Source organism: Nomascus leucogenys, chromosome 9 (assembly GCF_006542625.1).
Source record: "Nomascus leucogenys isolate Asia chromosome 9, Asia_NLE_v1, whole genome shotgun sequence".
Lineage (NCBI taxonomy): Eukaryota > Metazoa > Chordata > Mammalia > Primates > Hylobatidae > Nomascus > Nomascus leucogenys.
Genome location: NC_044389.1, coordinates 61,461,193 through 61,533,281, shown reverse-complemented (window position 1 = coordinate 61,533,281; position 72,089 = coordinate 61,461,193). Strand labels below are relative to the sequence as shown.

General features: G+C 40.0%; 1 pseudogene; it reads left to right on the top strand.

Annotated features, from left to right (window-relative positions):
- Window positions 1-62,424: 62,424 nt before the first annotated feature.
- On the top strand, window positions 62,425-69,639 carry LOC105738201 (annotated as a pseudogene).
- The last annotated feature ends 2,450 nt before the right edge of the window (window positions 69,640-72,089 follow it).

The window sequence follows — 72,089 nt, the reverse complement described above, 5'->3', positions numbered from 1 at the left end:
GTGCAGAGGTATAATCGTTCCTCACTGTAACCTAAGCGAGCCTCCCACCTCAGCCTCCTAATAGTTGGGACTACAAGTATGTGCCACCACACCTGGATAATTTTTTTGTGGAGGCAGGGTCTTGCTATTTTGCCTAAGCTAGTCTTGCACTCCTGCCCAAGAGATCCTCCTGTCTCAGCCTCCCAAAGCACTGGAACTACAGGCACATGCTGCCACACCTGGCCTGGAATAAATTTCTATTATCTCTTTTTTTGTCACAGATTGACACAGAGAAGTTTTCCCTTTCTCTGCACCAATAATATCACAAAGAGTTTCGATTAATAACCACTGAGAAAAAAAATGGAAAAATGTCAAATTGTTTTCTGAGGTACAACAATTGTGCTTTGAGGAAAACTGACAGTGATATGCCATATTTAAAATTATGCACTTCCTCACACCTGTAATCCCAGCACTTTGGGAGGCTGAGGCAGGAGAATCTCTTGAGGCCAGGAGTTCAAGACCAGCTGGGACAACGTAACAAGACCCTGCCTCTATACTATTAATAAAATAAAATAAAGTTGTCAGCTCTAATGGATAAGGTTTTAATGTTTATTTTGTGCATAAAACATCCTCTTTTGTGATTGTAAATTTTTATTTGATCTATTTTCTCCATTGCCAATATGGCATGAATGTCTGATACACTTGGTTAGCTTATTATTCCTATATTAAAGGATAATTTTTAAAAAGGAATGGGCTAGGCATGGCACCTCACATTTGTAATCCCAGCACTTTGGGTGGCCTAGGCAGGTAAATCACTTGAGGTCAGGAGTTCAAGACTAGTCTGGCCAACATGGTGAACCCCATCTCTACTAAAAATACGAAAAATAGCCGGGCATTGTGGCATACACCTGTGATCTCAGCTACTTGGGTGGCTGAGGCAAGAGAAGCACTTGAACCTGGGAGGTGGAGGTTGTAGATCATGCCACTGCACTCCAGCCTGGGCAACAGAGTGAGACTCTGCCAGAAAAAAGAAGAAAGGAAGAAAGGAAGGAAGGAAGGAAGGAAGGAAGGAAGGAGAAAGAAAGAAGAAAGAAAGAAAGAAAGAAGAAAGAAAGAAAGAAAGAAAGAAAGAAATAAATAAATAAATCATGGATTTTATACAAATACAAAATGAACACATGAAATATTTTATTTATAAGGCAACTGTAAGATGTGAAAAACAGTTCAAAGAGACTTCAAAGAACAGATACATCTACTGGCAATCAGGAATGCTGAAATGAATTTGCTAATAGAGGCAAACTAGTCTCTTCTATGTATGGAACCATTGCATATTCACTTTGACAAAATTTGTTAGCAGTTCTATGAACAGAAATTGTTGGCATCATCATCAATTTTCTACAACTTACAGAGTTATAAGACAGCTCATTCAAAGACAGGGAAAGGCACAGACCCCAAACGATGAGATAAACCCTGAAAGGTATACTAGATAACACTTCATATTCCATTAAAAAGACACCTGGAAATAAAAATCTGTTTTTAAATTTTCACATTTCAAAGTTTCACAAATTTTCCTTAAAGGTTGTTATATGATGACACCCCCCACCCCACACACACACACACGATTTGGCCTGATTATTTACATAGGTATAGCAAAAGTATTAATTAACCATATAGTTTTTTTTTTTTTTTTGATGGAGTTTCTCTATTATTGCCCAGGCTGGAGTGCAATGGCATGATCTTGGCTCACCACAACCTCTGTCTCCCAGGTTCAAGCAATTCTCCTGCCTCAGCCTCCCAAGTAGCTGGGATTACAGGCACATGACACCACGCTCGGCTCATTTTTTGTATTTTTAGTAGAGACAGGGTTTCACCCTGTTAGCCAGGATGGTCTCAATCTCCTGACCTCGTGATCCGCCAACCTCGGACTCCCAAGGTGCTGGGATTACACGAGTGAGCCATGGCACTGGCCATCAATAGGTGGGGCACTTATAGAGTACTTAGCTAGTACTCTATAAATGCTAATTAAAGAGAGCAATGTTTTAGCTCTGAAATAGAATTAAATAAACTTAACACATTTTTTCATTTTTAGTACCTAGAATATTATTCTGTTCAGTTGGATGTATTATTGAAGTGAGGAACAACCTTCAGTCAAACATCCTTCCCATTGAAATGGGCATGCGCCCTTGTCCTCCTTTGTTCCACATTGCTCTGGGGCATGATTGACCTGCTGCAGGTATTGTTCCAGAAAGGGTCAGTCTGCTGCCATTGTACGTTTCCCCAGGCTATCTCATTTGTAATTCCTTCTTCTTCCCCCTTGTCTTAATCAGTTTGGGCTGCCATAACAAATACCATAAACTGGGTGGCTTATAAACAACAGTTCTGGAGGCTGAAGGTCTGAGATCAAGGTGCCAGCATGGTCAGGATTATGTGAGGGCCCTCTTCCAAACTGCAGACGGCAGACTTCTCATTGTATCCTCACGCGATAGAAAGAAGCAAGGCTGGGCACGGTGGCTCACACCTGTAATCCCAGCAGTTTGGGAGGTGGAGGCGGGAGGATCACCTGAGGTCAGGAGTTCAAGACCAGCCAGGTCAACATGGGGAAATCCCCATCTCTACAAAAAATACAAAAATTAGCCGGTCATGATGGTGGGTGCTTGAAATCCCAGCTACTTGGGAGGCTGACCCAGGAGAATCAAGAATCGCTTGAACCCAGGAGGCAGAGGTTGCAGTGAGCCGAGATCGCGCCATTGCACTCCAGCCTGGGCGACAGAACAAGACGTCAAAAAAAAAGAAAAAAGAAAAAAGAAAAAAGAGATCTCCCTGAGGTCTCTTCTTATTCATGAAAGCTCCAGTCTCATGGCCTAATTACCTTCCAAAAGACCTGCTTCCAAGTACCTTTATATTGGGGGATTAGATTTCAACATATTATGAATTTTGGGGAGACACAAACATTCAATCCATGATGCTCTCTTTTTTCTTTGATTAGAAAATTGGCAATAGTTGTTTCTAAACTTATAGGACTCCTCTCAAGATAACTGCTGAGAATAGAGGGAAATTCCTGGTAGATATAGATACTGATATACAAATAAGCTCCCCAAAAATGTCTAATAAGGGCAGAGTGAGGGGCGGTTTACATTCCAAGGTCCTCACTGCTGTCAGTCAAGGGGATGCAAAGTAGTGAGCTGGATGGGAGGCCTGTGAAATCCTAGCAGTGGATAATAAGATAAGGGGGAAAAAAATAGGGAAAAAATGGGCTTGGCTTTCTTTGAGACATTAAGGTCTTGTTCTGCATTCACTTACTCATTCTCACTTACTGGTTTATTTATTCAGCAATATTTATGCATTTATATAACAGGCCCCGTGGTACTCACTGGGCACAGGCAGACTCTTATTTAATGGGCTGCATCATTCCCATCTCTGGTTACTTGCACCTTCTCTCTTGTCTCACTGTTACAGCATTGATTTTTATAACGTGTCTATTTCCTTTCATAATATTAAAACTTGAAGGCAGTGGAGTTCCCCATTAACTTTGATTTTTCACAGTGCCTAACCTAATTCTTGGGTTTTAACGGACTCTCAAAAAGTGTTTGCGGCTTTGTTTGATTTTTTTTAATCTCAAAACTATTTTGGTGATTGTTGGTGAGAAATTTAACCAATTATTTCATGTTAACACCTTGCAGACTGTAAACGTGCTAAATCAAGCAGCTCAAAATGTCTGGGCTACTGGAACTCACTAAGCGAGGCCTTAAATAGGACAGAACCTGCTGGGGAAGTCCTGGGCCTCCAGTCACTCCAGAAGGACCAGCATTTGCCCCCTGAGGGAGGCCTGGAGAGGGAAGGGAAGAAGAAGCCTCAGGACTTACTCAAAATGCACATGCTTAGAGGTTCAGATCTCTACATTTTTGCTTTCCCCCTTTTCACTTTCACAATTACAAGGGACCGTAGTCCTGTCCACCCTTTGGGAAGGGACAAATGTGGCTCCCAGGGACATTTTTTTGCCAAGCTTCCTCTTTCATTCCCATTCACTCCTTCCTTCCTGTTTGCAGAGAAGCTCATAGTTTTATTTAATTCTTCAGTGAGGTTTCCGCTGGCAGCGAACAACTGCTGTTCGTTCATTTTGAAAGGAGATTTACTTCATTAAAACACGGTGAAAGGAGCATCGCAATTAATAGAATAATAACTAAAAATGGGCATGTTAAGTGAGCTGCTGCTCCAGAAGGAGAGTGAGAATGAAGAGAAAGTAGAGTCTGGAAATCCTAGAAGTTCCCAATCTGGAGAAATCTCAGGTTTTTAAATATATGCTCTGGGGCCTTGCTATTCAAAGGGTGGTTCATGAAAGAGGAGCATCTCCGTCCCCCAGGAGCTAGACAGAAGTTCTAGATAGAAGTTCAGGACGTCTACAGTTAGAAGCCCACTGCAGACCTAAAGAATCAAAATCTGCATTTTAACTAGAGCTCCAGGTGATTCTTCTTCACATTACAGTTTGAGAAGTGCTGATACTATCTCGATAGATTTGAATTATAAAAGACTTCAAACGAAGGCTTTGCGTTTTGCCCTCAGGGAACCTATTCAACTGCCCCCTGTCTCTCATTTTGGCTGTGTACTCAATCATTCCTGTGGAATAGAAAGGATCACTTTGGGCTGAGCTCAGCAGTTACACCAGATTCATGTTCAGATGTCTGGAAGCCTCTCAGCCAGGAAGGAAAAATTATATTGTAACTTTTCACTCTAGCAAGAATCAGGTATTGTTTGTTCCATTTTATAGATAAGAAAATTGAGGTTCAGAGAAGTTAAGTAATTTATTCAAGATCACCCTGTCAGCAAGTGGCATAGCTGAGTCAAGCCCAGGTCTACCTAACTCCAAAGATCATGGTTTTTCATATGCATGATGCTTTTGTGGTCACTATTGTTAGCTATATTCTTTTTAAGCAACACTTTACTGGTCTCTCCTTTCAGAGTACATATACTTTTTTCAGGATATATTTATAGAAGAGCCTAAATTTGTGCTCTTTCATAAGGTTTGAATTTAGTTACTTACAACTGCCAACCACCCCATCCCCCTTTGAACAATTTTCAAAGCAAGGTTCTTTCACTGCTGAGGGGAAGGAAACAGAAAGGCGGAGTGACCGAGCACGGGTTCCACTTCGGAAATGACCCCGAAGGGAGTCTGGGCTGTGCCAGAAAGAGGAGCAAGATAAAAGAGCCCAGGACTCAAAACCGGAAACGGAAGAGAACTGTGTACACAGATGATTCTGTCACCTTTGGCAGTTCTGCCTCTGTCACCTCATCACGATCAACTCCGCACCAGATACAGAGGGGGCAGACTCAAAATGTCAGCAGCGACAATGCCAATGCCACAATATGGGATACCCTCACTAGAAAGGATGGGGCGTGGTGCTATGAACATGGCTGCATGCCGCAATCTTATGACACAGTCCAGCAACTTGTGGGGGGAAAAAAGAAAGGGGGTTCGTAAGCATGGGGAAAGCAGGAGCTAAAAGTTATAAATGGCAACCCCAAACCTGAGTAGAAGATTTCTATAAGGCCTTCTATTATTTTAGAGTATAATTCTAATACTAATGAACTTTTTGAAGCAGACTAGCCCTCTTTTACATTTTAAAAGGAAAAAAATGTACTGTGCATTGAACTCAACAATATTTCCCCCTCAGTTTTACTTTTTCAAAAAGGTAAAGCCACAGAAAAATTGAAATAATAGTGAAATCGCCTTTGCAAAAATTATAACAGTAAGAAAATTATGACAGTGAAAGAGTTCTGATCTAACCAATCCACATCTTGCCCTTAATCTTCAAACTGCCCTTAAGGATTCCTGGGTTGGGCCAAGCTAACTTTGGAATACATTTAGTTTATAGTTTAAATGGTAATAGCCCTTTCCAAAACTAAACTGCCTTTGTAAAGCTAATGAATGACCATTGGATTAGGATGACAGGAGCCTGAATTCTGCTGTAGTGTAGATGGAAAGGACTACCAGCCATTATTCCAGAGATCACAAGATTTGTGACTTCCCCAATTACTCCTGCAGGTCACATCACTCTTGGAGAACCTGAGATTAGCCTTTTGCGATGTCTTTTCAGGTTTTTGCATCTCTGAAGTCTTATGGCTCCACTGCTCCTGCCAACTGGTTCTATGGCCACACCCGGAAGTGGACTCAGCAGGCTCAAGGACACTTTCCACACTCCTAGGATTGCATCCCCAACCAGTCAGCAGCACCCATTTCCTGGCTCCCAAACTGTCCTTGAAAATCCCTAACCTCCAAATTTTCAGGGAAACTGCCTTGAGTAATAAAACTCCAGTCTCCTGTTCGGCAGGCGCTGCATGAATTAAACTCTTTCTCTTTTGCAATTCCCCTGTCTTCACAAATCGGCTCTATCTGGGCAATGGGCAACATGAACCCACTGGCGGGTTACAATAGTACAATGAAAACCTGTATACCCATCATCCAGATTTAACAATTGTTAAGATTTTGCCTTTTTCTCTCTTTCTCTCATTCTGTTGTTTTTTTCCTCTATTTCAATTTGACTGGTATATGGGTTTTTTTTCATGGATAATTTATCATCTGTTGTTTTTAGTTGAACCATTTTCACAACATTTCATCCCTAAGTACAAGCATGTAAGAACAAAGTCATTCTCTGCATAACTATAATATCATCATCACTTCTAAGTAATATAACATTGATTTATTATCATATAATATATTGTCAAGGGCCAAGGGAAAACTTCCCCTTTGCCTTCTGAAGTTTCACTGAAAATCACTGACAAGAGGTAGATTAATAAAAGAAAGGGCATACAGATTTATTTGATCATGGTTTTATGTGACACAGGAGCCTTCAGAATGAAGACCCAGAGATATAGGGGAAATTGCCCATTTTAATGCTTATGTTCAACATGATTGGACAAAAAGAGAAAATCCGATGCTAATAGACTGAGTGGGAAAACCCAGCAAGGCCAGTCTGTTCATATTCTTGACCTCTCTGAGAATACATTCCTTCCTTCTGAGTATGGGGCCAGACCCCCTCTGGAATAGGGGTCTTATGACCTACAGTCAAACAAAGTTGGTCACATAGTTTCTTAATGACCAGTTTTTACAAAGAAAGGTTGAGGGGAGGGTTAAGTAACATTTTAGGTTTTATGGCTGGCCTTGAGGAAAAGGGGTTCTGGTTTCTATGACCTTCTTTGGGGAAGAGGGATTCTCATTTCTGTAACTAGCCTCAAGGAAGAATGGGACTGAGGACAGGAGAGCAGGAAAAGGTCAGAGAAATACTTTTCCTTCTGAGGCTGCTTCTGAGGTCTTCATTTGGGAGTATTGTTTTCTAATCCCAACAATATTATATCCGAATAGATCATATTCAAACACCTCAATTGTCCCACAGATTTTTTTTCAACTTTTTATTTTCGTTTTTGATCCAAGATCCAAACTGCTTCATGCATTATATTTGCTTGTACAGTCTCTTAAATTCCTTTTCATTTAGATTAGAACATTCCCCCTGCTTTTCCACCTCATTCCTCATTACATTTTCTTTTAAACATCTAGGGGCATGCTGGGTGTGGTGGCTCACACCTGTAATCCCAGCACTTTGGGAGGCCGAGATGGGTGAATTGCTTGAGCTCAGGAGTTCAAGACCAGCCTGGACAACATGGCAAAACTCCATCTCTATGAAAAATACAAAAATTAGCCATGTGTGGTGGCATGTGCCTGTAGTACCAGCTACTTGGGAGGCTGAGGTGGGAGGATTATTTGAGTCTAGGAGGTCAAGGTTGCAGTGAGCTGTGATCATGCCACTGCACTCCAGCCTGGGTGACAGAATGAGATGTTGACTCAAAATCAAACAACCAAAAATCCCAAAAACCATCTAGGGCAGTTATCTTGTAGAATATACCACAATCTAGATTTTACTAATTTTTTAAAATCATAGTTTGTTTCAGATTTATGTTTATTTAAACTGAAGCTATTAAACATGATTTTGGGGAGGAATTGCTACCATGAGCCAAAAATCTTGGAGCTAAACTGCATTATAAACTTTCAATTAGACTAAATGAAATTATCTAGAACCAAGGTGGGCAAACTACTGCTTCCCATAGGCCAAATCTGACTCACCAAATCTTGTGAATAACGTTGTGTTGGATCTCAGCTACACCATTTCTGTGTAAAGTATGTAAAAGATATGGCTGCTTTCTACTTTCCTGCTATGAAGGCAGATTTGAATAGGTATAACAGAGACTATGTGGCCTGTAAAGCCTAAATTATTTACTATCTGGCCTGTCAAAAAGCAAAATTACAACAAATTCAGTTTAAAGATCTAATTTGTTGTATTTGTGATTCTAGAACCACATAAAACCTCATTCTGTAAAATAGAATAAGTGCTCCAATGAGCTGAGCAGAGGAGCTTAGCTTTATAGACAGAAAGGGGCTGAAGAAAGCAGAAACAGAGCAAAACGTGGAATGGTCATTTCAACGTTACTTTCCTTGTAAAGGTTAAGGTCGAGGGGACTTCTTTATCATGCAGCTAAAACTTGCCTATTTGGAAAATTGGCTGTTAGCTCTTTCTGTCTCCTGATTTCTCAGATAAACATGTTGGTTTCATCTTGGTGGCATGGAACTTCAGCATGAGTGACTACATTTTGGTTTGGTCTGTTGGGCCTAGTGCAAAAGCTCAGTCCAAACCAATGGCCTTCTATAAATTTTATCCTTTAATAGAATGTTTGCTGATTTCTGATCTAGAACAATAAATACAAATATTACTTTCTCCTTTGACATTTAGTCAAAGCATCATTCAAATACAATCAGACAAATCACACAGATACCCTCGATGGTTTTAACAGCTGAGAATTAGGAAGAACTGCATTTATCAAGATCATTGATCTTGAGTTTTAAAATTTCTTCCCTTCAGAAACTCCTCTAATGGCCTTATATTGCCTACTTGGATTTAATTCAAACTCTTCAGCATGAAATTCAAGGAAATAATCTTCATAACCTGACCCTAGGCACCATTTTCTGTGTCATGTTGTTTCTCCTACATTCTAGCTCAGTGGTTCTCACATGTAAACCTGTAACTAAAACAAAACAATAGCCACAACAACAACACAAAACAACGAACCACTTATGGAGCATGTTTGAAACGCAGATTATCAAATCCTCCTCCTGAGACTCCTGCCTTACTCTCATAATACTTTCACTCGAGCCTGACCTCATGGAAATGTGCACATGTTTATTATCATTTATCTCTGTACAGTATTGTAATTTATTGCCTGCCAACTTCATGGAGTCATGTCTTCATGAGGGCAAGAAGAGTCTCAGTCATCTTTGTACTCAAGGCACAGTGCCTTGCACACAGTTAACTTGAGATGAATATTGAATTATATGTGTGAATGAATAAAACAATTATTTGAAATAGGTTTTATTTGAAATAGATTTTATGTGAAACTATTCACATAAATTTTATGACATTGTACACGTTGCTAACTTAACTAGATAAGCTCTTTTACTTTTGTTATATAAAATACATTTAATCCTAAAAAAGATTCAGTGTCAAAAGACACCATTAAAAGAGTGAAAAGAGAAACCACAGACCGCAAAAATCTATTCCTGATTACATATATCTGACAAAGGATTCATAATACGGATGTATTAAGAGCTCCTACAATTCAATAAGAAAAAGACAAACCACCTAATTAACATAATAAGCAGATTTAAACAGGAACTTCACAAAAGAGGACATCCATATGGCCCACAAAAATATTAAAAGGCACTTGACATCCTTAGTCATCAGAGAAATGCAAATTAAAACCATGATGAGATATCACTACATATCCACTAGAATGACAGGGTTGGCAGGAATGTGGAGCAACTGGAACTCTCACGCATTGCTAGTGGGAGTATAAATGGGCATAACTCTTTTAAAAAACTGTTTGGCAATATCTATGAATTCTAATACACATCTACTCTGTAATCCAGTAATCCCATTTCTAGGTATACACCAAAGAGCAATGAAAACATTTGTTCTTTAAGATACATGCAAAATAATATGCATAACAGCTTTATAATAACCCCAAAATGGAAACAACCCAAAAGTCCATCAACAGGAGAATGGATAAATAAATTTGGGATATTCATACAAATGGAATACTACGCAGCAATAAAAAGAATAAATTTCTAATATACACGAAAACAGGAAGGAATTTCACAAGTATAATGTTGAGTAAAAGAAGCCAGACATAGCCAGGCGTGGTGGCTCACGCCTGTAATCCCAGCACTTTGGGAGGTTGAAGTGGGCAGATCACTTGAGGTCAGAAGTTCAAGACCAGTCTGCCCAACATGGTGAAATATCTACTAAAAATACTTAAAAAATTAGCTGGGTGTGGTGGTGCATGACTGTAATCCCAGCTACTCTGGAGGCTGAGGCAGGAGAATCGCTTGAACCCAGGAGGTGGAGGTTGCAGTGAGCCAAGATCGTGCCACTGCACTCCAGCCTAGGTGACAGAGTAAGACTCTGTCTCAAAGAACAACAACAACTACAACAACAACAAAAAACAAATCAAAACAAACAAAAAAACCCAACCCAACAGCAACCAAAAAAAAGAAGCCAGAAAAGAGTACATACTGTGTGATTCCATTTTAGGATGATAAATGTCAGAATAATTATTACTTTTGGGGAGGTATTGACTAGGAAGGGACTGAAAGGAAACTTTGAGGAAGCTGGAAATATTTTATATTTTGATTTGGGTGATTTCCCAGTGGATACATATATAAAAATTTATCAAGCTATATACTTAAGATTGGTGCACTTTATTATACATATGTTAAATTTCAATTAAGAAAGTTAAGAAAAATGGGCCAGGTGCAGTGGCTCACACCTGTAATCCCAGGACTTTGGGAAGATCACTTGAGCCCAGGAATTTGAGACTAGCTCGAGCAACATAGCGAGACCTCATCTCTAAAACAAAAAAATACATATATTAAAAGAAAGTTAAAAAGAATCTGGGACGTCTCACATCACATCTCTATGTTACCAACTGAAGGGCTCTGGAGGGCATGGACTTGTTAATCACTTAAATCAACTTCTCCCCAGTCAGTGCTGGTTTATCTGTAAATAAGGATTATAATAGCACTTTCTTCGTCTGGTTGCTGTAAAGATTAAATAAATAAACACAGAACAACAAACTCAGAACAGTGCTTCGGACATAGTTAGTGATATGTGAGTATTAGTTATTATTATGACATGCCCTAAAATTTATACAGTACCATAAAATATACCTGGTTGGTAGTTGTATTTTTAAACAATTTTTAACCTAATGGCCAGCCAACATTTTTTTTTAACACGGTATGGTTTCCCCCTGCAACCTGATTTTCTCTTCTTTCCTTCTTCTTCTGCTTTTTTGTTTGTTTGTTTGTTTAGAGACAAGGTCTCGCTCTGTTGCTCAGGCTGGCGTGTGCAGTGGCACAATCATAGCTCATTGAAGGTTTGGACTCCTGGGCTCAAGCAATCCTTCTGCCTCAGCCTCTGGAGTAGCTAGAACTACAGGTGTGGACCACCACCCTGCCTGACTAATTTTTTAATTTCTTTGTAGAGATAGAGTCTTGCTATGTCGCCCAGGCTATTCTCAAACTCCTGGCCTCAAGTTATCCTTCTGCCTCGGCCTCCCAAAGTGCTGAAATTATAGGCATGAGACACAATGCCCAGTGATTTTCCTTTTTAAAAAAGTATTCATATATATATGTATGTATGCTTTTTTTTTTTTTTTTTTTTTGAGATGAAGTCTCGCTCTGTCGCCCAGGCTGGAGTGCAGTGACGCAATCTCGGCTCACTGCAAGCTCCACCTGCCGGGTTCACGCCATTCTCCTGCCTCAGCCTCCTGAGTAACTGGGACTACAGGTGCCCGCCGCCACGCCCAGCTAAGTTTTTTTGTATTTTTTTAGTAGAGACGGAGTTTCTCTGTGTTAGTCAGGATGGTCTCGATCTCCTGACCTCATGATCCGCCTGCCTAGGCCTCCCAAAGTGCTGGGATTACAGGCATGAGCCACCGTGCCCGGCCTATGCTTTTATATACACATATATGCAAAAAATATCAAATGGAAAAAAAAGTTAAAAAAGCATTACCCATAATCCACTACTTTGAAACTTTAACAAAATAGCATTTACAAAACTATCAAATGGAACCAAAAAAGCAAGCCAACTAAACAAATTTCACCTTTTTCTAGACTTCATAAAATAAGTATCACTTTTCAGCCTTTTGGCTAAGATCAAGTGTAAAATAATAGGTAAATGGGTTGTCGGGTGCAGTGGCTTGTGCCTGTAATCCCAGCATTTTGGGAGAGCGAGGCATTGTTTGAGGCATTGTTGGAATTGTTTGAGCTCAGGAGTTTAATACCAGCCCAGGCAACATGGTGAGAACTTGTCTCTAAAAAAAACTTAAATAAATTAGCCAGGTGTGGTGCTGCGTGCCTGTAGTCTCAGCTACTTGGGAGGCTGAGGCAGAAGGATTGCTTCAGCCTGGGAGGTTGAGGTTGCAGTGAACCATGATCATTCCAGAGCACTCCAGCCTGGGCAACGGAGTGAGACCATGTCTCATAAAACTAAAACTACAACCAAAACTAAAATAATAAAATAATAAGTAAATGTCCCTCAATTTCCCCTTCACTCCTCAGAGGTATAACTACTCTTACCAGATTAATCTGTGTTTGAATTTAGTTTTCAGAAAAGAAACATTCTGCTCTGTGTACATACTGTTGATCTGAAGATGATAAATAGCAGGCAATCAGTACACACAAGCTAAAGACAAATTAAATATAGGTCTCTGATGAAGAAGATGCTTTGTGATGTATTCTCTTCTTGATGGAGTCACAAGTTGCTCCTTTATTGCCTAAACCAGCACCCTTAGCATCACTGCTGCTGGCACCAAGATATTTGGTAAAAATAAGTTCTAGGGGGTGCACAACCACAGACTCACAGCTGAGGCTTTGTCTTTTCTCACATAAACATAATCTAAACAATGAGACACTGTCCGAAGGTCAAGGGGGTGGGAGGAAGAAGAGGAGGAGGAGGAGGAGGAGGAGGAGGGGTTAGTCAAATTCTCCTTTTGGACTATGTAGTTGCTAGATTTATAAAGCTCCTCCCCTTTACTGTTTTCTCTTTCTTTTCTTGAACAGCTTCCAAGTGACACTTGATGTTCCTCCTTCTAGTGTGACTTTACATTGAGGGTCCAGTGAGCCCCAAAGCAAGGAAACTTGCCCAAGGCCTCTTTTGCAGCTGGGGGTGGGAAGAGTTAAAGGGTTTCTGGAGTCTGCGCGCCTTTTTCCTCAGTATCAAGGGTCCCAGTTTTTCTCTTTGAGAATTATTTGATTCTTTCATCTAATGCTTATAAATAATGTTTCTAGGCTATTTAGATTGGATTTTGGGTGTGCTTAGGGTCTCATATATCTTCTTAAATTTTAAGATACATGATAAAAGTTTTTACTTTTATTTTATTTTGATGTCTTCTTCCCCATCTTTAAGGTCATCACACCTCTATTCTAGACACTTGTACTAGCATTCTGTCTTATCCCTTTCTCAAATCCCTTCACTGGTTTCATTCATTTATTCAACAAATATGTTGTTGAATACTTGCTATTACCAGGTACTGCTCTAGGTTTGGGGATAAGCAGTGAACAAGAACAGGCTCCTGGCATCATGGATCTTATGTTCTAACTGAAAACAGAAGATAAACGTACATATTCATAACGCAAAAAATCATGTCATGGAGTAAAAAGCATCACGAAGAAAACGACAGTAGTGCAAATGGATGGAGAATGCTATGTTAGTGTTAGGGTAGTTATTTTAAGTACATTGCTGTGGTAAGGCTTTTCCAGGGGGGTGACATTCCTTTTGACACGTTTACTTTCTTCTCAAGTCTTTCAAGGTGTTGGTGACTCATTTCTGAGCCTGTCATCTTATATTACCCTTCTTACCTATACCTTATGTCAACACATCCCGCACTGCCTCCCTTTGCATGCCCATCCTACTTTCTTATGCTTGCCCACACTCTTGACTTCTTCCTGACGATCCCATGTTATCTCCCAAATCACTCCCAGAGTTTCTTTAAACAACTTAGGCTGGCCACAAAAAAATTTGCATGTGGGTGCTTAGCACACCCTTTTCAGTGATTTTTAATATTATTCATGTGCCTTGGAAATTGCTATTTTAGAAATAATTCTACTATAACCCAGAGGTTTTCAGACTTCTGGTATTTAGGGGATAACATACCCTACAAGAGTATATTAAAAGGCTGTAAGGCCTTTTAAGGGTCTTTTAAAGGCTTTGAGGCCAGTCCCTCTCCCAGCTCCTTCAACTCAGCCTTGCAAATGCTGCTTATACTTATAAAAATATCAATTCAATAGAGCTTTGCCTTAATACACAGCCATTGTGGTGGCTATGAAATACCCACTTTATTCTGAGCAACATACATTGAAATCTGGAGTGGAAATGACCCTTAAAAAAAATCCCATCCATTTTTAGTGTGACTCACATTTTGAATGAAACCCAGACCACCTGTTGTTTATTCTCTACCATTTGGAACTCTACCTTCATTTCTGGGTTTCTTCCAGAGGACATGGAACAGGGATTTCCACATAGTCTTCCATTAAATAAATAAATCCAATAGTGGAGTGGGTCCTGGGAGTTTCATTAAACTACATGCAAAGGCTGAATTTCTGCATTTCTTGGCCAGGCCTTTGAGATTGTACACCATCTATAGCATGTGACCATGCTTAGCACAATACCTGGACTATAATTGTGATTGAATATATCAATAGATAAAAAGGGAAGGGCAATGTCTGGTAATCAAATATTCACAAGCTCTTCAAAACAATTTGATTCTGTTACATGTATCATTTGGAAACTGTCTATGTCAGCTTTTAAGGTGCTTTTATTTTAATAATGCAAAGTAGTTTTTATTAGAACAGTAAACAGGAAACTATTATCTACACAGACTCAGTGGCCTACAAAAAGAGGACTTTGCACTCTAATTAAGAACAAAGCACCCAATTACATCAGATTGAACTTCAGAATCACCTCTTTGTTTTTGTTTCATCTTGTAATGCTGAACAAGGATTCAGAGGGAGTGGGTCAGGCAAAGGAGCTATTTGAGGATTTAATTAAAGGATTGCGTCTCATGTCCGCTTTAGGAGCTGTTCAGGTTAAGCAGAAGGATGGTAGCATTGAGGAGGTTGAGAAGCTAGTTGCCAGTTTTGCAGGCTCTGAGATTTCATTCTGTCAGTTTGCCAAGGAATGAGCTGTCAGGCTCTGTCTACTTCACAGCTTCTCGCCCTGGGTCTGTGCCTTCTGATTCTAGCTTCAGGCTTAGCCTCACCCAGACTCTATGGCGCATCTAGCCTCAGCGTTTGAGAACTTGTTAGAAATGCAGAATCTCAAGCCCCACCCAAACTTTCTGATTCAGAATCTACATTTTAGCAAGATCACATGTCTGCATATTAAGCTTTGACAAGCATGATTCCATGGGGTTCTAGCCCAGCACAAAACAGCATGGTTATCAAATTTAGTGAGCTTCAAGTATAAGAAATATAAGAAATATAAGAAAATGAAAAGACCTGGTCTCCTACTCCAGGAATTTTGATCCAGAGAGTCAAAGATGGGGCCTTGGAATCTGCCCTTTCTTGGGTATATGCTGCTGGTCTAGTTCCAACAGCTGGGTTTCTGCATGTTTTTGTGTCTTTATGCCGGTTCTATTAATTGGCACCATTGTGTCTTGTTTTTTGCTTAAAAACTGTTTCCATTGTTGGTTTCAGAATTTCTATGCAGAAAGATCTTAGTACAGTAATCTAGTTTGATAAAGGAAGCTTGAAGCTGTTTTTGTCTAACACTTATTTATTTATTTATTTATTTCACTCTGTCACCCAGGTCTCACTCTGTCACCCAGGCTGTCACCCAGGTCTCACTATTTATTTATTTATTTATTTATTTATTTATTTATTTCACTCTGTCACCCACGTCTCACTGTCACCCAGGCTGGAGTGCAGTCAGACAATCTTGGCTCACTGCAACCTCCACCTCCTAGGTTCAAGGAATCTTCCCACCTTGGCCTCCCAAATACTTAGAACTGCAGGTGCACACCACCACACCAGGCTAATTTTTGTATTTTTTTGTAGAGACAGGGTTTCACCATGTTGCCCAGGCTGGTCTCACAGTCCAGGGCTCAAGCAATCCTCCAGCCTCAGCCTCCCAAAGTGCCGAGTTTGTGGACTACTGCACCCGGCCTTGCGTAAAAGTCTTAACAGAATGTATCCATTAGGAAGAGTAATTTCCCAGTGGAACTGGGGGTGCTAGAATAGATGCCTGGAAGCCAAAAAGCAATCAATGTCTGCCACACCTATTTAGTGTGTAAATATTGGGTAAAGTCTTGCTACCCAATAGTGCAGTTCTATTGCTTTTCAGATTTTATGGAAATGCCTTTGCAAAAATTATAACAGTAAGAAAATTATGACAGTGAAATAAATCCGACCTATCTAACTTTATCTTGCCTTTAGCCTTCAAACTTCCCTTGGTCATTCCTGGGCATGGACCAAGCTAACTGTGGAAGAAATTTAGTTTATTGTTTAACCTTAAAGCAAGGATGATAATAGTCCTTCCTCAAACTACCCCCTCCTTATCTGGGGACCAAAACTGCCTTTGTAAAAGTAATGAAAGGCCACAATATTAGGATTATGAGAGGGACCTGAATTCTGCTAAGATGTAGGCATAGTTAAATGAGAATCAGCCATTGTTCTGGAGGTCACAAGATCTATAACTTCCTCAATTACTCCTATAAATAATATCACTATTATAGAACCTAAGATGGCCCTTTGAGATGTCTTTTCAGACTTTTGCATTTCTGAGGACCAGATGATTCCACCTGAACCTGCAACTCTTAACTCAACTGGTCCTGTGGCCCCCACCCAGAAGAAGACTCAGCACACAAGTACTGTTTTCAACACCCCTATGGTTGTATCCCCAACCAATCAGCAGCACCAATTCCCTAGCCACTTGCCTGCCAAAAATTATCCTTAAAAAACCCCAAATATGGGGGGAGGATGATTTGAGTAATAATGAAACTCAAGTCTCCCATTTAGCTGGCAGTATGTGTATTAAACTCTTCCTCTATTGCAATTCCCCTGTCTTGATAAATTGGCTCTATCTGGGTAGCAGACAAAATAAACCCATTAGGCAGCTATAAATTTGGGGGCTTGTCCATGATAGCCTTTGTAGGTACTTGCCTGTGGTTCAGCAGCCCCTCACTGGCAATGGATTCAGAGGCCAGCCCAAATGGCCACTTAGTTTTTTTGGGCTAAGGACTACCCCTGGCACCATCTCTTCTAGTAGGGTGCTATTTACCCATAATGCATGCATCTAATTGCAATGGAGAAATAGTTCCTGAAAGACATCCAGTATTTCAGGGCTGCCAGCATCCCCTTCCTTCTCCTGATCTGTTGGCCGCTCTAGAGGCACTGTTGCCCCATCACGGGGACTATCCAGCTCTCCCTAGATTGTAGAAAGAAGCTTGGTTTCAGGAGATCTCTCCCCTGTTGGATGGAGCACAGGAGACCTGTTTGGAGGAATGCTTTTCTGGTTTGAAGAATGAATCTGGTCTGGAATCTTGGTTTGAAAATTCTTCTGTTTGTCTCTAGTTCACTGTGTGTGTTTATATATGTGCAGAAAATCTCTAAAGGAATGGCTGATGGAAGTCCAGCCAGCTCTCCTGTTTTGTCTGACCAGTCACATTTAGTAAGCCCTGAAGGAAGTGTTAGTGGGAGCTCAGCAGGTCTAACTCAGGGTGACCATCTGCCCTTCTATCCTGCCCTTCCATCCTGCCCTGAGACCACTTGTTAAAATTCCCAGTCAGAGGTGATCCCTCCCCATCTTGAGTGGATCAAAGGGCACAAATTTGAGCCTTGTCAGGTCCATACTTTGGCGCTGAGTGGGATATCTACTGTCTGTGTTCTGTCACGTGTATTTCACTCTGGACAGAATGGGAAATGTTAATTTGGTTCCCCCATGTATGCTGTTGGGTGGCAACTTGCAAAATTGAGAAGCTTTTGCCTATGGTTCCATGAAATGAAAAAGGACAATTTTTTTGAGACAGAGTCTTACTCTGTCACCCAGGCTGGAGTGCAGTGGTGCAATCTCAGCTCACTGCAACATCTGCCTTTCAGGTTCAAGTGATTCTCCTCCCTCAGCCTCCTGAGTAGCTGAGATTACAGGCACCCGCCATCACACTCAGCTAATTTTTGAATTTTTAGTAGAGACAGGGTTTCTACATGTTGGACAGGCTGATCTCGAACTCCCAGCCTTCAGTGATCCACCTGTCTTGGCCTCCCAAAGTGCTGGGATTACGGACATGAGCTATCACGCCCGGCCCAGATGATTTTCTTTTGTAATGCGGCCCCCATAGCTATGGTGCAGCAAGCAGGATCATCAAAAGCTGCTTCACTCTTCTGGAAATTACAGAGAGAGGAAACCCAGAAACCTGACAAGCTGGCAAAAGGGTAAGAGTTTCTTATCAGCCAGGATTCTGGTCTCTCCATTTGTGTAAACTGGTTGAGTGAATGGTAAAAGTTACTGTTTTTCTCCTTTGCAAAGTTTTGATTAATAGGAAAAAGGATTTGTGTGACTAGTCATTTCATCTTTTCTGTGTTGTTCTGTCATAGAGAGGGGTACCACAGTGTAGAATGTGGGCTTAGATCCTCTATAAGCCTGCTGTGGGAGCCAGCCCTGCAGACTGGTCAGTTACAAATTTTGCTGTGGATCTCCAAAACAAAAACCAGATGAGGTTTTCCTTTCATCTTGTTTTACATCCTTGAGAACTTGACTTTGTGATCATGTAGGGGTACTCTCTCTTGGTCTCTGCCATCCAGAGGGTGAGAATTTTTGGTTTTATGACATGCAGCAATTCTAAAAAGACACATGATAATGTCATGGCTAGCCTTAAGAATACCCTTGAACGGTTAAAATCTTTTGCAAACTCAAAACTACCTGCTCTAGATTGCTTCTGGGAAAAATAATAGCAACTGCCTCATGGCTGTAGCTCAGTAACTAAGGTTTTGCCCTTTTGCTACAGCAGCCTCAGTTCAATTCTCAGCTCAGGAAATAAGCCCTTTCTGGTTTGATATTTGTGTGACTTTTGCCATGTGTTGATTCTTTGCCCTTCCATGAACAACTTCTAACTTCCTGACTTGAATTTTCTTTTCTCAGAGCCACCTTCAGGGGGAAACTGTGAAAACTGCTTGCCACCTCTTTAAGAATACCTTCTGACACCCATGGTGAAATCATAACCTTAGTTAAGGCTTATCAGTTTCACACGGGAGGTTACTTTTGGTAAAAAACAGAAATATTGGCTGTTTGTCCTGGCTAAAATCTAATGATGAAAGATATAAAAGTGTTTTCTATTGAGAGCCCTATAGCTGAAAATTTTCTTAACAAAGTCTAACATTTGGGCTATATGTATCTAGATATTGTTTAAAAGCCCCTGCTCTCCCTCTATAAAAACTTCTCAGTCAACGGAATTCTGATCATTTGTCATTTACTTCTGTCTGTACCCCCTTCCTCTTGTATCTAATCTTTCTGAATTTTTTTTTTTTTTTGAGATGGAGTCTTGCTCTGTTGCCCAGGCTGGAGTGCAGGGGCGCAATCTCAGCTCACTGCAACCTCCGCCTCCCGGGTTCAAGCAATTCTCTTGCCTCAGCCTCCTGAGTATGTGAGACTACAGGTGCGTGCCACCACACCTGGCTAATTTTTTGTATTTTTGGTAGAGACTGGGTTTCACCATGTTAGCCAGGATGGCCTTGATCTCCTGATCTCATGATCCACCTGCCTTAGCCTCCCAAAGTGCTGGGATTACAGGTGTGAGCCATTGTGCCTGGCCATCTTTTTGAATTTTTGGGGGAACTAGAAATTACTTTGAATTATAAAAAAAATTTAACCTAGATATGTAATAGCTAGATAAGAGCCATACTTTTAAAAATGGCTAATGGCAATTGCTTACATTGAGTAATTATTACTACAGGGCAATACTCCTTTCTTTGCACATGTAAATAAGAAAAGTATGCTCTTACACAGCAACCTCAACCTCCCAAGCTCAAGCGATGCTTGTGCCTCAGCCTCCTGAATAGCTGGAATTACAGGCACATGCCACCACGGTCAGCTAATTTTTGTATTTTTAGTAGAGGCAGGGTTTCACCATATTGCCCAGGCTGGTCTCAAACTCCTGACATCAGGTAATCTACTCACCTCAGCCTCCAAAAGTGCTGGGATTACAGGCTTGAGACACTGCACCTGGCTGAAATGTGATTTTTTTTACCAAAAATAATTTTGACTAATTTAAAGGGTTTAAGGATTAAGTTTTAAAAAGATAAAACTAAATTTTTTAAACATATTATAAAAGGCTCCTAAAAACTGATCTCATAAAAAAATTCTGTCAGTGTGAGCAAATTGGCAAAAATTTAAAGGGGGTTATTTAATTTTTCTATAAATTAAATATTAATATGAAAACTACACTGATGTGGGGCCAGAATCTGCACTCCTGTGTCTAAATAACAGGGTTTTCATTAAGCATTAATCTACTCCTTAATAAAATAATTATAAAGGATTAAAGAATTTATAGATATCTTACTTTATGGTCAAACTAATTAAAATTAGATTCATTTATATGATTTTATTTAAAAATAGCTTTAATAATGATATACATAGATGGAATTTGGTTTACTCTTTTTAAAAATTCTTTTTGTGTAATATTGAGAGACCATGGAAATTTTTATTTGCCTTGTAGATAAACTGCAGGAAAAAAAGGAGAGAAGGAAAAAGACAGAGATTCACTTGGCTTCATAATGTCTTCATTGGGTCTTGTTTGGAAACCTGAGCTTCCTATTAAAGGTTCTTGCCTTTAAAAGGTTTTTGAGCCAGGTGTGGTGGCTCATGCGTTTAATCCTAGCACTTGGGAGGCCAGGGTGGGCGGATTGCCTGAGCTCAGGAGTTTGAGACCAGTCTGGCCAATACAGTAAAATCCCGTCTTTACTAAAACACACACACGTGTGCACGTGTGCGTGCACACACACACACACACACACACACACGCACACACACATTAGCTGGGTGTGGTGGCCTACACCTGTAATCCCAGCTACTTGGGAGGCTGAGGCGTGAGAATTGCTTGAACCTGGGAGGTGGAGTTTGCAGTGAGCTGAGATTGTGCCACTCCCCTCCAGCCTGGGTGACAGAGGAAGACTCTGCTTCCAAAAATAAATAAACAAATAAAAGGTTTTTGAGTTATCACTTTGACTAAATAAATGACCTGTGATCTTATTTTGTGATATACAATGTTTTAAACATTTAGTATTTGATGACTTTTCCAAAATCAAATAATACATTAAGGCTTTTTTTTTTCCTCATTAACCTTTTAAATATTAGGTCCCCTCAAGTCCAAAAGAGACATTTGGCTTATTGTGTATTAAAATTGTACAGAGAGTATTGCCACATACAAAATAACGTTTAACTTTCTTTAAATCATGTTCACATAAATGTATTATTCCAAATTTGTATCATTCCTATAATTCTGATATGTCTCAGTGTATGTTATCAGTAATAATTATGATTGTCATATTAAACTATTGTGCGTCACAGAGATGGCCAGATTTTTTTGTGGATTACATTTTTTTTTTTTTTTTGAGGCAGTTTTGCTCTAGTTGCCCAGGCTGGAGTGCAATGGCATGATCCTGGCTCACCGCAACCTCCGCCTCCCTGGTTCAAGTGATTCTCCTGCCTCAGCCTCCCAAGTAGCTGGGATTACAGGCATGTGCCACCACGCCCAGCTATTTTTTTATTTTTAGTAGAGACAGTGTTTCTCCATGTTGATCAGGCTGGTCTCGAACTCCCAACCTCAGGTGATCTGCCCACCTTGGCCTCCCAAAGTGCTGGGATTACAGGCGTGAGCTGGCCCGTGGATTACATTTTTAACTGTGGCTGTTCTAAGACAATTGTTGTCTTATTTTGATCCTTTCGAATGGCAGCTGATAATCAGCTTTAAGATTATGATGGATGCTCTTGAATGCAGGTTTCTGATAATGTTAGGAATTGAGCCATTAAAATTAAAAAAAAAACAAAAGCAAAAACTTTCAGGACTTTTGTAGAGAGCCAATGTGTTCCTGAGGACTGCTGGTCCTATATCAGGCAGAACACGAACTAATTACATGGACTGAACTAAAAAAAATTAAAATAATCTTTTTATGACTTTTTTTGTTTAAAACGTTGCTAACTCTTCTGTTTTTCAGAGACCCCCAAAACCCCTTGTTTGAGCTATTTATATAATATATCCTTGCGAACAAAATTTAAAGCATATTTCTTTCTCTTTATGTGATTTCTCCAGGATTTAAAAACGATTTGCAAGTATACTTAATTTATGGCAATACAATTGTTCACATAAATTTCATAATCTGTTTTCTTTGATACCAGGATACCATTAGAGACACTGGTTATTTTATCAAGGTTTTGACTGAAATAGCATAATTTCACATATAAACAAACTGCTTTAAGGAATCAAAGTTGACTTAGAGAGGTAATAAAAGTCCCTTGAGAAAACTGGCCTCATACTTTGTCTATGCAGTCCCTTTACAGCGTTTCTGACCTGTGATAAATAAAAAGAGTCACTTTCTGATAGGCCCAGGAAGCCCACATTATCTTGGAACCTCAAGGGGAAAAAAATATTTGCCCAACTAATACAGGTATTTGCAGGCACAGATAAATCCATGGTTGGACTCAAGGCTTTAAGAAGTACAATCGGAGATTCTTCATTTAAAAAAGTTAAAGCCAATTAAAGAAAAAAAAGCTTATATGGCAAATAATTATTCTTGCTGTGCCTTATGCAAATAATCAGACCAAATACAATCAGACTAAAACCTACTTTGCAAATAAATTTGTCCTACTATGATTTGTTTTTAATAAAAATGGTGACCAGAAAAAAACTGTGTCAGAAAAAAACTCATAATACACCTGTTGTTAGATTCTAGTCCTCTTTATTGTTTTTGAGGTTTTTATTATTTTCTGCAATTTAAAATATCCCGAATTCTTTCCAAGCTACAACTTCCCAAAGTAGTGCTTTAAAATTTTTTTATCTTCCATTTTTCTTTTTTTAAACTCCTTTAAAATTTTTTTCTTTTTCAGTCTTACTCCTTCTGTGTCTTCCAGCACTTTGAGAGGCCGAGGTGGGAGGAACTCTTGAGACCAGGAGATCAAGACCATCCTGGGAAGCATAGCAAGACTCTGTGTCTACAAAAAAATTAAAAAATAATAATAAATAGCTGAGTGTGGTGGCAAGTTCCTGTAGTCCCAGCTACTCAGGAGGCTGAGATTGGAAGATCACTTGAGTCCAGCAGGTCAAGGCTGCAGTGAGCCATGATTATGCCACTGCACTCCAGTATGGGTGGCAGGGTGAGGCTCTGTCTCAAAAAATATATAAACGTGTTTGCCTTCATCACATATAGAGGCCTACCCCATCTACAAGGCCACCTCCTGGAATGGAACATAGCTATTTAACTAAACTGATCTATTCTCAAGCCAAACAATGACTACAAAATATACGGACTGGTATATTTAAATTTGCTCTTTCCTGTTTATCCCAATTCATCTTTCTAACAACCCCATATATAATTGTTTCTCAGGACTATTCACTTGGGTCACTCAGGGCTTCAGATCAATGGTACAAGAATGTCTAAAGCTAGGACTTTCACTCCTTATATTACAACTGATTATCTTACAGTCTGCTGTTCACTTAAATGCTGTGCTAAAACTATGAATGAGAATACTAACCTGTTTGTCATACAAGCCTTAAAACCCCAATAAGGCACCCATGAAACATATAGACAGCTGTAAAGTGGCTTCATTCCTCCTACCCTGAGAACAAGCCGTATTCCAACTTTGCCCTCTGTCAACATACAAAAATTAGAGCGGTCATCAGACTTTTTCCGTCTTCATAGATCACACCTTAAAAATAAGGTATGGTGAAATGCAAAGGGAGGATTGAAACTGCCTTTTTAAAAATTGTTAACAGTGAGAAAATTATGACAGTTAAAGAGACCTGACCTAACCAACTCCATCTTACCTTTAACCTCCAAACTGCCCTTGGTCATTCCTGGGCATGGGCCAAACTAACTTTGGGAGAAATTTAGATTTATAGTTTAACCTTATATCAAGGATGATAATAGCCCTTCCCAAAACTAAACCACCTTTAGAAAACTAATAAAAGTCTGCAAGTTTAGGATTATGAGAGGAACCTGAATTCTGCTGAGATGTAAGCATAGTTAAACAACAACCATTCATTGTTCTGGAATCACAAGATTTATAACTTCCCCAAGTACTCCTGTAAATAACATCACTGTTATAAAACCTAAGATTGGCCTTTTTTATCGCTTGAGCCCAGAAGGTCAAGGCTGCAGTGAGCCAAGATTGCACCATTGCACTCCAGCATGAGTAACAGTGTGAGACTCTGTCTCAAGACAGGGGGGAAGAAAAGGCTTTTAAAGTGTCTTTTTAGACTTTTACATTGCTGTGGCCTGAACGACTCTGCCTTGACCTAGGATCTTGACTCAACTGGCCTTGTGACCCCCACATAGAAGAGTACTCAGCACACAAGGGCTGTTTTCCACTCCCCTGTGATTGCATACTCAACCACTCAGCAGCATCCATTCCCTAACCCTCTGCCTGCTAACCTATCCTTAAAAAACTCTAGCCTCTGAATTTTCAGGGAGGCTGATTCAAGTAATAATAAAACTGCTATTTAGCCCGCTCTACATATATTCAACTCTTTCTCTATTGCAATCTCCCCGTCTTGATAAATCAGCTCTATCTGAGCAGCAGGCAAAATAAGCCCCCAAAGTGGTTACATTCACTAGAACTTAAATTTTGTGAGACCAGGAATTTTTGTCTGTTTTGGTCCCTGCTATATCCCGTATGTGTGGAACAGTGTCTGGCACATGGTAGGTTCTCCATATATATTTTTGAATGAATGAATGACTAGACAGGATCTATGGCATGATGGTTAAGATACAGTCTCTGGTGTTATGCTAACTGCGATCAAAGCCAAACTCTGTTCCTAGTAGTGTTAGCCTGTGTGGTTACTTAACTTCTCTGTACTCATGTACTAGTTTTCTCATCGTTAAAGTGGCATTGATAATAACAGATCTTATTTCATAAGGATGTCATTAGCATGTGCTTAGAAACATGCCTATTATGTTGACTATTGTTTCATCTATCTATTGCTGTATAACAAACTATTCCAAAACATCTTGACTTAAATCAACATCTTATTTACTTGCTCATGATTCTTCCATTTGGGCAGGACTCAGCAGGGACAACTTGTCCCTGCTCTCTGTGATGACTGTGCATGCTGAAACATCCATGAGAGCTTCTTGGCTCATGTCTGTCACCTCAGCAAAGGTGGCTCAAATGGTTGGAGACAGGCCGGAAGAGCTTGCCTGGAATGGCACATCTGACACCTTGGTTCTTTCCATCGGCTGTGTTCTCAGCACTCCTCCATGTACCCAGCCTTAAGACTGCTTCCTTTCCACGTGGCCTCTCATGTGGTGTCTCCGTGCAACCCTGAGCTGCCATGTGAAAAGTCTGGCTACGCTTCTTTAAGGAGTGCAAAAGTGGAAGCTTCTAGGCTTTTGAAAGCTTAGTCCTTTTAAAGGCATAAGGTCTTAAAGCTTAGGCTGCATTCTATTGGTTTTTCAACCTTGACACTATTGACATTTTTGGCAAGATAATTTTTTGTTGTTGTGGGGGACTCTACTGTGTATTGTAGAATGTTTAGTAGCATCCCTGGCCACTACCCACTAGTAGAGTAGGAATGCTAGTAGCATCCTTTCTCCACATTCCCCATTTGGGTCAAATAAAAGTGTTTCTAAACATTGCCAAATGTCCCCTGGAGAACAAAATCTCTGCTGGTTGAGAACCACTGGGTTAAAGTAAGTCACAGGTTCAGACCAGAGGATTGTCAAGGATATGAATATCAGAAAAAATGGTTCATTGAGGGCTGTCAGTGTAACAGAGTATTATTGTCTCCGAACCTTGCATCTCCAAGGAATTCATGTTCCTGAATTCTGCTCATATGTTGAGCCATCTTTCCTTCTTCCTAATGGGCTTCTCATCCTAATTGCTTATCTGAGTGTCCCTGCTTGTCATTACCAGTGCTCTGCAGTTTCCAGCAGTTTGCATATCTGTGTGCTGCTCTTGGCTTCCTCTCTTGCACCACTCTAGAGATAGTCTGACGTCAGACTTGCCTCTAGGGTGATTCTTTCCTCTCCCTCCCATCCCCTGTGGTTCAGTGAGTTATCTCTAGTGCTCATGTCATAGCACATGACCACGTTCTGGGGACAGATAAGGCTAATCTTGCAGCCTCCTAATATGTCATACTCTGTCATATCCACACGTATACTCAATTGCTCTCTCCCTAAGAGGTACTTGCTTTGCCACCCCTCCCTTCCCACTCCCAATTAACTCTTTTTTTCTCTTCAAGATTCAGTTCCAGGCCTGCTTCTTCTAGGAAACCTTCCTGGAAAGCCCATTCTCTAGTCCAATTTAGCAGTTTATTGAGGGCAGAGGCCATTTCATATTCATCTTCAAGTTTCCAATACAGTGTCTCTTGCATGGAGGGTATTTCTTAGATCAATACAAGAATGATTTAAAATGCAAAACAAAAAGTTTAAAATTTGAGGAGCGACTGAGAATGTGTAGAAGTGAGTCATATCATTCTCTGGGGGAGAGACTTCTGGGCAGGAGGAACGGCCAGTGCTTGGTCCCTGAATGTGCAGTTCGCTGAGCGGGGAGTGGCTGTGATGTTTAAGGAAGACCAACGGGACCAGCTTGGCTGGGGGAGTGAAGGTGGAGGGAGGAAGCCAGAGATGGGATCAGACACGTAACAGAACAAAGCATCTGGCTGTGTAGGTCAAGGTAAGGGCTCTGGATTTGACTCTGAATGAGATGAGAAGCCTGGTGGAAGTTTTGTGCAGAACAGTGACTTACACTGAACTGTATTCTTGGAGGATTGTTGTGGTTTCTGTGTTGGGAATAGAATATGGCAGGGCCAGGGAGGAAGCAGCAAGACCAGTCAGAAAGCTATAGCAGTAATCTGGTGAGAGATGATAATTGCCTTTCCTGGTGGATTGGATGTGGAATATGGGAACAAGAGAGGTATCAGGGATGACCCCATGGCTTCAGCTCCGAGCAGGAAGAAGGGTGAAACATTTTCTGACAGAAAAGGCTACTTAGGGGAGGAAATGAAAAGTTTAGTATTTACATGTTAAGTGTGAGATGCGTACTGTACATTCCATTGGTTGCACAGTAGACAGTTGGCAATAAAAGTGTGAAGTGCAGGGAGGCATATAAATTAAAGATACATAAATATGGATGTTCTCAGTTCTATTACTTAAGCTAAGATTGACTTCTGTGATTCAAACAATAACAACAAAATACAATGGTTTATTACAATAGGAGTTTATTTCTCATAATTCCATAGTCTAGGAAAATTCCAGATCATTGGCAAATTGTGACAAGACCTATTTCTGTAGAGAGTTGGGAATAAAAACCTGATTGAAGTAGTTCAACAAAGAATGAGAAAAGGGGAATTGGAAGTGGAGACTGTGTATAGACAGTTCATTCAAGGAGTTTTGTTATAAAGCGGAGCCAAGAATTGGGGTGGTAAGTTGAAGGAGATGTAGGCTTGGGACATTTTGTTGTTGTTTTAATTAATTAATTAATTAATTTTTTTACCTGTGTCTAGAAACAAGTTCAGATGTTTTTAATTTTTAAGGCTTTTTTTTTTTTTTTTTGTCAGGCTCTATAGCTCAGTCTAGAGTACAGTGGCATGATCTCAGCTCACTGCAACCTCTGCCTCCCAGGCTCAAGCCATCCTCCCACCTCAGCCTCCTGAGTAGCTGGGACTATAGGCATGAGCCACCATGCCTGGCTATTTTTTTTGTTGAGACAGGGTCCCACTTTGTTGCCTAGGTTGGTCTCGAACTCCTGAGCTCAAGAGATCTGCCCACCTCAGCCTCCCAAAGTGCTGAGATTACAGGCGTGAGCCAACATACCAGGCCTCTGAAAGCATTTTTTAGTAGGAAAAATTATAGCGTGTTTATATGCTAATGGAAGTGGTTCAGTAGAAGAAAAAAGACTGATGATGCAGGAAAGAGGGAGGAGAATTTCAAGAGCCCAGTAGTTGGATCAGTAGAGAAAATGCCAACCAGAATGAAGACTTGGCGTTAGATAGGAACAAGGATGATTCATCAATAAAAACAACAAGTGGCCGGGCACAGTGGCTCACAACTGTAATCACAACACTTTGGGAGGCAGAAGTGCGTGGATCGCCTGAGGTCAGGAGTTCAAGACCAGTCTGGCCAACATGGTGAAACCCCGTCTCTACTAAAAATACAAAAATTAGCTGGGCATGTTGGCAGGTGCCTGTAATCCCAGGTACTCAGGAGGCTGAGGCAGGAGAATCACTTGAACCTGGGAGGTGGAGTTTGCAGTGGGCCGAGATCGCACCATTGCACTCCAGCCTGGGCAACAGGAGTGAGACTCCATCTCAAACAAATAAACAAATGAACAAACAAACAAGCTAGCCTGAGCATATGGGCACAGAGGCAGGTAGGGAGATCAACAGGTCTGGTTTGTCTAGGACTGAGGGGTTTCCGGAATCATGGGACTTTCAGTGCCAAAACCAGGACAGCCCTTCATGAACTAGAATGGTTGGTCACCCTAGAGGTAAGAGAATTCACAGGGGGAGTTTATAGAAGTTATCTTTGGTTTGCGTTGAGCATTGCCAAATGAGAAAGGGCAAGACTTCCTCAGTGGATTCAACTCATTAATAAAATGAGATTATAACCCATCTATGTAGCCTAAAACCCAGTGTTATGCTGTGTAAGGAATATTACAATGAATAAGTTGTAGGTCCTGTTCTGGAGGAGTTCAAGCTAGTGTATGAGAAAAAAGAACATGACTACATGTAAGGCAAGCCAATGTGAGATGTCTGTAATGAGTTTATTCACTGTAAGTTCTCTGAGTCATGTTCCATATTCTTCAGGAACCTATTATCTGCTAGAGTAGATAGTACTCGGTAATAATAATAGGAAACATTTCCTGAGATTTTACTGATTTCCAGCAGCTGTACATCCATTATCTCTTTCCATCTTCATAACAGCTTATTAGATAGGTCCAGCTATTATCACCTTTATTTTACAACTGAGAAAAAAAAATGCGTAGTGATTAAGCAATTTGCTCCAGGTCACACAGCAAGTGATGGAATGTCTTGAACCCTGCTTGACTCTGCAGCCCAAGCTTTTAAACTCAACATTGCACTGCTTTCTAGAAATTATTGTAATGCATGGGAATAAACTGAGTAGCACAGACAAATGCCCTAAAAATTTAGAAGAAGGCAAGGTAATTTTTGTTTGAGAAGAAGTCGTCATGAATGGAACTTGAAGGAGGTTAGTATTTCATTAGGCAGAGGTGAGGGGGGACAGGCCAGGCAAAGGAACCTCAATAAGCACAAAAGTTCTTTTTTACCACCTCCTATTCTCATGGAGTCCCCAGCTCTGTGATCTTCTTGGTTTTCCTTCCTCTGCCTCCAACAAGGATGTTTGAATTTTCAGAAGGTGGAATCACAGCATGAAATGATGACTTTGACTTTCTTACATGCCTAGCTTACCTTTAGAGTTCTAGAATAGGGAACTCTGTTTGTCTTCAGGAGAATTAACACATGAGTGAATGAATGGATGAATGAATTCATTGCTTAAATATATTTTTTAAAAGTATGACACATACAGAAAAGTATGTGGACAATAAGTATCTTCATTAAGTGAACATCTGTATGACTGGCATTCAGATTACAAAACAGAGCATTACCAATACCTCGGGAGCCCTCGTTATGCTGCTTTCTAATCATTACCCCTCATTCCTTGCCAGGGATAATGACTCTCCTGACTCCTAAAATAAAACACTCACTTTCCCTGTTTTTAAACTCTGTACAAATAGAATTCTACATTTTGTTGTTTTTTTGTATCTGGCTTTTTTTACTCATTATAATGTTTGTGAGATTCATCCATATTATTGAATATAGCAGTAGGTTTTTCATTCTCATCACTGAATGGTATTTCACAGCATGAATAGTCCAGAAAATCCCACTGTTTATTACAGAATTCTACTCTCTATTTGTGTTGGAATAACGTCTAGTTTTTGGCTAACAATAGTTCTATCATGAACATTCTGAACTTGCTTTTTGGAAATGTACTCATTTCTTTTGAGCATAAACCTCCATGTATGTTTAGACGGATGACAGATTTTTTCTAGTGCTTTCATGTTCTAGCATCTTGCTGGGCTTCCAGTACTATCCATTGTGTACAGGAAAGGTTACAGGGTTAAAGTGGCCACTTATCAGTGCTCTTGGGTTTGTTGCAGAGCTTCTCACCAGATTACAAAATGCACCAGGTAACTAGGCCTCCAGGATGTATTACTGAGATGAAAATCAAGTATTGCAAATAGGCTGTTTACCAAAGATCAAATAAAAGCCAACTTTACCTTCTTCCTGAGTAGCTCTGATCCAAAGCTATGAACACGGCCAATTTTTTTTATGTTTTTTTTTTATTTTTTCTGAGATGGAGTCTCACTCTTGTCCCCCAGGCTGGAGTGCAGTGGTGTGATCTCAGCTCACTGCAACCTCCACCTCCCTGCTTCAAGCAATTCTCCTGCCTCAGCCTCCCGACTAGCTGGGACTACAAGCACCCACCACCATGCCTGGCTAATTTCTGTATTTTTTTTTAGTAGAGATGAGGTTTTACCATGTTGGTCAGGCTGGTTTCGAACTCCTGACCTCAGGTGGTCCACCTGCCTCGGCCTCCCAAAGTGCTGAGATTACAGGCGTGAGCCACCGCACCTGGAGCATGGCCAATTCTTATTCCTTCCATGAAACTCCAATTGCAAAGTCCTTAGAGCTAACTGGTCCTGGCCAAGGGTGTTTTAGCTGCCACTATATCTACTACATGCAGCACGTGAGAGACACTCAATATTTACCTATTGGTTGACTGGTTTGATTCTTGATGGTATACTGAATCACATCCTTGCATCTTTTCATAGGAAAAATTTTCTATACTCTTCAATGTGGTAGCCACCAGCCTTGTAAAACTACTGAGCATTTGAAATATGACTAGTGCAACTGAGGAACTAATTTTTTTAATATTTAATTTTAGTATTTTTAAAATTTAAAAATGATACTTGATGCAGTTCTTGAAAGTTTTAAGTGTGCTTGGACTAACTTGGCTATATGAATCTACTTCTTCAGCTGTAAATCGTATAAATTTAGTAAATACTAAATTCACATCAAGTATTTTTTTTGAGATGGAATCTCGCTCGGTTGCCCAAGCTGGAGTGCAGTGGTATGATCTCTGCTTGCTGCAACCACTGTCTCCCTGGTGCAAGTGATTCTCCTGCCTCAGCCTCTCAAGTAGCTGGGATTATAGGCATGTGCCACCATGCCTGGCTAATTTTTGTATTTTTAATAGAGATGAGGTTTCATGTTGGCCAGGCTGGTCTCCAACTCCTGACCTCAAGTAATCTGCCTACCTCCCAAAGTGCTGGGATTACAGCTGTGAGCCACCACACCTGGCAATATTTTTGATAAATATTTCACAACCGAATTGAGACATGCCACAAGTGTAAAGGACACAAAAATACATTGTATAAAAAAATTTACAATTTAAAATATTGATTATATGTTGAAATAATAATATTTTGGATATGTTGGGTAAAATAAAATATATTATCGAATTTAATTTCTCTTACTTTCCTTTTTATTGAGAGCACTAGTAAATTTTAAATTACACAGGTAGCTTGCATACATTGATTTTAGGCAGTGCTCTTTTAGAGATCCCCAAATATAGTATTTCACTACAATTCCTGATAGAATCTTCTGCCTCAGGAAGCTAGGTAATAATGCCTATTTCTATAAATACAGAAAATGTTCCTGAATATATAACTGATGGTCAGGAAAGGGAGGTACATTTGGTAGAGAAGAGTGAGCATGAACTGTGGAGTCAAACCTGTCTGGGTTCGTATCCAAGCTCTGCCCCTTAAATAGTTACCTTTAATGAAGTACTTGACCTCTCTGAGTGTCGGATTTTCTCCTATGTAAATTGGGGATATGAATGCCATAGAGCATGGGTAGGGCTCTGCCCTGATTCTGTGGGCCTCCTTTATCATTTCTGTGCAGAAAGCCCCTCTGTCATTTGCGTGCCCAGCCCGTATCTGTGGCTGTCTTTGGGGAACTGCCCTTTGGCTACTGGAGCTGCCTGGGGTCATAGCCAGTGAGTGACTGGTGCAGGAGTTTGAAAGCCTAATTCTCTAACCTCAAATAAGGACAAACTTCAATGTGTAATTTACACATTACCCTAGAATCCCCCAGCCCAGGCAGAGACTTTACCTGGAAAAGAGACTTTTATCGCCGCCATCTTACACTTCTCTCTCCTGCGTCTAAGGGTCAGCTTCTGAAGAATCCAACTTGAGGCAGCTACCTACTGCCTACATTTTTCAGGGATTAAAGGAGAAATGCCTGGCAGAGAGACCATTCTTTTTCTTTTTTTCCTTTGTTTCTTTCTTTCTTTCTTTTTTTTTTTTTTAGAGTGGGTATTGCTCCATCACCTAGGCTTGAGTGCAGTGGTGTGATCTTGGCTCACTGCAGCCTCAACCTCCTGGGCTCAAGCAATCCTCCCACCTCAGCCTCTTGAGTAGCTGGGACCACAGACGTGCACCACCAGACCCAGCTAATTTTTAATTTTTTTTTGTAGAGGTGGGGGTCTTCCTATGTTGCCCAAGCTGGTCTCAAACTCCTGGGTTCAAGTGATTCTCCCACCTAAGCCTCCCAATGTGCTGAGATTACAGGTGTGAACCACTGTGCCCAGCCACAGAGGCCATTCTTAACCCTCTTCAGTTGCTTGTACCATCCAATACACTCCAGTGATTTTACTACCACACCGGGAAGATGTGACTTGTCAGATATTTTTTACAGTCCTGGAATGGGTTTGTGTTGAGACATCCATAGTCTCTCTCTCAGTTCTTTACCCCTGGCTATTTCTTCATTAGCTCAGATGTAACAAACATGTAAGAACTCACAGGTTAATGAGACCTTAGAGAACATTGAATCTACTTAGGAACAACCAATGTTGCATACGTTTCTGTGATTACTCCGTGAGTACAATGTTAAACAGATGCTGTGGGTGATTAAATCACTCTCAAGGTATAAATGAGACTACTTAAAAGGAACATTAACTATTTCAGAACCAAAATAGGAGATTCCTTCAGTTAAAAAATAACTTACTCAAATAAAATATAATATACATATAGTACGCTTTCTCACTATACAAATACATATAAATGTTGCAACTATAGCATTTTTTATGTGAAAGACAATCTGCTTGTATTTTTGGTTCATTTTTTGACAAGTGTTTATAAATAGTAATACTTACCATTTATGATACTTATTACATGCCAGACGTGATTCTAAGACATTCACAGACACTATCTCATTTATTTTACTCAAAAACTCAGTTCAGATATGATCGCTTTAGAGAGTCCCTTCCTGGCCTCTCTGAATTCATCGCCTTCAGTTGCTCTGCCATGGCCTTTATCTCTACCTGTAATTTCTGTTTATTTGGCTTATATGTTTACTGAGACCCTCCCCACCAACTCTTTCCCCACCCCAATTAAACTGTGTGCTTCAGATAGCAAGTACTATTCTGCCTTGCGTACTTCAGTATCCACAGTTGCTAGACTAGTGGCACATGCTAAGCATTCCATAAATATTTATCGAATGACAGAATGAATGAAAAACTTCATGTAGATGAGAGCCCTGAAGCCCAGAGAGCCTAAAAAGTTAAGATCCCAGAGCTGGCATGGTAAATGACGAAACTCATATGTAAATTCTTGTCTTTTATCCAATAGGAGATATTGTCTTTTATTTTATGTGGGCTATAGAAGGTTGACACATCTTGCCTGTAAGGAAATCACTCTCTAGTAAGGGAAGGAAGTCATTCCCTTCCAGTCAACAAGTACTTATTAACCCTTGCTAGGTATTTTATTAAGCACTAGGAACACAGACATAAACAATACAAACATAGCCGAGGCTGGCGTGGAGCTTTTTGTCTAGACTCTTGAGTAAAGAAGACAGACATTATAAGTAATAACAAGGGAGATAAGTATTTTGAAGAGTAATGTACAAAGATAGAAAAGAATAGCAAGGTAATCTAACCAAGTGAAAGGGGTCAGGGAAGCCTTCTCTGTGGAAGGGAATGTAGCTTGTCCAAAAAAACCGAGAGAAATAAAATGTGAAGGTCATGTAGAGGTGAGAACAAGAATGGCAGGTGGTAAATAGAGAACAGCCTTGAAGATGATATCTGCAAATAATAATCACACATGATGAAGAGTGATGTGTCCTAACAGTGGTGGATTACAGTGCTATTGGAGTTAGGAGAATGGTAAGATTCTCATTATAGGAGAAGCTTTATGAAGTTATTATAATGACATTTATAATAACTTTGAGGGCTGAAAGAATATAGATACATTGAAATGGGAAGGAGCATCCAAACAGTTTCTTGTATCTTTCTTAATTTCACTTTTTGAACAGGTAATACACTCCCATGATTTTATAGATGTATAATGCCTTAAACTGTACAATATCTCATTTCCACTACTGTTTCTCACCCATCCAATCCCCAAGCCCCACACTACCACAGGTAATCTCTTTTGTTAGTTTTTTTTGTATCCTTTCAGAATTACTTTATATAAATACAAACAATTATAAATATAAATACTTATCCCTAAACCTTTTACCATACTATATAGCATACTGTATACACCATTCTGTACTTAACAACATGTCTTGGAAATCTTCTCGTATCAGCACAGAAATTACTTCCTCATTTTTTTTTACAGCTGCTCAGTGCTCATATGGATGTATCATAATTAATTTAATCTTTTATTGATGAGCTCTTGGAGGGTTTTCAACTTTTGTCTATCAAATAGTTTTATAGATATGGCAGCTTATAACTGTACAAATATATTTATAATTTTAAAAGCTATTGCCAAATTGTCCTCAATGGAGGTTATATGAAAATACCTCCAAATGGTTAGATTTAACTGCATAACTAATGATGAAGCTAGAGAAGCAAATAAATTTTTTAAAAAGACACCACTCATGTACTTGATCATTTCCAAGAAAACACTAGGTACAACTAAAAGTTAGAAATGGAAAATTGTATTGTATATTGGCTCAGGTATGGATCCAAATTTTGTGAGGCTTGAAGTTTATGCAATTGGAGGAGGCTTCTTTAAGAAAAATAATAAGAAATTACAAAATGTAAAATTAGCAAACAGAACTTTGAAAGGGGCTCAGGTGAGAGAAGGGCCCAAAGTGTAATCCTCATTTGTTTTGTGGCAAATCTGCTATGTATAAGACCTACATACACACACATGAAGGAGAACAAATTACTCATCCTTTTCACCTGGGAGAAACCATGTTCAAAACATGTGGACCACTGCCCTTAACTATGTGTCACCTTCCAAGCTCAAGGGATCCACTCACCTTAGTTTCCCAAGTAGTGAGGACTACAGGCATGTGCCACCATGCCCAGCTAATCTGTTTATTTATTTAATTTGTTTTTGTAGAGGCAAGGTCTTGCTATGTTTCCAGGGCTGGTTTTGAACACCAGGGTTCAAGTGATCCTCCCACCTTGGCCTCCCAAAGTGCTGGTATTACAGCTGTGAGCCACCAATACTAACCATATGACCTTATAACCAATATTAACAATATGACCATGCTATAGAGAAACTGTAACATTATAAAGATAATTCCCTGGGAAGAGTTCAAAGGGCCCCCATCAATCTCATCTATCCTGATAATATGCGTCAAAGTTGCAGCTGGCAAGTGGTTACCATTGGGAAATGACTTCTTATATAAAGTTTGAAAAAGATAAGCTGATGAATTGCATGTAATGGTCCAAAGTTAATTATCTATCCCTGTAATAGGCAGCAGTTTGTTTGTCTGTTCCCACGTTTTACGCGTTCCTTAGGCTGGCACCTTTATGGTCCCTCTGGAAAGAGAAGACAGTCAGCTGATGAGGAGACAAGCCATTTCTTGGAAAAGCAGAACAAGAGAAAACAGGAGCGGAGTAAGGAATAGAAAAGAAGAAGAGGATGCAGAACCAGGGTTAAGAGACAGCAGATTTAACTGGTGTAATGCTAATTAAAAACAAAGGGAGAGCTAACAGAGTGATGGGAGGAAGACTTGGAAGGACTGCTGTTGTCCCACCACCAGCAGCCCACAAACCTGTCCTTCAAACCATGGCACTTTGTTTCACAACAAAGATAAACTTACAGGAAAAAAGAAAAAAAAGTGAAAATCAAGTCTAAAAGAATACACAGCATGGAATAAAAATAAAGAAATATGGAGTGCCTGCCAAACAAGATTAGGGTTTTAGTGGAACTGACTTCATTTAACAGAGGAAGATTCACTTCTGATACTTAAAACATAGGTATTATCCAATTAAATGAGACTTGGAAGGAGTCCACATCTGGCCACCTGCTTTGCAAATTGTAGATGTTCTGCAATGAACTTTAAGCCACCTTGACCTTTAGCCAAATGTGCCTCATAAGCTGAGTTTCATGTTCATTGCCGGTGTCTGAATGTCCACAGTTGAATTCTCAGGTTTGTGGTGAACAGATTCGGTAACTTCTTGTTAGGAAGCATCTGCTGCTGCTCATTCTTCTTCAATTTACTTATTTTAAAGATGATTCATTAGGTAAGGAGAAGAAAGTCACTGAGGCCTGTGTATAAGGTAATTAACTTACCACCACAAACTGATATGCTGGAAATATCACCTTTCATCCTTTCTGGTTTTTGTTGTTTTAAAAATGCATTTTTTTCAATGTGTTTTCTTTAAAAATTTATTCTAATCCCATGGTGTCTCACTGGGTGATGGAAATTGAATCTGTTTCATTATTGAGGTTTGCTCTCCCTCTGATCACATAGGAATCAAGGATACTTATGCAGTGCCCAGAAAATTGGGTGTAGAAGTCACTATTGTTTTGGCTAACCCAGCAGACATTCTCAAATACCTTCTACTTTGCCACTTTCCTTGCAGCTAGGAGTGGACAAGTAGTCAAGTGATGGTGCTGGCCAATGAGAGGTAAGCAGGTTTCGGGTCTGTCTGGAAAGGCTTTGCTTTTCCTGACAAAATGAACGTCACATTCCAGTGCTCCCTCTTCCTCTCTTCCTCCTGCCATTAACATGCACACGATGCCTGGAATTGCAGCAGTCATCTTACAACCATGAAGAACGGGTCGGGAGAATTGCAGACTTGGTGGCCCCAGCATCACTGAGCCACTGTCTAATTCCCAGAGCCACTTCCCTCCAGAATTCTGCTGTGAGAGAAAAAGAAACATCCTCTTTGTTTAAGCCACTGTATGTTGGTTTAAAAACTTTTTTATTGTTTGCAGTTAAAAACATTTCTAACTGATTTCAAGAGAAAACAACTCTAACCTCCAGTCAATGGAGGTTGTTGCAGATATACTTATTGTTGAATGGTTCCTAGAAATCCAGTGACAAACTGATCTTGGGCCTCTCACTGGAAATGGAAAGTGACCAGGGTCGGGATCCTGGTGCTTAGAGCTCAAAAGTCATGCAGCGATTCTCTCGGAGACCTTGCCTAGGGACCAGAAGTGGGTCCCTGCTTCTCCAAAAATCTATAGACGGCCCAGACTGGAGGAGTTAACCCTTTTCCCATCTTGCCACTTTCAAAGGCACTCTCCTTCATTCAGATCATTTATTACCATGTCTTCTATGAGTTGAGGTTTTTACAAATCAAATGGAGTGCCTTTCTTCAGGAAGCTCCTACTTTCTGCTCGGCTATAAATCACCTCTGAGACAAGGAGACACAAACTGACTTATCTCCCCAGAATTGAGGAGGTTAACACTATAGAGAGAACCAACACAAATTCACATTTTAATGAATTACCTTGCCACACCTACCACTCTAGAAAAGTAACATCTGTGGCAGAAAACACTGTGGGACTAATGATAATTGATTAACTAGGACAACTTTTGATCCCTATACCTGTACCTACTTGCATGGATAAAATCGTTTAGCATGATTCTACATCTACACAGAAGGCTTTCCAATGCATGGAGCATGGGTGATATAAAGATGCTGCTGCTGCTGCTTCTTTTTCTTAAGAAAAAGGGTCTTGTTCTATCACCCAGGCTGGAGTGCAGTGGCACAATCATAGTTCACGGTAGCCTCAAACTCCTGGGCTCAAGCGATTCTCTCCCATTAGGTTCCCGAGTAGCTAAGACTATAGGCACATGCTACCACACCCAGCTTAAAAAAAAAAAAATGTTTTTTGGAGACAAAGTCTTGCTATGTTGCTCAGGCTGGTTTCCAATTCCTGGCCTCAAGTGACTCTCCCACCTCAGATCCTTTCCTCTTGGCCCCCGAAAGCGCTGAGATTACAGACATGAGCTACTGCATCTGGTCTGAATGCTTCTTCATACATAAGCAAGACAGCTGGAGCCCCAGAAGCATGCATTTGGACTGTGATGTGGGGATGGGAAGGAGAGTGAGGCTGTCTAAACATCCTGGACTTGGGCATTTCTTTTTTTTTTTTTCTTTCAATTTTTAATACAGTCTCACTCTGTCTCCTAGGCTGCAGTGAGCTGATCTCAGCTCACTGCAATCTCCACCTCCTAGGTTCAAGCAATTCTCCTGCCTCAGCCTCCCAAGTACCTGGGACTACAGGCGTGAGCCACCACACCTGGCTAATTTTTGTATTTTTGATAGAGGTTGGGTTTTGCCATATTGGCCAGGGTGGTCTCGAACTCCTTACCTCAAATGATCTACCCATTTCAGCCTCCCAAATTGCCGGGATTACAGGTTTGAGCCACCATGCCTGGCCTTGAACTTGGCCATGTCTAAGACTTCCACTGTTTATATTGTTTATATTTTAATTAATTAATTAATTTATATATATATATATATTTTTTTTTTAACAGAGATGGAGTCTCACTATGTTGCCCAGGCTGGTCTCAAACTCCTGGGTTCAAATGATCCTCCGGCCTCGGCTTCCCAAAGTGTTGGGATTACAGGTGTGAGCCACGGCACCCAGGCAATATCATTCATATTTTCACCTTTACTGTCTATACTTAAGTGAGAGCTTTCATTTGAAAGTATCTGCTTTTTATCCCTGGATTTGTTGTTGTTGTTATTGAAAGTTTTACTTAGGTTTAAAATTCAATTTTCTGAAGAGGTAACATTTATATGATTAACTGCAGGATTGATTATACTAGCAAATGACTGGAAACAACCTAAATATTATCAACAGAAGTCTGAATTAAACAAATTATAGCACAACCATATAATGGATTGCTATAGCTGTGAAATCAAACAAGGAAGTGATCTGGATAATCAGTGTGCAAATTCAATCTCCCATTTTGGTCTCTTAGCTACTAATTTCCCACACCCCTCATAGGTAATTTCTTATATATTTTTCCAGAGTTTCTTTATACACAGAATTTACAGAGTAAATACAAATGTAGATTCTTACTTTCTCCTAGTTTTTATATGAAAAGTAGTATGCTTTACATACTGTTCTGTCGCTTATTTCACTTAATAATGTATTGGATCTCTTTCCAAGATACAGCCTTTCATTTGTCCAAAATCATCCTTCACATCTTGTAGTAACATTTTAAAGTTTTTTTCCTGTAGGTCTTGTACATTTCTTGTTATGCTTATTCCTAGATGTTATACTGTTTTTATGACTTTTGTAGTCTTTCCATTCTATCTTTTAATTAGTTGTTGTCATGTCATACGCCTTAATATCTGCTTATTAACTGTGTGTCCTTTTATTTTTCTCTTGATTTTTTTTTTTTTTTTTGAGATGGAGTCTCGCTTTGTCACCCAGGCTGGAGTGCAGTGGCGCTATCTCGGCTCACTGCAAGCTCCGCCTCCTGGGTTCACGCCATTCTCCTGCCTCAGCCTCCGGAGGAGCCAGGACTACAGGCGCCCGCCACCGGGCCCGGCTAATTTTTTTTTGTATTTTTAGTAGAGACGGGGTTTCACTGTGTTAGCCAGGATGGTCTCGATCTCCTGACCTCGTGATCCGCCCGCCTCGGCCTCCCAAAGTGCTGGGATTACAGGCGTGAGCCACCGCGCCCGGCCCTTTTCTCTTGATTTTTAAATATTTCCACAAACTCTGATTAGGTTTAACAAATCATACTCCTTTTGGCCCAGGTTTATCTTTGCAATGCAAAGCTCTGTGTTCTGAAGTTTTTGGTGCCCTGATTGCTGTAAGCCACAGTGTGCTCAGGGCTTCTCACAGTAAGATACTCTTCCTGACAGTCAAAGAATAATTCTAAGTCAGAGAGGCTAAGTGTAAGGGCGCTGCTGGACTGGCGCTCAATCAAAACTACGACATAATTTCACAAAAACTGTTCCATTCATTTACTACAACACAGCTAGTGTGTATCTTTCACAGATGTTTGCTTTGTCAGTTGACACTACAGTCTTTGGTTCCTTGGTGCCCACAGCCCACTGTACTTCACATTTTCAGGAACCCGAAGGAAAACCTTTTCACGTATTTAGTTTGGGGCCAGCTCAGCACCTAGGAGGCCATCTATCTGTAACATCTTCCTGCACAATTATCTTAACTGCCTACTCTCATAATGACATACAATTTTAACGCAATATAATTACCAGAAATGTTTTCCATTCCTGCATTACTTGTAGGCCGTCGTAATTGGCCAGAAGGGGCAAATATGATCAGATCTATTACATAATTTCTACTGCACTGAAGCTGTAAGTGGGTGGCTTTTAAATGGGTCAACCTTAGTTATTTTCCAAAAATTTGGAGGCAAAAGGCCATTCAATCCAAACCCAACTATTTGTGACCAACTATCATTCCCTTTCAATAAAAAGCCCTACATTTTCATAATAGTCTACAATAACTGCTCCCAAATTACAGCAAAATTATTTTCAAAGTCAGGTTTCCATTATTTAGGGGAAAATTATAAGGTGTGTGACTCTTCCTAGGCCATATTTCTCTCTCAATGCCTATTTCCCAGTTATTTCAGGTTTCATTGGCAGCTTCATCAGAGCCCATTAGGGAGAAATGAAAATCATGAGATTTGGAGAATTGGTTGAAGAATCACAGAGTGTTAGAACTCATCTAATCCAATCTCATTTCACAGGTAAAGTAACCGAGGAAGAGAATGGTTAAATGACTTGCCCAACAACATGCAAGGACTTCCAAGAGACCAGGATTGCAAGCCGTCTCCTGCTTTCCAGTCCATCATTCCTTCTACCACATCATGATGCACCTTCCTAGGTATGAATGAGAAAACACGCCAATAATTATTATCGACAAAGATGTGATAGCTACCAATGAAACTCCACATGTACACGCAACACTTCTTTAGCATTTCCTTTTCCTATTGGGCAATCTCATTCACTCTCATAGTTGTCATTGCCACTGTGTAATCAATGACTTAAATTAGTACAGCCAGCCCTGGCCAAGAGGTACACCATTGCCTGTACTATAGCTCTACCCACCTAATTCACTGACAACTCAAGTGACGTCTTGTTGAAACTGAGCTTATATTTAATTTCCACTAAATGTGTTCTTTCTGTATTTCCTATTTTGGTTTTTGGCTCGATAATCACCCAGTTGTCCAGGTCCTCACGTTACCCTTCACATCCAATTTATTTTTTATTTCTGTGGTTCCAGTACCTAGATATTTCTCACATATTTTCTCATCTTTTCATTTCTATTTACATGTCTTTGTTAATTCTCACCTATACTCTGTATCTTTTCTCTTCAAAATTTTTCTCCATACTACCTTCAGAGTCATTTTTCCAAAGGGTAAATATTCTCTTGCTATGCTTTAGTCTAAAACTCTCTGCTATCTTTTTCATGTCCATTAAATCATGCCCATATAGTATGATGATTATTATTTTCTTTCTTTTTTTTTTTTTTTTGAGACGGAGTCTCGCTCTGTCACCCAGCCTGGAGTGTAGTGGTATGATCTCAGCTCACTGCAACCTCTGCCTCCCGGGTTCAAGTGATTCTCCTACCTCAGCCTCCTGAGTAGCTGGGACTACAGGCACCTGCCATCACACCTGGCTAATTTTTGTATTTTTAGTAGAGACGGGGTTTCACCATATTGGCCAGGCTTGTCTTGAACTCCTGACCTTGTGATCTGCCCGCCTTGGCCTCCCAGAGTGCTGAGATTACAGGCGTGAACCACCGCGCCTGGCCTCTTTTTTTCTTTTTTCTTTTAGATTTGGGGGTACATGTGCAGATTTGTTAGATGGGTATATTGCGTGATGCTGAGGTTTGGGCTTCTAATGATCCTATTGCCCAAGCAATGAATGTAGTACTGGATAGGTAGTTTTTCAACCCTTTTCTCTCCCCATACCTCCCCACTTTTGGAATCCCCAGTGTTTATTTTCCCTTCTTTGTGTCCTTGTGTACCCAATGTTTAGCTTTCATTTGTAAGTGAGAATATGCAGTATTTGCTTTTCTGTTCCTGAGTTAATTTGCTTAGAATTTTTGCATCCATGTTACTGCAAAGAACACGACTGTGTTCTTTTCTATGGCTGTATAATACTCCATGGTGTAGATATACCACATTTTCTGTATCCAATTCATTGTTCATGGGCAACTGGGTTGATTTTATGTATTTGCTACAGTGACTAGCACTGCAATGAACATAACAAGTGCAGGTGTCTTTTTTGGTGGAATGATTTATTTTCCTTTGGGTATATACCCAGTAATGGGACTTACAGGATTATTGAAGATCCTTCATGATGTGACCCCTGTTTGCCTAGCTTCATCTCCCACCATAACTTTTCAACGTTAGCTTCTATAAACACAAAAATACTCGGAATTCTTTTAACTTAAGCTATTCCATGCCTCCATGTCTTTACGCATGCAGCTCCCTCTGTCTAAACTATTATCATCTGCTCATCCTTCCTACATGTCCACTGTTATCCTCATATTCATCCTTCAAGATGCAGTTTAAGAAAGAATCAACACCTCAGTGAAGACTATAGGCTGGGTTTATTTTCAGATTCTTCCTTGTGCCTTATACATACTTCAATTGTTATATATCACAACATAATTCCTTATTTACACATCACTGTGGTATTTATTATTATTATTATTATTATTAACTTTTTTAGAGACAAAGTCTCACTCTGTCACCTAGGCTGGAGTGCATGGCTCACTGCAGCCTCGACCTCCTGCGCTCAAGGGATCCTCCCTCCTCAGCATCCCTCCTGAGTAGCTGGGACTACAGGCACACACCACCATACCTGATTAATTTTTTAAAAATGTTTTGTATTGACAAGGATCTCACTATATTGCCTAGGCTGGCCTCATACTCCTGGCTTCAAGCAATCCTCTACCTCAGCCTCCCAAAGTGCTAGGATTACAGGTGTGAGCCACCATGCCCAGCCTGTGGTATTTATCTTTGCCTTGAGAGTCAGCAGAGTTCCTGAATGAATAGTAGAACAAATAAATGGGCACACGTAATACAGAAACATTTTATGGTCAGATGTAACCTGGTATACTTAAAACATCCTGAAAATAATACTATTGGTCAATGCTGCTTGGAATGGACTCATTACCCAAGCTTTATAGAACTAAAGTGTTTTAACTTTATAGAATTTTAATAACTATATTTTAAAGTGATTATGATTCACATCTACCTTACCCTTTCATTGAATCATGAGTTTGTTTCCTCACTATGAAATCATTGCATATAATTCCCTCCATATGACAAAATAGTCATTTCAACATAACATGCAGGTATGGAAAAGACATCTTACATTTAATCTCTTTTTCAGTAAGGTATTCAACAGAGTATTTTATATATTTGTAGCAGCATTAGTTAGCATCCATAGCTCTACCAATCTTTAGTCAAATTTTGTTGCACAATTGTTAAGATGTTCTGGACTTCCAGGCTTTAAGAACATAAATGGATGAGGCTATTATATATAAACTCATAAATCACATATGTGGGGTTAAATACTTGGTTTACTAAATTAAATGGGGATATTTAGCTAATTGGAACATTAGCCTAAGGATTGGCTAATATTTCATTTCAGGACTTCTCATATATTTTTACCAGGGTACACATTACAAAGATTAATGATTTTGTATTCCTGAGGAATCTAGATGCTCACCTCCTACAAAGGTAAAATTTATTTAAATTACTAAATTATACCTAGATCTTGCATTTTACTCCATTATATATTGTTTTAAATAACTTAATTTTAATAAGACTTCTATATAACTTTAGAGCCTGTGCCAAGTGTAAACAATATTTTCTAGCCCTTCCTTTCATTTTCCTGTATATGCCAGGTATTAGGAGTACCAAGTTTGGTAAGCAAGTGGGGAGTGTAAAGAGTACTGAGACCATCACAAAGATTTGGTTGGATCCAACCCTGGGTGTTCCACTTACTAGCTTTTGCTCTTAAGCAAGTAACCTAACCTTGTAGTTTCATTTCCCTCATCTTAATGAAAATAATAACACCTGCCTTAATTCCTCAGAGGATTGTTTTAAAGATCCGATGAAAATAAATTAGAGACCTGAAGACTCAGGCTCAGAAAATGGGCAAGAGCAAAGGAAGTTCAGGTAACCAGAACCAGAGTCAAATGTAACATATTGAACCACTGCATCAAAGACACTGCTGCTGCCACCAGCAGCCCCTGGATATACTTACCTTGGGCTGCCATCACTGCTGGCCCTGAGTCAGGCTTACAGAGCATCATTGCTGCTGTTGCCTCTGCCAGCACTGCCAGAATGAATTGTAATATCACCTTATTAAGTCTTAACTCGAGTTGCAAGCAAGTCTAGAAATGTTTGTATCAGCCTTTTTGTCTTTTATAGTAGGAGATTGGCCTATGGTCCTAGTCATAGGCCAATGGAGAGGAGACTCTCAGATTCAGCAGAGGATTAAGGCACTAGGTTCACAACATCTCTTTCTTGAACTACTGCTATGGTCTCCTAACTGGTGTCACTGCTTCCAGCCTTGCTCCCCTCCAACCACTCTCCCTACCAGCATCAGAGTTTCCTTTTCAAAGGAAAATCTAATTTTGCTACTGTTCTGTGTAAAGCCTTCAACGACCCCGGTTTCCTCAATGCCTAGATAAATACAAACTTATTCTAATACCCTAAAAACCCTTCTAATCATGTGTTCATCCCGCCAGCCATATTCTTCTGAACTTCCCATCCTCCAATGAACCCTTCTGTCTGGCTGAAATACTAGCTTTCCCAGTGAGTCACGCTGTTTAATGCCTCTTTGCCTTCCCTTTTATAAAAAGGAGAACTATGAAGGAATTAAAAAACAAAAGATGAGCATCTTTCTTTGGAAAAGGCCAGCATTGTGGGATCTTCCAGGCAGGGAGGGAAGTAAGGAAAGGTTCTTTCCAGGTTAAGGCTGAAGCAAGACCAATGGAAGAGAATTCCATGGCACGCTGCCGCAGATGGAGGCACAGTTAGCCTGTGATCAGTGGAGAGGACCCCTGAGCCTACCCAGGGCACATAGTCCACATGGAAGAGGACAGGGACCTGTGTCAGGGAGCAGCAAGTAGCCAATTAAGCAAACTCACACCTCTATCCTATTTTTGGGGATGAGCATAATCCTGGGATGCTTGTTTTGACCCATGGAGGAGAGAAAGCTCCTCAAATGAATACAGTGGAATATTTTACTAATGGACAATGTGATTTCAGGCCAAATTATACTTAATTTGAAGACTGTATACTTGTGGACTAGAAATCAATCATCATGACAGTGCATGCTCATGTTGTTCCTCCACTTGTAGAAACAACCTGTCAACTTTAAGTAATGAGATTCAGAAAATATGATTAATAAGTACAGAGCTTATTCAAGCACAAACCTTGCCACCAGGAAACACTTCCTCCAAACAAATGGGGTCAGTGTTTCAAAGAGGAGAAGTTAATGTTTCACTTATATAAGCAGAGACAGAAATTTTAGCAGAATTACAACATTTTCCATACAAGACAAGTGCATACAGTAGAGTGATTTGATTGGTTACAAAATGCTGCATTTGCTTCATTCTATGAGGAGAGGTAGTAATCTTGGGGGTGGGGGGTTCTTATCTCTGGTGCCATTTGGTCTTCTTAATGATTTACAAGGAAAAAAAAAAGGCAGAAGTTGCAGTTGTACATCAAGTGACTCAAGCCACATAGCCGTATTCCTCTCAAGGCTGGAATACTTTAAAATTCTAACAGCTTTAAGTTTGAATTATTTAATTTCACATTTCTCCATTTTCATTAAGATATTTTGAGTAAAGCATAGTAGATGTACTCAACGGGTCTGGGCTCCTTTTATATTCAGGAGTTTAGTCCTGCGTCACTAGGAAGGCTCATTCCAACAGTGTCAAGTCCCACAGCAGAGGAAATAGGTCAAGTTATAAGGCTGATGGGATATTGGACAATTCTTTTTTTTTTTTTTTTTTTTGAGATAGAGTCTTGCTCTGTCACCCAGGCTGGAGTGCAGTGGCATGATCTCAGCACACTGCAACCTCTGCCTCCTCGGTTCAAGTGATTCTTCTGCCTCAGCCTCCCAAGTAGCTGGGACTACAGGTGCACACCACCATGCCTGGCTATTTTTTGTATTTTTAGTAGAGACGGAGTTTCACCATGTTGGCCAGGCTGGTCTCGAACTCCTGACCTCGTGATCCGTCCCCCTCAGCCTCCCAAAATGCTGGGATTATGGGCATGAGCCACCATGCCCAGCCTGGCCAAATTTAATGCAAAATGAAGGAAGTGACTTTGTTACCTGAGTCAGGCTATGTGGCTGCAGTTAATGCAATTCTGTGAACAATCATTATTTCATTTTTTTCAGCTCTGCACTGACTTCATTGTGAACAAATGCCACAGCAGCAATAAAGACAAAAACAGGACAAAACCGAACAAATGATTATGTTTCCAAGAATAAGTCCCAGCTTCTGCCACCAAATTCCCCATGATCCAAACCAGCTACTTAGCTGATCATTTAGAGTGTTGGATCTGAAAGATGAGTTGAGTTTTTATATCAACCATTAATTTAGTGATGTTATCTGGATGATAGACACTCAGTTTTTATGATAGCATAGGTTCCCCCTTGGGCGGCAGTGAGTGTGTCTAAAGCCACATGGTTTTATAATGCAGGCTTTCTCATCGGAGCAGCTTCATCTTGTTATTAAACTAACAAGATACCCATGCAGCTATTATTTAGGACTTTTGGTTAGGGCCTCTACCTGCCAAATGACATCCTCAATACCCAGTTGTGGTAGAGAGATAGAAGCAAAACGATTCTACCAATGGAACAAAGAACAAACACAAGATTGTAAATGAGGAAGATTCGTGTGTTTTGAAAGGGTACCAGCTATTTGACCTTGGACGCAGGCACAAACCAAAAAACACCATCCTAACTGTCCTCGGGGTAAGCTTGGCCATTCTATTTGTCCGTCCTCGCACTGTTATAAGAAATACCTGACACTGGGTAACGTATTTTTTTTTTTTTTGACACCAGGTAATTTATAAAGAAAAGAGGTTTAATTGGTCCATGGTTCCACAGGCTGTATGGGAAGCATGGCGGCATCTGCTCAGCTTCTGTGGAGGCCTCAGGAAAACTACAATCATGGCGGAAGGTGAAGGGGGAGCCAGCACTTCACATGCCCAGGAGCCGCAGGAAGCGGGACAGGTGCTACACACTTTTAAACAGCCAGATCTCATGAGAACTCACTATCTCCACAATAGCACCAAGGGGGATGGTGTTAAACCATGAGAAACCAGCCCTATGATCCAATCACCTCCTACCAGGCTCCATCTTCAACAATGGGAATTACAGCTGGACATGAAATTTGAGCAAAGACACAAATTCAAACCATACCAGCCATAGATGGGTGCCGCACAGCCAGGGCTTTCCTTTTGGAGCTGCCCATTAAATACCCAGTTGCTGTGCCCATTCACTGGCATGCCAATTAATACTTTATAATATAATTTAATAAACCCTTAACTTTGTGAGTGGCCAAATGGCTACTACTACTCAGTTTTCAAGACTCAGTTCCAATATGCACATAAAGTTGTGAAAGAATTGAGAAAACTGTTAAGATTAGTTATCTCTGGGCAAGGAGAGCAGGGGTGATCATGAGAGGGACTTTTCACTGTATAGCTTCCTATGCTATTTGAATATCTCACAATATTAGTGTATTATTTTTATAATTGGATTTTCAAAAGTTAGAGAAATGGGGGTGCCATCTTTGTTTTTTTCATTTAAAAATGACCTAAAATGTCTTGTAAAGAAGGCGCAAAAGCCATGTGGGAAATAATAAGTAAAAATACCTTAAGTAGTTTTTAAAAATTATTGGCTTAAACATCATTGAGAGCTGTTGTCTCAGCCGGGCGCGGTGGCTCACGCTTGTAATCCCAGCACTTTGGGAGGCCGAGGCGGGCGAATCACGAGGTCAGAAGATCGAGACCACGGTGAAACCCCGTCTCTACTAAAAGTACAAAAAATTAGCCGGGCGTGGTGGCGGGCGCCTGTAGTCCCAGCTACTCGGAGAGGCTGAGGCAGGAGAATGGTGTGAACCCGGCAGGCGGAGCTTGCAGCGAGCCGAGATCGCACCACTGCACTCCAGCCTGTGTGAGAGAGCGAGACTCCGTCTCAAAAAAAAAAAAAAAAAAAAAAGAAAGAGCTGTTGTCTCATCTAAAATGTACTCATTAACACGCCAAAGGATAAAATAAATAAGTAAGTAAGGAGCGTGTTGTATGTCCTTTGTATATGGAAAGCAATTCTCTCATCCACCATTAGTGGGCCATCAGCCTTCCACTTCAATTCCTTCCTGACTGTGGGACGCGTCCAGGCTTCTGAACTGGGTACACCAGATTGTCCTGTTAGTCTTCCTACCATGTGTACCCTGGTATCCTACCACAGTACCATATACTGTAGTCTTCTTTTCAAATGTGAATCAGGTATATGTGATCATTTGATTTTCATTATAACCCTGGAGAAATAATTAAAGGCAAGTATTACCTCTTTGCTGAGGAGGAAAACCTCCGCAGTTTTTGATGGAGCTAGAATGAGGATCCTGGTCTCCTAACCAGGTAGGACATTTTCTCTATTTCTCCCATGCTGCCTCATCTCTTAGATTGTTAGACCTGGACTCCCAAACCACCATGCATGCATTCCTTTTTTTAAAATGTGATTATTCTAGTGATACTGTAAACATAGCTCCCTAATTCTCTTCTATTGCTATTTCACAGAACTCTACTGTTTTCTTGATAACATAAAAAATTGAGTGTGTGCGTGTGTGTGTGTGTGTGTGTGTGTGTGTGTGTGATATTTTTTTCCCTAACCAGGCTATAAGCTCAATGAGGGCAAGGACTATATGTTGCCCATCATGACTCTATGCCAATTTAGTGCCTGGCATATTTGTTGAATGAATGAACAAACACCAGCTACTTTGTTAGTTCCTCCTGTTTCCGTTGCAGAATTCTTAAAACTAATTTGAATGGAGAAGGAAATTGGTTGAGTCAGGTATCTACGAAGTTCAGGAATCAGTTGGCTTCAATCATAGCTCCGTGGAGGTTAGACTACACTTCTTTTCTTCTTCTTACCCCTTCTGCTCTTCCCCTTCTTTTTCCTCTTTTCTTCCTCCCCATGCTCCCTCTTTTCCTCTTCCTCCTCCTTCTCCTTTTGCTCCTCTGTCTCTGCCATTTTCTCCTTCTGCGGCAGGACCTGCTCCACCTCCTCCATGCAGGGTGGTGAAGACGGCAGCTGGTAGCTCTGGGATCTCTTGCCCTAGCTTAGCATCCCAGGGGAAAGAAATATATCTATTTCAACATCACTATTTTAATTTTAGGAACAGATAATTGTAGGGTTGGCCAGGCCTGTGTCCTATTCTCCCAGTGTGGCTGGAATGGGGGTAGGGTACAGTGATAGGCAGCCCCTCTGAAACCATGTGGAAGTAGGGAATAGTGGTTTCCCCAAGGAAGGAATGATGAAAATAACATATGTCTGCCATAAATATTTTCTTAGGGAATTTTATTAAGAAGTAAAGAAGAGGCTGCTTTTAATATGAAGCAACTTCCTGTCTCTTTGAATTAAAGTTCCTTAGATAGAGCTAAATTATGACCTTTTGAATTGTTTGACTTAGATCATAAACTTTTACAAGAAGAAGTACACTTTATTCTTCGAGTCTCAAGGTGTTAATAAGTCACGTACAGTAATAAAGTAAGGAGAAGCCCACCTACAACCTTTTAGATCTATCTGTTCAGCAAAGCAGAGGACAGCAAAACATATTTGGTTTATTTTGGCTTCCAGCCAAATAGGAACTTTAGAAATTTGTTTGCAGATAAACTGTTTCAATGTTGGAGAGGAACTGTACTGCTCAGTAACTACTATGGGATGCAGATCCCCATTTCATGGAGAAAAAGCTGCAAGCAGCATGCTCATTTGCTGTGCATATGGAAAAACATAGAATGCTCACCATTCACATGACTGCTAAAGCATTGAAAGTACTGATATTTCTGTACCCTCTATTCTTAAAGGGGGAAGTGGGTTTTCAGTTTTGAGCATTCGTTGATTTGCCTAGGTTCCTATCTTTGAAAGTTGTCTTCTGGGAAAGAAGTAATAATAAAAAAAAAAATTTTTTTTTTAAAAAGACCAAACTTTTCTTATCCATTGCTACTTCAAGGTACTTTACTTTTATATCCTTCCCATATTGGCATGAACTGTCTGAGGATGCAACTGCTTTTTGTTGTTGTTGTTGTTGTTATTGTTAATTTTTAAACAAATATTTTTGTAGAGATGGGGTCTCACTCTGTTGTCCAGGCTGGTCTCTAACTTCTGGCCTCAAGCAATCTTCCCACCTCGGCCTCCCAAATTGCTGAGAATACAGATGTGAATTATTGTGCCTGGCCTGCAACATTTTTTAGAAATAGAGAATGAGTGTGACAAGTATTCTATTCAGTTGCCCAATAATGTAGTCAGATCAGATACTTAACTGCAGCTGGAAAGTATTAACTGGGTTCTTTTTTTTTGTCACAGGTTTTTTTTTTTATGTATAAACTTGATCTTAAGTAGAAGAAATAGTGAACTTCTGTGCTTTTTAAAGTTATAAATATATATGAATAAGAAAATACTGACAGAAATGAAAACAACCTCACATCCTGTACTTCCTGACATCCTCTTTTAATTTTGTAAAGTTTCCTGTCATTATTTTCCAGTGTATTTATTTTTAAGGAAGTGTCTTTAGCAAGAAGAAAGAGACAAGCACTGCTTCCCTTCCCCATACCCCTGCCTCTCTCCCTCTCTCTCTCACGCACACTCACATAGACACACACACACACACACACACACACATGCCCCTCAGAGATTTAGCAATTTTGCAGTATTATTATTCTACGATTCAGCAACCATGACCCATTTCTAGGTGGACACATAGATTTGGGAAGCAGTGGAGTGAAGCTTCAGCACCAAAGGGAAAGCAAGAGGTACCAGGTCCTAGATCTCTACATTTATTCACTGTGAAGGTGTGATGAAATAAACATGTCACAATATCATTAGTTATTGTTGTTAAGCTACCATTCATTGAGCTATTGCTAGGTATTATGTGCTAAATGCTAAGTGTGCAGTCCTAAGTCCTAAGTACTTTACACACACACACGCACACACACACACATCGCAGGTTTGTAATATGCCCACAGTTTTTTAAATCAGCTTTGTTTCTTTTTCTTTTTCTTTTTTTAGAAACAGGGTCTCCCTCTGTTGCCCAGGCTGGAGTACAGTGGCACAATCATAACTCACTGCAGCCTCCACCTCCTGGGCTCAAGTGATCCTCCTGCCTTAGCCTCCTGAGTATCTGGGACTACAGACACGCACCACTGCACCTGACTCCATAATTCTTAATATCCGAATTTCTTCTGTGGGTTAAGCCTGTGTTTTTGGTGGTCAGGACCTATTAGTAAATTATGAAATTAATTTAATGAGTAGAGATAAATTCAATTCTATAACATCTTTGTGAGGTGAATTATATTAACCCCATCTGACAGATGAGGAACATCAGAGCTTAAAAGGTTAAGTAACTCACCCAAATTCACAGAGCTTGTTAAATGTAAAATTGCATTTGGAGTCTTTTTGTCTCCAAAACCTTGCCTTAACTACTAAAGCTATACTGTACCATTTAACATATCTCACAATAATTCTGGGCATATCACACCACAACTATAACTACATATAGAAGAAAACCTACCTTCCAATGTATCTTATAAGAGAGAAAATAGGGTTTGTAAATTAGCAACCAGCCTGTATTGTATTGAATATAGGCTTAAAAGTCTAATGTGTATGTGCATATGTATGCGTGTGTGTGTGTGTGTGTGTGTCCATGTGTGTGTGTGTATCAATTAGAGGGTGGGGAAAAACATTTATAGAACTCAGTACCATTAATAAAAACATTAAAATTCACTGGCATTCAAAATTCATGAGGGCCTTAGTCAATTTTCTGCTGTTATAGCAGAATACCAGAGACAGGTAATTTATTAAAAAAAGAAATTTATTCTGTTCATGGTTCTGAAGGCCAGGAAGGCTGAGAGCATAGTACTGGCATCTGGCAGGAGTCATTCCATGGCAAAAGGATGGATGGCAGAAAGGGGCACATGAAGCAGAAAGAAAAAGGGGGCCAGGCTCACCACAATTAACCGATTCCCGTGATAATGATAACATTAGTCCATTCGTGAGGACAAAGCCCTCATGACCTAATCACTTCTTAAAGGCCCCACCTCTTAATATTGTTACAATGGCAATTAAGTTGCCAACACATGAACTTTGGGAGACATATTCTAACCCTGGGGATGACTGAGTTCTTAGGCAAGAGTTTCTTACTTTAAAAAAATGCATAATAATCATATTTTGTGTTTACACAATGCTTTCCAGTTTATACAGGGCTTTTCTAGATATCACGTGACTTTCAAACATGCTATGGACTTTATATGCGAGGCCTTCACATGGTACAGGCTGTAAAAGTGGTTCTAGCTGATAACAAGTAGTTATCAACAAGAAAGCTAACACATTTTTACCACAATCCATGTTATAAAAATGGTTCTTATAGATAATCTGCCATTCCCAGCTCATAAAGAAGTAGCATAGCTGCCAAATGAATAACCAAGTAGATATGTTTAATGGGCTCTAAAAAGTCAAACATAAAACCAATCAATAAATTGGCTCTGGGACTCAAATAGCTTTTGCAGGAAACATCTTTACTTTCAGAAATAACTATAATGGTGTTTCGTAAACACTTTTGCCATTTCAGAAAGATCCCCTAAAATACTAGGAACACATCAGGTGTCAGCATTCGTATATTCTCACTCACTCTTCATTTTTTTAGGGGAAAAAAATGTATCCAAATTGACACAGGCAGAACCTCTTTTAGTTGGTGTTGGCTGTCATTTTATTCAGGTTTAAGTATGAGTCTAATTACCCTCAAGGGACTTTTTGACAAGTTTATCACATGACCACCAGAGTTTCTGCTGTGGGTGAAGGAAGTGTTTTTGGTGGTCACAACTATCCATAATATCAATTTAGTGAGTACAGACGAACACTTTTTAAAAATGAAATAGAACAGAATACATAATATCAGAATGTGTCACTGGTAGTAAAGGTAAGTGTGTTTCATAAAACTTTTCCTGCAGTGTTGTGTTAGTCCCTTCTTGCGTTGCTACTGTAAACCCCGAAAATCTGAGACAGGTCTCAGTTAATTTAGAAAGTTTATTTTGCCAAGGTTGAAGATGAGCCTGTGGCACAGCCTCAGGAAGTCCTGATGACATGTGGCCAAGGTGGCTGGGGCAAAGCTTAGTTTTATACATTTTAGGGAGACATGAAGCATCAATCAATATATGTAAGAAGTACATTGTTCGGGTCTGGAAAGGCGGGACAACTTGAAGCAAAGGCAGGAAGACTTGAAGCCGAAGCAGGGAGGGGGCTTCCAGGTCACAGATAGGCGAGAGACAAACGAATGGTTGCATTCTTCTGAGTTTCTGATTAGCCTTTCCAAAGGAGGCAATCAGATATACATCTACCTCAGTGAGCAGAGGGGTGAGTTTGAATAGAATGGGAGGCAGGTTTGCTCTAAGCAGTTCCCAGCTTGACTTTTCCATTTAGCTTAGTGATTTGGGGGCCCCAAGGTTTATTTTCCTTTCACATTATAAAGAAATACCTGAGACTGGATAATTCACAAAGAAAAGAGGTTCGCAGCTCTGCAGGCTTTACAGGAAGCAATGATGCTAGCATCAGCTTGACTTCTGGGAAGTCCTCAGGAAGCTTATGATCATGGCAGAAGGCAAAAGGAAAGCAGGAAAGCAAGCATGTCATGTAGTCAGAGCAGAAGCAAGGAGAGGAGGAAGGAGCCACACACTTTCAAATGACCAGATGTCTAGAAAACTCACGATTATGAAGACAGCACCAAGCCATGAGGGATCCAAACACCCTCCCACCAAGCCCCACCTCTAGCACTGGGGATTACAATTCAACATGAGATTTGGGTAGGGACAAATATCCAAATTATATCAAGTACATATGTGTATATTCTGTGTATACTGAGTGAGGATACTTAACGTGGGGTTATGGTTTTAAAAAGCTTTGGAAGCCACCATGTTAAGGCATTATCACCAAAGGAATTTTAGTGAAAATACAGTTTTTGGGTGGATGTTTCAGAGCACACAAGACTCTGTTATATGGAGTGGGGCACAGTGGAGAGAATCGCTGAGAGGTGAGGGATGTTGATGTCCAAAATACAAAGGAGGTCAAATGAGCGAAACTCCACCTAATCCAGTTATACCTAGTGGTGGTCCTAGTCTTTGGTCATGGCTATGGCTAATAAGATTTAAGATATACCTGTGGGTAGCACAGGCAGAAAGAAGGGCAAAAGGGAGAGGAACAGAGAGAAGAGGCAAAGAGGGCAAGAGGGAAAGGTCAGAGTGTTGACAGTGTGAGTTGGAACAAAGATTGGTATTTATGTGTGAAAAAGAGGAAAAGGAGAGATAAGAGCAAAACTAAGAGACGTGCAAGATGAGGCTTGGCAGACAGAATAACTTTCAGCTTTTAGCTGCCACTAACGTAAGCTCAACTACAATGGCTCAAACAATAGATAAATGTATTGATTGGTTCACTGGCTTGGTTATGTCACAAGGATCCACAGTGTTGTCTTCAGTTGCTTTCCCCTTGTGGATATATGATGGCTATAGGATGGCTAAAGCAGGGCTGTGGGTCTGGGATGACTGGAAGAGCAACTGGGATTATGTGCTTCCTTATCCCATTCAAGGAGCAAAAGGCTGGATTCCTGTGAATCTCTGAATGACAAGGGATAACTTTCCAGAATACCCAGCACTCTTCTGCATACATCTCATTGGCCAGACTTGAATCACATGCCCATTTCTGAATCTATTACTGACAGATGGATGGCATTACTTAGACCATTCAGACACCTTTCTGGAGCTGGGATCAACCTTTCCCAGCCACATGACTAGAAGGGAGGAAAGCAAAATTGAGGTTCATTAGGAACAAGGGAGAAGATTTTTTGCTGAGTAGGCAATCAACAAAGTTCACTGCACACAAGAATTTTTAAAAACTTTGGTAATATATCCTAGTGGCTATAGTAGATTTGATATGGAAAATTTCCATCACTGAAACAGTTTCATTTTTAGAGGCTTATTATGTCATGTTCCTTCTCATAGAAGAATGCCTTTGAAGGTATTTAAATAAACTCAAAGAAATCAAGTACAGAGAGTTTCTATTTTCTGTATATTTTACCACCAAAAGAAATCTCAATTTCTACCCCAAAGTAATATGCTGTATTCACTCCCTAGAGACAATGCACAATGATTGACCTCCGTTGGAACACACATCATAATAGAGAAGCACTAGCCATTGTGTAGAGCTTTACTTCTCTGCCTGATTCCCTCCCCCACTCAGAAGTTATACTTCAGCATTATCCTCCTATGTCCTAGCCAACTTTCTGCATCATGACACAAAGACATTGATGGTTAGGATCATTCTAGCCTGAAGAAAGCAAGGGCAAAGCCAGCCAGGATTAGATGAAACACACACTGTTTGCTGAATGGCCACGGTGTTTTGAGGTTTCTCTTTATGAAAGGCTAGCATAAAGTCAACAGCCCACAGTTGCTCAAATCTGTGCTTTAGTTTCATTGCCACCACCAAACACTTCTCCACCCAGGAGAATTACAGCTAAGTGTTGTTTTAACTACATCCCCAGGGGAGTATTGAGTAAGACAAAAAGCATGCTAGGTCAACAACAGATCTTTTCTGTAAAAAGGAACATTTCAGGAAAATTAAACAAAGTGTAGAAAAGCCTTAGCTTGCAATCTGTTGTTGCAAAGTTCAAACAATGGCTTTCTTCCCTACTTAGGCAAACACCAAGCAGGAAGCTCTGAACAGAAAAAAAAAAAAAAAAAAAAAAGACCGTCCAGAGCCATAGAAGAGAATAGCTCATGATGACAGTCATTGTTACTTCATTCCTATTTGGACACAATTAAGGCCATTAGTTCTTTCATTCCGATTCATCTGATTATTTTCAGAAGTTCTAGAGTGAGGACCTTACAATCCTAGAAATCCTACCTGATGAACTGTAAAAATTGAAGCATAGATTTTCAGTTAGTTCAAAGCTCAGCTAAATCCCCAAATAGTTTGACTGGCCTTCCGTTGTTCCCTGGCAACGATGTGCAGGTAAATTGCTCTCCCTGGGATCTCTGCTGATGGTAGGGCCTATGGGAAAACAAGATTCATAGCTTGCTCACTGGTGTTTGCAAATACCTTCTGGAGTTTGAAAACTATACTTTTCCTATGAGGACTTCGTGATTTTCTGTTTGGAAAATTTTGTTATTGTCCTCCTGCTTTTCTTTTCCTCTGCTGCACAATTTCAACATTCAGTTTTCCATTAATCAATGTCACAGTGCCATCCCACAACAATGTCGGCTGAGCTCACTGCTGGCTGCCTTCATAGTAACCAGCTGAAAATATTATAGGACTTTTCCCCATGAGCCCACACTAAACAAAAGCACCTTGCCACTTTTTTCTGTTTTAACATTTGTCTACCCCAAGAGGAGTGGGGCAGAATTCAGAAAATATTTGTCATCTGGGAACAGAAATAAACAAACAGGTCATATGAGAGGCCTTATTTTTTCAGATGCTCTACTGATTATCTCACTTTGTTGACTGATTAATGCCATTCCCCTTGAATAAGTCGTTTATATTACCTCAGTTTCTATTCTATGCTTCCTACAGTTGACATTGCTAGGATGAGTAAATTCTTATAATAGGTGGGGATTTGGTGAGCACTGATATATTTGACTAAAAAATTTCTTTTATAAAGTGTTTTAAAAATAATTTAAAATTTCAAAAGCTCTTAAGGACATTACCTAGCATTTTAAGGAAAGCCTAGGACACTGATTTTCATTCCCTTCTGAGTTCTTTCAGCTTTAAAATGCTATGAATTTATGAATAGAATAGTTCCCCCTTATCCTTGAAGGATACGTTCCAAGACTTAGTAGATGCCTGAAACTGTGGATAGTACTGAACCCTACACTGTCTATACTATGTTTTTTCAATCTGATAATCTAGATTGTTGCATCTACAGTGCAGATAACTGGACCAAAAGATGATTCACCTTTGGAAGGGACTGAGCGGAATGCTGTGAGATTTCATCACCTACTCAGAATGGTGCGCAATTTAAAACTTATGAGTTGTTAATTTCCAAAATTTTCCCTTAAACATCTTCAGATCGCGGTTGACTGCAGGTAGCTGAAATTATGGAAAGCAAAACCATGGATAAGGGGGAAACTACTGTATATACTACCTAAGTCTCAGTATGGGATTCTGAATTTGTTTTACAAAGGTTAAATAAATCAGTTAAATATTGATTAGGTAATGCAAATCTATGCATAAAGCAAAATAATAGCATAATTATGTGATTACGTAATAATACCTTACACACAATAGGTACTAAAAAACTATTTCTTGATTCTTGCCAACTTTCACATTTTCGCATACCGGTTTTCTAACTATACAAACTCTATGCAGTGGGATTTTCAAATAGATGAGTCATTTTATAGCAATATATTTTATAGCTTATATAACTAATATGTTTGGAAGGAAATTTATTCCTTTAGTAGGATGAGATCTGTCATTCCTATCATCTCTCACAGGGTCTTCTTGTTTCACTTTATATGTGTATGGCATTATAAAGGCTTACTGGAGTGCTATTTTTTTTCTTCCATTACACAGAAGTCAGATATTAGAAGAGCAAAATCCATAATATTCCTTCCCAGGAATATCCCAAACCAGACAAATAAACAGAAAACCAAAACACTTTTGCCTTGTTTGACCTTAACTAACGCTAGTGGGGTTCAACATCTTCTCTAAGGTTCAGGCCCTTGTCTAGTTGGATACAGACCAGGTAATGTCCTCTTTGCTCCAATAAGAGAAAGGGCATCCTTATTCCTCCTGGTTTTACCAGCATTCTCTGTATCTTTCTTAACAATCCCTGCCAATTTGCCCTGTCAATCACCTTTTAAAGCTTGCTGCCTGGTTCACATTTGTGACTCCTGACTTCCAGTAACCTACTGAGTCTACCAGGTACATTCAGACTGGTCTCTCCCTGGACACCCATCATCATCATCACAGTAATAATACCTCCCACCTATTACTATGTGCCAGATAGACAGCATGCATAATGTGGACTATCTCAATTAAACCTTACAAAAACCCTATGAGGCGAGTACTGTTATTCGTTGCTTCAGGTTACTAAGAAAGCACATAGCAAATAAGTGGTAGAGGCAGGACCTGAACCCATGAAGTCTCCCAAGTACTATTCTCCATCTCCTCTCAACTCTTGCTCAAATGGAGAACTGAATAGGAGCCACTTGGGTAACAGCCAAGCTCCCTAACCATATGGCATTTTTCCCATCTGTAGAAGGGCATAGGTCCAGCTGCATAGAATGATGTTGCCTTCCGACAGTCTTCTCTTAATTACCTTAGTGGCAAGAGGCTTTATTCATTTTCTTTGTACTCAAAATTAGCTTTTACTTTTTATCCACACATAACACCACAGATAGCCCAGATTGAATTCATTATGGGGTATCATGTCCCCTGTCATTTGTTTATAAAAAGGGCTCTGGCCTGGCCTTAGCAACTTTTAGGTGAAGCCATCTTAAAAAATGTCAAGAGCCACAGAAATAGAGTTCCAAAAATGACAAACATTGCAAGCATTCGTTTTATACCCACACAATCTTTATTTTCCAATTTCTGTTAGTTGAAAACAAGAACAGTAAGAGAGCTCAGAAGAGACTGGATCTTTAGAAATACTTCCAACTATCTATAGCCAAAAGCCAAACATACTTACTCCTACATCCTTATTTCATGCAAACCAGATAATATAAAAAAGACTTGGAAAATGCTTTATAGCTGTGTGTAAGCTAAAAAACCTACATAATCACACACAAATGAATGGGAGATATGAGTAGCAAATACAGGGCCTATGTTCTTCTTTACCATAGAAATGGAAAGCATAAAAGACTAAAGTGTGGATTCAATTAAGAACTTAGTGGTGCCCTTTAAGAGGTGGCATTTTCCAGTATGTATCTCAGGCAGTCTAACGAGTGATACTAGAGAGCAAATGAAAGTCTCTAAGGGGAACTATTCTGTCTCGTGGTGAAAGTCAAGGCAAGGTGAGAGATAGAAGTAGATTTCTGGGCCAGGTGCAGTGGCTCACGCCTGTAATCCCAGCACTTTGGGAGGCCAAGGCGGGCAGATCACCTGACGTCAGGAGTTCGAGACCAGCCTAGCCAACATGGTGAAACCACGTCTCTACTAAAAATACAGGAATTAGCCGGGCATGGTGGCAGGTACCTGTAATCCCAGCTACTCGGGAGGCTGAGGCAGGATAATCACTTGAACCCGGGAGGCGGATGTTGCAGTGAGCCGAGATTGCGCCATTGCACTCCAGCCTGGGGGACAACAGCAAGACTTCGTCTCAAAAAAAAAAAAAAAAGGAGATTTATGGTTGCCAGGGTTCAGGTCAGAAATATTGTAAAGTAAGAGGGACCTTCTCACTTCATGAGAGCAAAAGTCTTAGCTTGGTAGGAAAGGAGCTATCTAGCTCCTGTCTGAGTGACAGAAACAGAAAGGAAGAGTGGGCAATACCCCTCTCTGTATTGCATTTGGCCTGTTAGGAAACCATGAGATGGGGCATATGATAAACCCAGTCTGCTCCTGTCTCAGTGTTCCCCTCTGGAATCTTGAATCAAACAGGAGTTTTCTCAAATGAGCAGACTGTCTGATTCTGGAAACTGATCACCTACCCAAGTACGAGGTTCCAGATGGCAGGGATCTGGTCTGTTTTGTACACAGCTGTATTGTGAGGACCTGGGACATAGTCGGTGCTCAGTGAATATTTGTTGAATGAACATTCAAATGCACACGACACAGAGCCCAATAATTTGAGAGCAGCCCAGAAATATTTGGGACTTGTTTTGCTCTTCACCTAAACAATGATGGCAAAACAAGAAAAAGGAGGAGGAGAAGGAGGAGGAGGAGAAAGAGGAAGAGGTCATTCATCATCTGCTGAGTTATTTTGTTCATATCCAGTTTCTGCTTCCTTGCAGAAAAGATGCCAGAAGATTGTAAAGGAATAATTGTGTGTTTCTGTGTATGTGTGTGCATGACTATTCTTATTGATGTACATATATCAAATCATGTTGCTATATCTACCTCTGTGGTTGACTTTAATTAAACTTTTTTCAACCCTGCTGAAATGAAAGACTTTTCTAATTCTCCTGATCTAGTAGTAGTTATTTAGAATTATAAGAAGTATGATTAGCTCATAAATAAAAGAGCCCATCTTTGCTAGTAATTGTGCTAATAAGAGAAAGGCAATCCGGTAAGCCCAATCCTCTACTCCAGAAATCTCAGGACATCTAAAATTGGGAGTTGGTGGCCATGTAAACAAATTCAAATTACCTTCCAGCAAAAACCTCAAACTACTTGTTTGAGATGGTTTTGGCTGGAAGACGTGAATCCAGATCAAAATCAAAAGCCACAGAAATACTGAAATAGTTGAAACAGAGACACAGTCATTACAGGAAGCTTATGAAGGTTCAAAGGAGGTTAAAAAAAGAAAAAGAAAGAAAAGGAAGAGCTGCAGCAAGAAACGCTTGTGGCGTTCATTGCCCATCCCTACTGGAAATGTTGACGATATCCTTTGAAGAGGAAGAGGAAGGAGTTCGAGGTGCAAAACAAGCAGCCCAGACAGTGACAAAACAGGAAACAGGAGTGCTGATGAAACTGAACTGTGAATTGGGAAGACAGCAACACATTAAAGCCACAGGGCTATGAAAGACACCCAAAAAGGACAATGTAAAAGTGGCGAGGGACTCAGAATAAACTATGGATTAAATAAGCATTGACAAATAGATAATGAAGTCTAAATTTTCTTATTGAAATGACCTAGAAACAAACTTAGTCATATTATTATCATTGTAGGAGTATTCTATTGTACTAGAATTGCATTGAATCAAATATTGTTTGAAATAAAGAGACCTTCAGATTTGGGGGGATTCTGTTGTTAATATATAGAGATATCTCACAATGGTGTTGGTTAATAGTAATATGTAACAATTAACGCATTGCCCCAGTACTTTATAGGTAATATCATTTAATCCTGACAAATTTTTTTTGCTTGTTTTTTTGAGACAGGGTCTCCCTCTGTCACCCAGGCTGGAGTGCAGTGACCTGATCATGGCTCACTGCAGCCTTCATTTTTCAGGCTCAAGAGATCCTCCTGCTTCAGCCTCCTGAATAGCTCGGACTACATGCATGCCCCACCACACCTGGCTAGTTTTTTTTATTTCTAGTAGACACAGGGTCCCACTATGTTGCCCAGACTGGTCTCTAACTCCTGAGCTCAAGTGAACCTCCCAAAGTGCTGGAATTACAGGCACGAGCCACTGTACCTGGCCAACAAATCTTAAAAGGTATATGATATTAACACTTTCAATTTATAGATGAAGTCTCTGAAGTTGTATGATTTGTCAAGGGTCAAGTTAAGGGCCAATGTAGAATAGTTTATGGCAATAGCTTCCCACTCTTGACTCCAGAGCCTGAATTCTCTGTACCATTTGATCAATGCATGACATGACATTCTACTGAGCACACCTCTGGTTCATTTCCATTTCCATTTGCTCTGTTTGCCAGAATTGTTGCTATGTCCCTTTGCCAACCTTTAAAGAGAGAGATAATGGGCAGCAAATTGCCCAGAATTAAGGAACAACCCAAGGAAGAAGAAAGAATCCAAGATAATAAGGCCCAACGGCAAGTCGGTTATTACAGATTATAGAATTCAAGTCCCTCATTAGAGTGAGTAAATTTTTGACATCTAATTAAAAGTCTTGCTAAAAGAATTTTAGCAGGTTAGTGACAAAATCCTTGGACTAGGTAGAGAATGACCAGTAAGTTATTTTATGTACACTTATTTAATAATATAGCAATACTTTTTGAAGATTACTGTGTCAAGAATCTAATGTAACAGCCTTATTATAACTTAGAATATTGATTTGAACATCAACATAAAATAAGGCATCCCTGAATTTTTCCCAACCAAGAAAAATGTCCTTGTACTGTGGCCACAGCACGTGTATCTTTCCCTCCCTCCCTCCCTCCCTCCCTCCCTCCCTCTCTCCCTCCCTCCCTTCCTTCCTTCCTTCCCGTCTTTCTTTTCTTTTCTTTTTTTTTTTTTTGGAGTCTTTCTCTGTCACCCAGGCTGGATTGCAGTGGCATGATCTCGGCTCACTGCAACCTCCGCCTCCTGGGTTCAATGATTCTCGTGACTCAGCCTCCCAAGTAGCTGGGATTACAGGCGCCCACCACCACGCCCAGCTAATTTTTGTATTTTTAGTAGAGACAGGGTTTCACTATGTTGCCCAGGCTGGTCTTGAACTCCTGGCCTCAGGTGATCCATCCACCTCAGCCTTCCAAAGTGCTGGGATAACAGGCGTGAGCCACCGCACTCAGCCAGCATGTGTATCTTTCTAATGTAACTTACACTCTTGACACAGTAATCTTCAAAAAGACTGTCAGTTCTTTTGGCATTATTATTACTATTTGACATTATTGTTATTATTCATATAATAACAATAACTTGGCGTGGTTAAGTTGTTTGTCTAAGGTCACATAACATAGTAGATATTTTGAATTTCTCCAAAATATTTCATCCAAAATTCATACTGTTTTCCAGTAAGGTCCAAATTGGATTAAATTTAAGTTTATGTCACTTTAATGCAGTTGTTTTTAAAGAAATAAAAACTTTGCATCAGAATCCAGAGCATATGTTTCTCATTTGGCTGCCATTCCGGCTTTGTGGCACGCAGAGTTCACTTCCCCAATCAGGACAGTTTTGGATGGCTGCTGCTCTTTCATAACCCAGCTGGTTTGTAATGCTCGTTAGGTTAGGGAATGAGCCCCTCAGACACTATTGCTCAGAATTCTTTAAAGTCTTAAGGCAGATTCTGTCTGGGTGCAGTAGCTGACACCCATGATGTGATATAACACTTGGGACAGTGGGGTGGGAGGATCACTTGAGCCTAGGAGTTTGAGGCCAGCCTGGGAAATATAATCAGACCCCATCTCTAAAAAATAAAAAATAAGAAATTAGCTGGGCATAGTGGTATGCACCAGTAATTCCTGGGGGTCAGGGGTCAGGGGGTGAGGCTGAGGCAGGAAGATCTCTGTAGCCCAAGACGTCAAGTCTGCAGTGAGCCACGATCGCACCGGTGCACTCTATCTAGCCTGGATGACAGAGTAAGACCCTGTCACACACACAAAAAGCAAACTCTAAATGAACAGAAAGACCTACATATACTTATGTGGATGAAGGCAACACAGAACACCAAGAGGCTTCCACTCAGAGCACAATCATGTTGTTGGGAATTTGAGGGCAGATGTAGAAAGATACACATGCTGTGGCCACAGTGCAAGGACACTTTTCTTTGTTGGGAAAAATTCAGGGATGCCTTATTTTATGCTGACGCTCAAATCAATATGCTTACTAGTAAATGCTCCTGGGCTAAGGCTGTTAGAAGATGGAACGCTGTTAGCTTGGTTCCATACAGAATGGATTTCTAGACTTCCATAATTTTATTTGATTTGGATTAATGGGGCTCAAATGTATTCATGTGATAAAACAACCGAAAATCATATTGCTGTTTGTAGGATAAAATGAAATATAAATACTTAGATTGTTAAAAAAAATCCAGTATATGATTTTGTTTTGAATCATATACTATTGTATACTATTATAGGAGAATGATAATATTCTTAAAACCAAAGGAATATGTAAAAGGTATGGAGAAAAATGTGTAATTGAGAACGTTCTATCCATTAACATCTTTTTTCCGTAATATTTTGTGTGGAAAAGATAGCTAGTTGCCTAACCTTGATTCTTATCCCAGCAGAATATCTCTCAAGACAAAAACTACATTTCCCAGTCTCCCCTGTGGCTAACTGTGGCCACGTGACTAATCTCTGTCAAAGATATGAAAGCATAATTCCCAGATAAAACGTCTAGAAGGACTACTTAACAGAATTTTACTCAGCTGGGAGTGATACTTTCTGCATTTCCTTCTTATTTTGGCCTGCAATGCAGGTGTGATAACTGGAGCTTCAGCAGCCCAGAGATGACCTTAATAATGAAAGCCATGTGTTAAGATAATAGGGAAAAGAGCCTGGGGGTCCCAGATGATATTATGCAGTGGCCATAGCTAGACAGTTTCTCTTCCAACTCCTTTTATCTGAGGAAAGAAACCCCCAAATTCCATCTTGCTTTAGGCTTTGGTAGTTTGCTTTTTTTTTTTTTTTTTTTTTTAATGTGCAGCAAAACCTAATCCTGATATATAAGCAATAAAATCCTCTACTCCCAGTCCTAGCATTGAATTTCAGAACCCAAATACCTAAAACTAGTGATAATCAGTATAAGAGTATAGTTTGAGAACCATGAGTTTGGTTCTTATCTGTGGATTTTCACTGAAAAAATTATAAAAATAATTATTGAAACTAACTTCTATTTTTATCTTTGTAAGTCTTGCTTTCACTGAAAAAAGAAAAGAATAGGTAAATGGCACTGGATCTCATTCACATTTTCTTTCTCTGTCTCTGTCTGTCTCTCTCTCTGTCTCTCTCTTTCTCTGTCTCTCTCTGCCTCTCTCTCTCTGCCTCTCTCCCCAAGTAATATTCAGCAATGATGTCAGTTTCATCCTGGTCAAAGTATTTATTTATTTATTTTTTGCATATCTATATAACACTTTAAGTTCATTAAGTATACCTACATAATTCTCTCTTACGATTCTCATAATAGATCCATGAAGTAGGCAAGACAAACATATTTCCATTTCTACCAAAGTGGAAACTGGGTTTTCATCCTCATTACATCAATTTGAGGCAGATGGGACTATTATCTCTAACATACATAAAGCAGAATCATGAAATGATCACATCATTTGACCCAGTGCCTTGAATACAAGTTGGCATTCAATAAATACTTGCTGGATGCCTGGATGAGTGCCTGGGTAAGTGAGTGAATAAGGAAAATGATGCAGGGAAGTTAAAGGAGGTATCAGAGTAACAACATTGGAATTAAAATGAGGGGGTTTTCACTTCTATTCTAGTTCTTTTTTCATTAATTATACCATGTTGCCTCTCCCTAGAAATTCATTCTTCAATTTGCTGAGTTGTCCATTTGAGTGTACTGTGAGTGGAAGGCAGTTTTCAGATGGTCATCAATGGTGAACTTCAGCTGATGCCCCAGCACAACATTGTACACACCACAAAAGAGTTTGCTTCCACTGGCAGCCCTCCCAATCCTCACATATTAATGCTTTGCCAACAGCTATTGTCTTTGACAAGTGACTGTGCTGGCAACATAGCATTTCCTTAAACAAAGCCCTTCACATGGATAGCCAGCAAGGAGTCTCATTTCTAGCTTTGCCTGACACCATCACACAGCTAGAGTATTTGTTTTACTTGGGAAAATGTTCCAGGAGGCTCTGTGCTTGTGGTAATTGTTGTGGTTTAACAACGGCTTAAAGATTTGAACTAGGAAACATAAAAGCCTCAGTGGATCCTAACATTTAGAACATTTTCTTTCTTCTGAAGGAGCTAAGAAATAAACAAGAGCCAGAAAAACCTGAACTTATCGTCTTGGGTTATTCTAAGATATGTGTCTGAAGTGAATTTACTTTTTTTTTTTTTGGCAGACAACTGAGACAAATATTAAATGATTTCTTCTAAGTCACCTAATTTGTCAAGCTATTAGCTATAAAGTCTAGGTCAGGGGGTTCAAGGCTTCCCTGGGCCACATTGGAAGAAAAATTGTCTTGGGCCACACATAAAATACACTAACACCAATGATAGCTGATGAGCTTATAAAAAAAATTGCAAAAAAAATCTTGTAATTTTTAAGAAAGTTTGCAGATTTGTTTTAAGCCACATTCAAAGATGTCCTGGGTCGCATGCGGTCTGTGGGCCGTGGGTTGGACAAGCTTGGTCTAGGTCCTATACTACTTAGCTAGTGGATGGAATTCTAAGCCTGCCATTTGCTGGCTGTGCAAAATTGGAGAAATTAATAATTCTCTCTGAACCTCAGTTTGATTTTTTTGTTTTTTGAGACAAGGTCTTGCTCTGTCACCCAGGCTGGAGTGCTATGGCATGATCATGACTCACTGCAGCCTTGACTTCTTAGGCTCAAGTGATCTTCCCAGATTAGCGTCTTGAGTAGCTGAGATTACAGGTGTGTGTCACCATGCCCAGATAAATTTTTAATTTTTTATAGAGAGAGGGTTTTGCTGTGTTGCCTATGCTGATCTCAAAATCCTGGGCTCAAGCCCTCCTCTTGCCTTGGCCTCCCAAAGTGCTGAGATTACAGGTGTGAGCCATTTCACCAGGCCCGAAACTCAATTTGTATATATTCATAACTGGAATAATGTTTCTTGACTCAAAAGTTGTCAAAAGTTTAAATGAGATGTAAGGGGTCTAGAAATTTAGAAGTCGCTCAATTCCATGTTAGTTTCTTTCCTTCTCCCACTAACTGTATTTCTAGAACCCCTCGCCATATTCTGTGACCAAGGAGAAGCACTGAGAAATCCAAAATAAGCTTTATCAAAGCATTCTAATTTGCTTTAGTATAGACAAGTTTAAAATTTCCCATAACGTGTATAATTCACAAAAATACCTAAGAGGATCTAGAAGACAATTGGCCTGGTTTACTTCACCTATGATAATTCTGGTTCTTTGGTGTATTATACTTTTGGCCAGGATTCTGTAACAGGACTCAGAAAATTGAGTGAAAACATCTTGGTGCCAATGACTTTCTCACAATCCTGACCCAGAAGTCCTTACCTATCTATGCCTTTTCATAGCATGCCCATACTTTATTCAGCAAGTGTATTTGAAGCACCAAATATGTGCCAGGCACTATCTAGGTGCTAGCTAAGTATACAGCAATGAGCAAAATAGATAAAAGAACTGTCTGTCAGTAGGGACAGACAGACAATAAACCAAATAAGTATGGTCTGTTGGTGAGTGATAAGCATGATGGAGAAAAATAAGGTAGAAAGAGAGACATGGAGTGTTGGGGGCAGGAGTTTGCAAGTAAACATGGTAGTCAGGAAAGTCGCATGAGAAGATGAACAAGTAAAGACATAAAGGAGGTAAGGAATGAGCTCTGCAGAAATCTGGAAGAGCAGAAAGCATGGGAAGTACATAGACCCTGAGGCAGGAGAGTGCCTGGCATATTTATAGAACAGTAAGAAGGCCAGTGTGGCTGCAGCAGAGACAAACAAAGGAGAAAATAGCAGGACATGAGGTGAGATGGGTAAGGAGATGGGGAGTGGGCAGATTGTGTATGGCCATTATAAGGACTTTGTATTTTACTCTGAGTGAAATGGAAGTATTTGGTAGGTCTGAGAAATGACATGATCTGACCTATGTTTTAAAAGAACTATTTAAACTGCTGGGTTGTGAAATAGGCTGAAAAGCAGTGAGATCAGCAAGGAGATGGTTGCAGTAATCCAGTGAGACATGATGCAAATATTTGCTGATGGATGGGATGTGGGGTGTGAGAGACAGAGAGAAATCAAAAAGGACTCCAAATTTTTTGGCATGAGAAAGTAAAAGGATGGTGTTGCCTTTAACTTATGTGCAGAAGACTACAGGAAAAACAGGTTTGGGGGCAGATCAGCAGTCTGGTATTGGACATACATTTGAGATGATTATTAGACATCCAAAGAGAGATGTCATGTAGGAAATTAGATATCAAGTCAAGACACAGGGGAGAAATCTGGGCTGGAGATATAAAAATGTGAGTGTTGTCAACCTATACATGGTATTGAAAGAAAAGAAGACAGATATTTATGTGCATAGAGACAGGCAAGTGGGTAAGATGTGGTGGAGGGAGCTTGTAGAAGGTCTCTACTGTGTGCTTAAATTTTCCCAGTGGAATGAGAAGCCAGATTATCCATAGGGAGTTTCTAGTTAAGGGACAGGAGGAATGGCACACGCCTAGCTGTAGAGTAAGAGTGATTCCCAGTAATAACTGCCAGACTACTAGTCTTTATCTGGCCTAAGTTTCCCAGACTCTGGAAGTCTAGGGCCCATTCTGTCAGTGCCTCTCTTTGGTCCACCATCCCAGGTCTCAGTTTTTCTCACCTGTATCTTTGTGGTAGGGTAAACATACAACGTGGCTCTTTCCTAAACAGGGACTTTAGTATCCTGGCTCAGAAAACCTGCTCTTCCAAGTCATTTGAATGTAGGGTGCCTGGAAAGAAGAAGGAACCATAGAGTTCAACAGCTTCAAACCTTGCTCCGTTTTTTTTTACGTGAATCCTAGGGAAACAATTTTATTTGTAGTAAAAGATTTATATGTACAGATGTCTATAAGTGTTATTTATAATAAAAAAAATGTGGAAACACTCTAAGCATCCCAAGAAGGGGAACTTTTAAGTAAATTGTCATACACCTGTAAGATAAAATATTATATAGGCATTAAAAGCAATGTTTACAACAATGCTTAATAACATGGCAAATGATTATAATATAATGTTAGATAAAAAATTAATATAGAGGTCAGTTGGATAGTGAGAGATTTTCTCACTCTAGGGAGATTCTTCAATCACTGTGTCAACAGACACAGATGTTTCCCTTTCTTCCTATGATAAAGATCAGGGATCCAAACTTGTTCGAAAAGTTGAAGAGCCACCATTTGTTCTCATTGGAATGGCAGGCTTTCCAGCAATTGTTCCATAAGGATTATACAAATGGAAGAGCAGAGGAAATGCTAAAATGTCCCCTCTCCTGATCCACATGTGTTATAGAAGCAATGACTGTTGGTATGGGCTGTTCTGTGTATTAGGAATTCTGGGCAAAGCCTAAGCCTTGGAAGGAGGATGCTGTCTTGATTTTGTGAGAGGACCTTACTTTAGTTAGACATCTCATTATTGAGGTTATGTGTTTATGTTGGAAATAAATTACTTGAGTGGGTTCAGACGATAACACGGTATTTTGAATACTGGCTTCCTTTCTTGCACTCTTGATTTTCCTGGTGACCAAATTACTAGTGACTAGTTCACTAACTAGGTCATTCAGGGAAGTCAAGTTAACACAAAGGAAACATGTCACCTAATTCCACTTGATGATGTTAAAACTTTAAAACCACCTTCTTAGAGTGTAAAGATGAAATTAGGGCCGGGTGTGGTGGCTCATTCCTGTAATCCCAGCACTTTGAGAGGCCAAGGGGGGTGGATCACTAGAGGCCAGGAGTTTGAGACCAGACTGGCCAACATAGCAAAACCATGTCTCCACTAAAAATACACACACACACACACACACACACACAATTAGCCGGGGGTGGTGACACATGCCTGTAATCCCAGCTCCTTGGGAGACTGAGCCATGAGAATCACTGGAACCTGGGAGGCGGAGGTTGCAGCTACTGTACTCCAGCCTGGGTGATAGAGGGAGACAGAAAAGAAAGAGAAAGAAAGAAAGAAAAGGAAGAAAAGAAAGAAAGAAAGAGAAAGAAAGAAAGAAAGAAAGAAAGAAAGAAAGAAAGAAAGAAAGAAAGAAAGAAAGAAAGGGAGAGAGAGAGGGAGGGAGGGAGGAAGGAAGGAAGGGAAAAAGAAAAAAGAAAAGAAAAGAAAAGAAAAGAAAAAAAGAAAAGAAAGAAGAAATTAGTTCTGAAGAAGATAGCTGGCCATCCCTGAAGTACTGCCAGTTTGCTGAAGAATTTCACATGCTTTGTATGTTATATAGGAGTCCTATCTGCCCTGGTTAATCTAACTTTTCTTCTTCCTGTCTTGTGAACTGGCTGTCTCTATTAGAACTTTTCTGAAACTTGCATGGAATATATTAACAACTTGTAACGCCTCCCACAACTCTTAAGTGTATGTATGTGTGTCTAAACCGAGTCAAGAAAGCTTACAATAGAGCTTCATAGTAATAGTATTTATTTCAGAATCATAATTGTAAACATGAGAATAACTTAATTATGAACTCCGGTTTAGCTCTTTTATAATTGCAGAATTATATTTTAGCTGCGTTATATTAGAATAATTTTTAAATGTCATCTTATTTTAAGCACTCATGCTAAGGTAAGTGAAGAACACTTTTTAAATTTTCTCCAGAAGAATCATAAACAAGAAACTAAACAAATTACCTATAATGAAAGTGACTAATGAGCAAGCTGGTTTGGCTAGATACTATACACAAACTTTGATAAAAGGCAAAATGCTTAATTTGTATTTTTTTTTTAGATGGGGTCTTGCTCTGTCACCCAGGCTCTAGAGTGCAGTGGCATGATCATGGCTCGCTGAAGCCTTAAGTTCCCAGACTCAAGTAATCTTGCCACATCAGCCTCCAGAGTAGCTGGGACTACAGATGCACACCAGCACGCCCAGCTAATTAGAATGCTTTATTACACTTGTGAAATTTTCTTGTCTAACCTGAGTTTACATTCTATAGTGATAACATAGCATATGTATTGCTATTAAAGTGACTATGTAAAAAAAAAATGTAAAACTGTATATACAATATGATTCCAATTTTTTACTTTCATATGTGCAGAGAACATAGAATGAAAAGAAGTATTCCTAATAATTATTTGTCAGTGGTCGACTTGGGGTTTTTTCTATGTTATATAGTTCTGTGTTTTCTAAATATGCAGTCAGAAGCAGATATTTTTCTTATAATTACATTTTTAAATTATGATGGAGAATTTTCAGCAAATATTAAAATAAGGAACTCCTTGGGAGGCCGAGGCGGGCGGATCATGAGGTCAGGAGTTTGAGACCAGCCTGGCCAATATGGTGAAACCTCGTCTCTACTAAAAATACAAAAATTAGCCAGGTGTAGTGGTGGGCGCCTGTAGTCCCAGCTACTTGGGAGGCTGAGGCAGGAGAATTGCTTGAACCCAGTAGGCGGAGGCTGCAGTGAGCCGAGATCGCGCCACTGCACTCCAGCCTGGGTGACAGAGCGAGACTCCGTCTCAAAAAGAAAAAAAAGAAAAAAAAAAAAAGGAACTCCTGAGTTATCCCCAGTCCTCCTTGGGTCACTCTGTCCAGCTTCTGATTCCTCTGCTTATTTTAGTTGTAGGTTTTATGAGATCTCCCTAGTATTTGGTACCTTATTCCTAGACTAAGTGGTCAAACGTGTGTGATGGGGCAAGAGGCCTTCTTAGGATGTTGAATAATCGCTGAGCAGGTGGTAAACCTGTGACACTAATGTAATGGATGCGGGAGTGGTCTCCTTGCAGCCCTAGAGCCCTTCATCAGAGTGGGATTTCACCCATCTGAGCTGGCAACAAGCCCTGTTATTCCCAGGACATCTAGAATTCATCAATTGTGCCTGGATTGTTTATTC